The sequence below is a fragment of the Hibiscus syriacus genome, unplaced genomic scaffold, assembly GCF_006381635.1.
Source record: "Hibiscus syriacus cultivar Baekdansim isolate YM2019G1 unplaced genomic scaffold, ASM638163v2 tig00113725_pilon, whole genome shotgun sequence".
NCBI classification, from domain to species: domain Eukaryota; kingdom Viridiplantae; phylum Streptophyta; class Magnoliopsida; order Malvales; family Malvaceae; genus Hibiscus; species Hibiscus syriacus.
This window is the reverse complement of record NW_024063471.1, coordinates 505,016-574,627: the sequence shown is the minus strand read 5'-3', so window position 1 is coordinate 574,627 and position 69,612 is coordinate 505,016. Positions and strand designations below refer to the sequence as shown.

The 69,612-nt window shown below is 33.8% G+C and overlaps 2 protein-coding genes across 2 annotated transcripts; both read left to right on the top strand.

The window, feature by feature from the left end:
- Nucleotides 1-8,918: 8,918 nt before the first annotated feature.
- On the top strand, nt 8,919-18,619 carry LOC120187330 (phosphoenolpyruvate carboxylase 4-like). Its single transcript, XM_039191070.1, has 20 exons — nt 8,919-9,139; nt 9,809-9,972; nt 10,521-10,635; nt 10,866-10,943; nt 11,027-11,095; nt 11,240-11,318; nt 11,404-11,480; nt 11,601-11,696; nt 12,003-12,144; nt 12,559-12,690; nt 12,922-12,998; nt 13,106-13,345; nt 14,271-14,396; nt 14,486-14,587; nt 14,656-14,802; nt 15,859-15,957; nt 16,118-16,206; nt 16,814-16,940; nt 17,020-17,226; nt 17,615-18,619. Exons 1-20 carry the CDS (start codon nt 8,984-8,986, stop codon nt 18,437-18,439), a joined length of 3,147 nt encoding a protein of 1,048 aa, XP_039047001.1. The 5' UTR covers nt 8,919-8,983; the 3' UTR covers nt 18,440-18,619.
- Nucleotides 18,620-54,543: 35,924 nt separating this feature from the next.
- LOC120187380 (pachytene checkpoint protein 2 homolog) lies at nt 54,544-56,335 on the top strand. The gene is made up of 8 exons (XM_039191111.1): nt 54,544-54,653; nt 54,768-54,843; nt 54,946-55,015; nt 55,108-55,178; nt 55,296-55,386; nt 55,586-55,723; nt 55,873-56,059; nt 56,164-56,335. The coding sequence occupies exons 1-8, from the start codon at nt 54,544-54,546 to the stop codon at nt 56,333-56,335; spliced, it is 915 nt and encodes a 304-aa protein (XP_039047042.1).
- The last annotated feature ends 13,277 nt before the right edge of the window (nt 56,336-69,612 follow it).

Here is a 69,612-nt window from a genome sequence, read left to right as displayed (position 1 = left end):
TTGACGATTTATTTGATCAATTAAAGGAAGCTTCAGTGTTCTCAAAAGTTGATCTATGTTCGGGGTATCATCAATTAAAGATTCAAGAGAAAGATGTTCCAAAGACGGCGTTTAGAATAAGATATGGTCATTATGAGTTTATCGTGATGCCGTTTGGAGTTACGAATGCACCAGCTGCTTTTATGGATCTAATGAACAGGATATTCCAACCTTATTTGGATCAGTTTGCTGTGGTGTTTACTGATGATATTTTAATATATTCAAAGTCAGAAGAAGAGCATAATTCACACTTACAGATTGTTTAACAGATTTTACGAGACAAGAAGATTTATGCTAAATTCTCTAAATGTGAATTCTGGTTGAATGAAGTGGCATTTCTTGGCATGTAATTTCTGCAGAAGGAGTTCGAGTGGATCCTCAAAAGATTAAAGCTATTATGGAGTGGGAAGTTCCAAAGAATGTGTCAGAAGTTCGAAGTTTTCTGGGGTTAGCTGGTTATTATCGAAGGTTTGTTAAAAACTTTTCAATAATAGCATTACCCCTAACTAAGCTGTTGAGAAAGGAAATAAAATTTACTTGGAATCAAGAATGCCAAGAGAGTTTTGAAAAGTTAAAGAAAATTCTTATAGAAGTTCCAGTGTTAGTCCAACCTGAGTTTGGCAAGGACTTTATAGTGTATAGTGATGCGTCTCATAATGTCTTGGGATGCGTATTAATGCAAGAAGGCAAGGTGGTGGCCTATGCTTCGAGATAACTAAAACCGCACGAGAAGAATTATCCAACACACGATCTAGATATGGCTGCAATAGTGTTTGCTTTAAAGATCTGGAGTCACTACTTGTATGGTGAAAAGTGCTACTTGTATACGGATCACAAGAGCTTAAAATACTTGATGACTCAGAAAGAGTTGAATTTAAGACAAAGAAGATGGGTGGAATTTCTCAAGGATTATGATGTTGTGATTGATTTCCATCCCGGAAAGGCAAATGTGGTAGCTAATGCCTTGAGTAGAAAGATGTTTGCAGCTTTGTGAACTCTTGATGTTAATTATCGTTAAGAGAAGATGGTGCAATCTGTGCAGAACTGACTGTCAAGCCAGCATGGCTAGATCAAATTAAAAATTGCAAGCTAAAGATGAAAAGTGTTTAAAGAAGATACAACAGATAAGGAATGGAGAGGGTACGGATTATGAGATTAAGTCTGATGAGAACTTGTATTATCGAGAAAGATTAGTGATTCCAGATGATGATGAATTAAAGAATGATTTGTTAACGGAAGCTCATTGTAGTCCATTGACAATGCATCCGAGGGAACAAAATGTATATGAATCTCAAGAGACGATATTGGTGGCCGGGAATGAAGAAAGATATTACGAAATTTGTATCAAAGTGTTTGACTTATCAACAAGTCAAAGTTGAGCATCAGGTTCCGTCAGGATTATTACAACCAATTTCAATTCCTCAATGGAAATGGGGAAACATAACGATGGATTTTGTGACAGGGTTGTCTTTAACTCCGAACAAAAAGGATTTAATCTGGGTGATCGTAGATAGATTGACTAAGTCATCCCATTTTATTCCGGTACGAACTGATTTCTCCATGGATAAGTATGTGGAACTGTATATTAGAGAGATTATACATTTGCATGGTGTACCTATTTCCATGGTTTTTGATCGAGATCCTAGATTCACATCACGGTTTTGGAAGTCATTACATGGAGCACTGGGAACTCGGTTGAACTTCAGTACAACGTTTCATCCTCAAACTGATGGTCAATCCGAGCGAACTATTCAAATTCTGGAGGATATGCTAAGAGCTTGTGTCATTGAATTCAAAGGATCGTGGGAAAGGTATTTACCACTTGCTGAATTTGCGTACAATAATAGTTATCAGTCAAGCATCAAAATGGCTCCCTATGAAGCTCTATACGGAAGAAGATGTTGTACGCCCTTGAACTGGTATGAACTTAAGAATCGAGAAGTTATTGGTCCTGAGTTGATTCAGAATACAGAAGAAAAAGTTCAAGTAATTCAGAATAATCTGAAAGCTGCATCTGATAGACAGAAATCGTATGCTGATTTAAAAAGGAAAGAGATTGAATTTCAAGTCGGAGATAAAGTGTTCTTGAAAGTGTCTCTGTGGAAGAAAGTATTGAGGTTTGGACGGAAAGAAAGTTGAGTCCTCGGTTCATTGGACCTTACGAGATTACTAAGAGAATAGGACCAGTAGCATATCATCTAATTTTGCCACCTGAAATGGGAAAGATACACAATGTCTTTAATGTCTCAATGCTTAGGAAATATCGATCTGATCCATCCCACATTGTGACTACTGAAGAAATTGAAGTTCCACCAGATTTAACTTATGAGGAAGAACTGTTCAAATATTAGCTCACGAAGTCAAGCAACTAAGGAACAAGACTATTCCATTGGTTAAAGTCTTGTGAGGAATCACAAATTAGAGGAAGCAACATGGGAACGTGAAGAGGACATGAGGATTAAGTACCCCTACATCCTTGCATAATGAAAATTTGAGGATGAATTTTCTTAAGGGGGAGAGTTGTAACATCCTTAATACCGGGTTAGTGACTAAATTGTAAAGTCTCAGAATTTAGTGGTTAGAATAAAATGAATGAATAGTATAAAGATTTACATGTAAATTATTCTGTAGGATGGAATTGAAAGGAATAAGGAATGTAAGGACAAAAGACTAATTGCAAGGAAAAATAATTAAAGAAATGATAAGTATATATATATAAGGATACACGTGGGTGGAAAGGGAGAAAACACCCAAGGCTTCTAGAGTTTTCTTTTCTTCTTTCTTCATTGTGCGTGTGAACCAAAGCAAAGGTAATATTTCTGATTATTGAGTTTCTTGTTAAATTTAATATTGGGTTTTGATTATTAGATGATAACGAAGCTTAAGGAAAGCTTAAGTTATCTTAACATCAAAGGATGATGGAGTTAGGAGAGATTTAAGATTTGAAGTTCTTAAATGAAATCTTGGAAGAGAGTTCTTAACTAGAATTGAAAATTAAATTTGACTTGTCATCAATCTAGTTAAGATATATGAAGTGTTAAAAGTGGAATTCAAATATGTTGAATTATTGATGTAATTCTTGAATTACATATGAAGGATAGGATTTGGAGGTTTAAGATGAAATAAATGAGTATAAATTGGTTTAAGGATGTGTACTAGAGTTAAGAATGAAAAAGGGGATTAAACATGAAGGATTTAATCCAAAATGAATGAATTTTCGGGTTCAAAAAGAGGATTCTGGGCAGAGTGCATCGATGCATATTCATAGTGCATCGATGCATCAAGGTTAAAACCCAGAAATTGTTTGAAGGTGTATCGATGCACAGGTAGTGCATCGATGTACTCTTTTAAAATAAAAAGATCGAATGCAATTAGTGCATCGATGCATAAGGTATGCATCGATGCATCCCATTAATAATAAAATATCGAATACATTTTATGCACCGATGCACAAGTAGTGCATCGATGCATACCTTCATTAAAAGTGGAAATTGACATTTATCTTATTCTAAAGAGCGAACCATTAGAGTAAATTAGCTATAATATTGATATAGATCCATGTGTGATTATGTAGATACTAAAAGCAAGCTTATTCCGGAACGATCAAAGGATTAGAATCGAATCAAAGCAAAGCTAAGGTGAGTGCATACTATATGTATAATATAATGGAATAAGACTTGTGATAAGTCTAATCCCTATATTGATTTTCATAGTACAATAGTTGTGAACATGCATACATGATAATTATTGTAATACATGCATAAGGCATATATATGTTCATGTGATTGGATAAATGATGTATATATATGAATAGATTCAAATACACATGTGATATGATATGTGATATGAGAACATGACATGAAGTAAGTGACATGAGCTACATGATCACAAGAGAAATAACATGAGTACATGAACATATGAAATATAAGAATAATGCCCATAGTATACGATATGAGAGCTATAGGTGTAATTGGCATGCCAAGAGTCGAGGGTATAATAGTCCTTCGGGATGTAGTGGTCCTACGGGACATATATGACAGTCATTCAGACGAATACTGAACTAAGGTTCGGTGCCCCATGAGGGAATTGATACGAGCTATGGTGACAGCATTAGTGCACAACCTCCATGTACTCACATACCTCTATTCTCAATAATATACATGGGCAATTGAAATACAAAGTAAAGTGAAAGTGGTACAAGAAGGTAAGTTTTATACATGCATGATATGATTATATATGTTATTGTGTAATAGATACATGCATATTGAAATGTCATGAAGGAAATGGTAAGAATGCATATTCATGAAGATATTGTTGCATATTCATTTATTGCCTCACTAAGTCTATGACTTAGCGTGTAAGTGATTTACACGTAGGTACCAAGAAATAAGAAGATTCATAATAGAAGTGGCACGGACAGTAACATTACTAAGAAATTAGATCAGAAGTAATTGACAAAGTAGGTATTTTGTTGAGTATAGAGTGTTGGTATGTAATAAGTGGTTAATTACGAATGCTCTAATCGATTTTGTATTAAGTGGTCTCTTTTATGTAAATTAAAGTATTTTGTTTTAATGAAAGTTTTAAATTCCCGGGGTTTTTTCTTTAAGAATCAAAGTTTGAAAAGTCAATGTGACATCTCGGACTTGTATTCGGGTCGAATATGAGTTAGGGGTGTTACAGAGAGCAAGATATGTCAAAGCTTTATGGTCACTGCAGAGGTGAAGGCCATAACAGGAATTATTGTCCACATCTTCCTAAATATCGAGCGGGCCGATAAAACCTTCGTAATTTTGTTCTCATATTGTTTTGTTGTATCAATCGTCGTCGGATAATTTATAAAAATCATTATTCATTTGCATTTTTAATTTCTCATAAGTAATTGTAAATTACTCATAAATAACTTTTAACTAAACAAAAATTCATACATATATTTAAAACATTTCATCAACATATAAAACAACTTTATGTCTATTTCTTCTCAATTTCTACACAGTTATTTTTTTTCATTTTTCTCTAAAAGTCGTTTGCTACGTTGGATTGGTAACTTTTCATACTTCTTCTTCTCCTCCTCCTCCTCATTCTCTTTCTCCTCGGTTTTCTTCTCCTTATTCGCTTCTTCAAGTTTCATTCTCTCCTTATGTTGATCAAGTATAAACTTCATAGCCTCCTTTACTCACTTCTTATCTAAGACGAGCTCGAATTCGAATCATCATGTCTGAGTAATCAGACCTAAATATACTATTCGAATTTTTTTTGTAATATTCTTCCCACAAATGCATGATTTCATCTCATATACAATTTATCAACTCACCACTCCTATTTATAATGAAACATTTGTGAAAATGATCGTTGTAACTCGTCACGTCGAGGTGACGAGTTCAATCAATTCAAAAGATCATGTTGTTGGTTTGCCAATAACTATATACATCTACTGATTTTAAAAGAATTATTATTTTAACTGAACTCGTCACCTCATCATGACGAGTTGCACTTTAAAAAAAACTCAAAATAAAAAAATATATATAATTTTAATAAAACCCGTCAGGGTAAGATGACGATTTTCAATAAAAAATAATTAAATGTTGAAACGTCGATTTAAAAATAATTTTTATTGAAATTCTTCACGTTGACGTGACGAGTTCTAAGAACACTGTAACAAATGTCGTAGATCTCAAAATAAACTCAAACTTGTCTTATTAGACTAAATAATTAAAATATTTACCCTATTGGGCTAAAAAACCCTTTGGTGGTGCAAAAATGGGCCAGGGCTGATGCATAGATAGGTAACCAAAGATACGCAAAACCTTCAGCACAACACATCTTTAACAATTAAATTCAAATCCAAAATGATTTAAATTTGAAAACAAACAATTAATTCGAACTTGCTTATTCACCATTTTTAACAATATATAATTGGGTAAAGTACACAAATGATCCCCGACTATAGGATACTATTTTATTAAGTCCCACAACTATTAAAATTTACAAAAATTAACAGTATTTTGAGCTAAACGTTAACCTGTTGATTGTGATATAATAAAATATGATCCTAGAATCTCAAAAACTATCATATCATAGTCATCATGCTAACATCTAGATTAGACAACCGTCAATTTTCGTAACGGAAAAGGACGAGTTTGAAACATAGCGGATAGTCGGATGATTATTTTATAACTTTTAATAGTCGAGGAACTTAATAAAATAACTTTCATAATCAAAGGACCATTTTTTAATTTTTTATAGTTGAGGGACTTGATAAAATAATACCTATAGTCGAGGAACCATTTATGTATTTTAACTTAATATATATATATATTAGTAAAATAACACTTTCTAAATAAAAACACATAATGTGAAAACATTTTTCAAAAGATGGAATTTATAAGACGCATCTTTATCAACAGGACATATTTTCCGAGCAAACTACCTAATATTAGCGTCATCCAAAACCACGTATTTGATCGAGCATTCCGGCCAAAATTTTGCGGCTGCTACTATCGAGCTACCTCGAGTATGAGGGTTGAGCATGTGGATGCAGTAAAAAGCTCTTTTCGATGTTGCCGAGCTAACACAAAAAACGCCAAATGTGTGCCATTGCTGCGTTGGATGTGGTCCTAAAGGCTAAATCCACTATTTTTTGTTTGTCTTATATTATAAGGTAAATATCTAACTAACAAGATGAATGCCATGTACGTCTCAAAATCATTTATGGTGTTGATTGTTCAACATTTGCATTATCATTTGGGTATATAAAGTCCCTCCTTTACGTGATCCGATGAATACCGGTGATTATCCATTTACATCTTTTGCGATTCACTGATAGCCATTTTTTTGCCCTCGACCTCGTCATAAAATATTATGTTAACTGCACTTGCACATACATGATACCGTTTGTTTGTAGTCCTTTTTTTTTCACTTAAATTCGTTCAGTGAACAGTAAAGACTTTTATTTTGATCATTTTTTTTTATTTTTTGTCAATTATGTTACCAAACTATTTAAATATATTCAATCAGATCACTTATATTAACATTTAACGGGTGTTGACGTTACAATTAATAAAATTAGTATAATTACACATTTGATCCTTAATATTTATGCATTCTTCCAATTTAGTCAAAATTTTAATTTAATTTAATAAAAATTTAATCCTCCAATCATGTGACTACATGTGTCATTGGTGATATGTTCCATGACACGTGTCATATGATTAAAGTGATTTTTTAAATTATTTGTGATATGTAAATTGAATAATACATGCACCAAAAGGTGGTAACACATATCACCACCTATTTAAAGGAAAAATAAAACTAACTAAAGCTAAGTATCGAGAAGGTTCGAACCCTAGAGCTAATGCAATTATGGCAAAACGTCAACCAGCAGGACAAATCCCTTTTTTTTTGGGTTAAAAAATGACCATTTAGCTCAGTTGGTAGAATACAAGGTTCTTAACTTTGGGGTTGTGGATCGAGTCCCACGGAGGGCATTTTATAATTCGGAGGTCTCCTACGGAAGCTGCTCTCAACTTGGTGTTGGGGACAACCTACTATCCTACCTCCTCCTTACCCATTACATATGGAATAAGGGTCAGCTAATATATAATTATGACACAAAAATAAAATAAAAAGTTATTAATTGAATTTAAAATAAAAGTGCCAGATTTGAATATAAAATAAAAAGTATCAATTAAGTTTACATTTTTATTTTTTAAATAATTAAATAATTTTTTTTTTTTTTCATAATTATTTTTCAATTATTATATATAAATTATTTAAAAAAATAAAGTTATATTAAAATTTTCTTTAACGAATTCAAAGTTACGAACACAACTTATATCAATAAATTATAATGATTTAAAATGATCAATATGGACAATAGAGAGATTAATAGCATAGTTTGACTTAATGGTTTTAATAGTTATGAGACCAAAATTGATTAAACTAGATTACAGGAACCAAATCTACAGTTTATGTAAAATATGGATACTAGTACAAGAATTTGACCTTTTAGTTTTTATTTCTTTTAAAGAAATGAAAGGAAGGTAGGATTCTTCACGGTGTCTTATGAAAGTATTTTTCTTTTATCGAATGCTATGAACGGATCTGTTATCCTCTCATCGTAAGTTTTCAGCGTACCAAACTTTTTGTTTCTTTCTTTTGTTAGGTTAAGACTAAGAATCAAACTTTGCAGTCTGAAAGTTTATGACTTTGTTCCTTTCATCCTAAAGATTCCTTTCTTTTTCTTTCAAAGTTGTAACTATCATGCATTTGTCACGTTTTTCCATCAAGCTTTTCATTTCCAAATTCTCCTAACCTTATAGTTGAGGATAATTTTATATCTTTTAATAATTAAGGGAATTAATAAAGTAGTATTCTATAATCGAGACATCATTAATGTATTTTACCCAATAAATTTAATATTAACGCTTAGTAACGATAAAGTAATTAATGATGCGACAAAAGATAACTATAATTAACATCAGTTTAAGAATATCACTATTGTTCCGTCATTTTTGAATTAAGTTAGAAAAATAAAAAAATTAACAATTAAAATGCAAGGGGTGAGACCATTCTTCCTTTAAGAAACACAGAGAGAGGAATCTTGTTCTTGGAAGGAATCATTAGGGTAGAATATAATATATTCATAAAGCTACTTTTTGGGCTGAACAGAAAAAACGTTTGACGGGGCCCACGTCAGTGGTGGTGGTATTGGGTCCAGGCGAAGACAATCAGCGAGTGGACGAAGACCTGAGAAAACAAACTTCCCGGCACCACCGTAGAGATCGCCACGTGGAACGATCCTCTTGGCCCCACACTTATTAAACAGATAATTTTGGTTCATTTATGATTCCATTCCCCTATCAGATCATTTGGCTGATATTATTTCATATAATACATAACACTGTTTTCTTCTGTTTGGTTTGAGGCAGGCACACACACAGCTATGACGGACACCACGGACGATATAGCGGAGGAAATCTCTTTCCAGTCCTTCGAGGATGACTGTAAGCTGCTGGGGAATCTGCTACACGATGTGTTGCAGAGAGAAGTTGGCTCCCAATTCATGGCCAAGATCGAGAGGATTCGACTCCTCGCTCAGGTCACTCACTTTCCTCTATTTTCCAATCATTATATCTTTCTTTTTGGCCTGATCCATTCATTATTTTGATGTTTATATGTAAAGAAGAGACACTGTGACAGGGAACATATATACTCTTCAAAATGGAAAAAAAATAATCAAAATACAAATATATTGTGTTTATTTGCATGCTTGATTGCTTTTAATATATGTTTTCCCCGAGGGAGAATGGTGTGTGAAGTTCACGTTTTACTCTGCTTTTCATTTTGTTGAGAACTTGAGATAAAAAACCAATAATCAGCTTAGACTAACCGGTAAACTAGAATTTATTCTTTAAAACTATATAAATAACTATATATTATGCTCTTTTTTCTTCACTGTTTTCTTATTTAGAAAATTTTATCCGATAAGTCTGTTTGATTGCTCAAAAACTATATTAACAGAAGTGGGAAATGAAGGGAAATTACAATTTGTGTTTTGCATTTTTATGATACTATTTGTTTACTTGTGTGTTTTTTGGGGATGAAAGACAAGTTGTTAACAGAATAATGGCTAGATTTTGTTTGTGTATATTTGCAAGTGAATGCTAGAATTAGACTTCTCTTTTTATTGCCTACAATTTCTCATAGCCAGAAAGGGAAAAGATTTATTGGGAATGATTTTTTCCTTTGTTTTATTTTAATGTTGTAGAGTGCTTCTAATATGCGTTTGTCCGGGATAGAGGACATGGCGGAGTTGCTAGAGAAGCAGCTAGCATCTGAGATATCAGAGATGACATTAGAGGAAGCTTTGAAACTGGCTCGTGCTTTCAGCCATTACCTCACATTGATGGGAGTTGCTGAGACCTATCACAGGTAGTGATTTTTTAGTTTATCAACTCTTCAAACTTCATGAGTTCAGTTTTCACTTTTCAGTTTACAGGGGAAAATGCATGTACAATTGTAGATCCTACATTGCAATTAGGTTATTTTAAAATTTCCTGATATGACTTCAGGTAGATTTATCGTTTTATTTAATTTTTTCAGTGATTCGGGAGCTGCAAAATTTTTTGCTAGTTTATGTTTCAGTTATCTTTACTTAATAAATTGAAGGGTTTGTTGTTTTTTACATCTTTCATGGCTTTAACATGTTGGAATAACAGCTGCTTTGGTTATTGATTTGGTAAAATGGAAAAAAAATTGAAACTCTAGAAAATGGTTCCCTTTCTCAAGCATTTTCCTTCGCCTGTCTCATTTATTCTGTAGATGGTGGGTAAACTAGGTGATGTTAATGTCCAAGTGCCTACTCACGAATTCGTTCATTGCATTTTGGATTTCCTAATAAAAATCAAGAAAATGCAAAACAACTTTTATGCTAGTTTTTTTCCGGAAACTCAAAAAATTAAGTAAATTAATTTGTGTAGGGTTCGTATGGGACGAAATGTTACACATTTATCAAAGTCTTGCGATGACATGTTCAGTCAGTTGATTCAGGGTGGCGTTACCCCAAATGAGCTTTATGACACTGTTTGCAAGCAGGTATGTTTCTTATATTGATTTTAGAAACTCCAACTTCTCATTGTGTTCCTGAAAAGTGTGACTCACCTCAGTGAATCCAGACAAACGTGAGCTTCTTGTGCAGTCTCAACTAATGGAGAGTAACATAATTGCAACGATTTGTTTAGTCATGCAAACAAACTGTTCAATTATTTATTTTATGATCTAATTAACTGTAATATCCCTTTTTCCCCTTTTTCCCCTTTTTCCAGGAGGTTGAGATTGTTCTTACAGCACATCCAACACAAATTAACCGCCGTACCTTGCAATACAAACATATAAGAATTGCTGTAAGATCCTTACGGAGTGTGCTGAAAATTATCAAATTGAGTCTTGAGGCTATTTTTCTGAGTGTCAGCCTGTCTTCTTGCAGCATCTGTTAGAATACAATGATCGATCTGATCTTGCTCATGAAGATCGAGAAATGCTAATTGAAGATCTGGTATTGTTTCTCAATGCAATATATCTCGGACCCTCTCCATGAAAATAAAGGGAAAGGGGGTGGGGCATGGTTTTCTTACTGTTGCGGTGATCATGGGAAAAAATGTCCCTCATTTTTTTACCAGAGTTCCTTTTGGCTTTGTAGGTGAGAGAGATAACATCTATATGGCAGACTGACGAGCTTAGACGCCACAAACCTACTCCTGTGGATGAGGCCAGGGCTGGTATATCACTTTAGAGTTTAAGCATATTAACATGCATTTTATCTTATAAATGCTTTTATATGACAATAATATTATTTTTTATCAGGTCTGAACATAGTGGAGCAATCCCTTTGGAAAGCCGTTCCTCATTATTTACGTCGTGTCAGCAACGCCCTTAAGAAAGTGGGATATTAATTTCTGTTCTGAAGCTATATTCTCTTTGAACGGATACACAATATTTGTTGGCTTTCTCAGTCTCATTGTTTTTTTTTTCCTTATTTTTAATTTGCCATTCCTTTTCAGCATACGGGAAAGCCGCTTCCACTAACATGTACCCCAATAAAGTTCGGCTCCTGGATGGGGGGTGATAGAGATGGAAATCCCAATGTCACAGCAAAGGTGAGGCCCTTGGCATTCTTTTACTTTCTGGTTCGTCCATGGTTGCTTTAAAATTGGCTTATACTCTGTACAATGAACTACTGGTTCATTTTGGAGATGCTATTTGGAACCTTTTTGGAATTTCTAGATTGACTTTTGTTCTTTTTCTTGAAACTTCACGAGCCTTTTCCACTTGTATATGTTACGACTAGTAATGTTTATCATTCTCTGGAAGTACCTATCACATATTTCATGCATCAATGGTAATTTTCCTCTAGTTTTACCAAGTGCCTAATGTCTTCATTGTTTTTCTTTATATCGTTTCAGGTAACAAGGGATGTCTCACTTTTATCTAGGTGGATGGCCATTGATCTTTACATCCGGGAAATAGATAGCCTTAGATTTGAACTATCCATGAACCAATGCAATGATAGGTTATCCAGATTGGCTCAGGAAATTCTAGAAAAAGGTTGGGGTCGTTTGACATTTTTATGCTCTCTGTAACCTTAAAACACCTATCCTAGAACTTTTTGGCTAGTATATCTGTTTGATACCATCTTATGCTAAAGTCAAACACACAATGATGAGTATAAATTTGCGCGGCGTTGATAACCAAGAATGTAATTAAGCAAATGATTTTGAAGAATATTTTAACAATTCGTTGAAATAAACTTGAACTTGTAGAAACAAGTGATCTTAGATTTGATGATTGTGTGCTTTTACACTATATTAAAACTTGCTCAAGATGGATTAGAGAGTTATATCTGATAGTTTTCATCGAATTTTGCCTTATTAATTTTTGTGTTGTAATCTGTTTTAATTCTCCTTATCTAAGTTATATCATTGCTTCTGAAATCTAATCAGTGGTTTACTTTATCTTCAGAAACCTTAACGGAGAACCTACATGATAGTCGGAACCAACCTTTAAGCCGAAGTCTATTCAAGCATCATAGCCTACAAGCTCCATCCCTTCCTACACAACTTCCTGATAGGGCAGATTTACCTGCCTGCACTGGTATGTGCGTGAAGACACACTCATAACAAAAAGCTTTTGCATGGTATTCTTTTTTATGCACACTTTTGAATAGCTATTAGATGATTGTAGCGATAACAAACAAAATAAAAACTTTAGTTTTGTCTGTAACATTTCATGCTATATATTTCGGGGACAAATTCATCACAGATGTGGTATGTGTGTTGATACCATTTCGTTGGATAATTTCATCTTATTTGTTTATTCATGTAGTTTACAATGATGGTGGTGGATCTCAGTATCCAAAACTAGAACTCCCAGGGACTGATTACATGCCTTTGGCTCGTGAGGTTAGTTCACTCTATCGTAGTTTTTTCTGTTGGCATCACAACAAATATTTAAATCATGTCTACTTTAAGATGGTTAAGGAAAATCTAACTCAGAAAATTCATCTAAGGGTTTAAGTCTCAATATACCCAAAGAATCAGAAAATGGGAGTTCTGCTAACTCCAATGGATCAGCAACAGTTGTCACGCCACGGGGTTCTTTCTCCTCTAGTCATCTTCTAGCTCAGAGGAAACTATTTGCAGAATCTACGATTGGAAGGTCCAGCTTCCATAAGCTTCTTGAGCCAAGCTCATCTCTACGTCCTGGAATTGCTCCTTATCGAATTATTCTTGGTGATGTGAAGGAAAAGGTATTGTATTGTTTCTCTTTAGTTAAATCATGTAATGGCTTGTATAAAATGCTTGTTCTTGGACATAAATCAGATTTATTTTTGCCTTGCTGGAAGAGAATATGTACTTTTTCTGTTTTAGAAACGTATATTTAGTTCGTATAGGAGATATTTAAAGTTTTATTCTTGTCAAGCTCATGGTATCACTCTTCGAATTGAGCTAAAGTAAAAACAATTACTAGATGGATAAATAATGATTCACCCATTCTATGTATGTAGGAAATGGTTAAAAATAAAATTGAATATTCCTGTAAGATATTAAGCAAATGAAAAACCTTATATAAATTCATTTGGTAAAATGTGCTGATGTTTATGACCAAATGATTTAAAAATAATTTTAAAATATTGGACTTTTATATTAATAAACTATCACTGGGTTACATCTGTCATTTGAATAATTACAAGCAAATAGACTTATAAGCATTCCTTTTGCCTGATATGTAGGTTAGGCTGCCATTTATCACTCTTTTGTGGAATTGAAATATGGAAACCTTATATGCTAGGTCTATCACAGCAATATCTTAAGATCATAAAAGAATTCAAGCGCTCTAGGTTTCATTTGAGAACGACATTGACCAAAAAGGAAAGGCATTTTCGAAACTTTACTTTAAATCTAGTTCATTTGTAGATGTTGGGACAACTGCCCCGGGAGGCACGATTAAGGAAAAACTTGTGAAATTTCAAGACTATTTTGAGTAAGGAACAAATTATCACCAAGTGTCATGCTTATTCTACAGTGCTAATTTTGCATGTAAAACTTGTGAATTCTTGTGAACAATCAGTTGCAGTTATTGAACCCCAGATTATGGAGTTCATTTTTTCGGTAAATCTGTTTTTATTATCCAGTAAGATGCGTATTTTGTGTTTTAATGATCTATAATTTCAGCTCATGAAAACTCGAAGACGGCTGGAACTCCTTCTGGAGGATCTTCCCTGTGAATATGATCCTTGGGATTACTATGAGACGAAAGATCAATTTCTTGAACCACTGCTTCTATGTTACGAGTCTCTGGTAATTACTCAGTTTCAATATCCTGCTGGAAAATGAATGTTCATTCTGCCGTTAATATGCATATAATGTGCCACAATTATAATTTACAGCAATCATGTGGGGCTGGGATTCTAGCTGATGGCCGGCTTGCTGACCTGATTCGAAGAGTTTCCACATTTGGGATGGTGTTAATGAAGCTTGATTTGCGCCAGGTACATTCAGTTACATTCTGGGACTTGCTCGTGCTTTGTGTTTTAGCTAAGGTTTTATTAATTTACAGGAATCTGGTAGGCACGCTGAAACACTTGATGCAATTACCAGATATTTGGATATGGGTACTTATAGCGAGTGGGACGAAGAAAAGAAAGTTGAATTTTTAACAAAAGAGCTAAAGGGGAAGCGACCACTAGTTCCTCCTACTATAGAGGTAAAGATGTTCCAAAAGTATACTGGAGTGAATGGAAGCTTGCTAGGAATTTTCTATATGGGGCTTGATTTATACACACACACACACATACATTTTATGACACATGCCAAATCTTATAGCATGAACTATTGAACTATGTTTGACATAAGTTTAAATTAGACATGACGCACACCTCCCTGTTACTCTATTGTTGAGGCAACCCAAAACCTGCCTGATAAAAACGCTTGGATATGTAGATTTATTAGAACTTGAGTAGCCTAAAATCGAGCAACCTGATTGTTGAAACGGTCAAAATACAAAAGCACTCAACTTGAAACACCATAGCACCTTAACCCAGTTCTACTTCCTTTATATGGAATCATCGGAAATAATAATAAATTAAAGAGAACTTCAATATGCCTAAAATCAGAAGTCCTTAAGCGTTGAAATCAGAATATATTACAATAATGCCTCAAAATTAAAAATTGGTCGTTGCGTGGTTTGGTTGTCAAGCCCATAAGGTGGCATGGCAAGGCATGGGCCTTAGATTCTCATTTGTTAGAAAAGTTAGATTTGTAACTTCCGATCAATGACACTGAATGGTAAAATAGAATTCAGATCTGGAGACCGATCAATGACCTGTGAAGTGAGGCATGGCAAGCCATAGGTTTTGATTCTCATTTTTCTTGGTAACACAATGTAAAGAACATCCATGCTGCTACTATTAATCGCTATTTAGATTTCCTAGCTTTGACTTGAAAAGTCAGCATGAACCCCATAAAGCTAGTTGTTTAGCATTCCTCGTTGATAAAAAAACTGGTTTAGCTTAAAAATTCCGTTTGAAAAGTAATGTTAAACAAAGCCTTAAATTGGTTCTGTTTTGGACTTAATAGCATTATTGCCGGGCATGAACAGAGGTTGCTTTGGCCCTTGGATTTGCTTATGTGGTTATGCATTATTTAAATTTAGAAAGTGGTGCCTTCTTTCGTGCAATATTCAACGTCTTTACTTTATTTTCAAAATTCATTTATTGCATTAGTTAACACGTAGCTCTTATCTCAACTAGATTTATTTCAGGTTGCTCCTGATGTTAAAGAAGTCTTAGATACCTTTTCTGTAGCCGCTGAGCTTGGAAGTGATTCTCTTGGAGCATATGTGATATCTATGGCATCAAATGTATGATTTACTAAAACCATACTATGTTTACTCCATTTTTTTAGCTCTGCAGTTCATAACTGAATTTTCCCGCTTTTCTCTTAGGTCATCTTGAAGAACTTTTACAATATTCTTTTATGGGATAAAAGAAACAATGCTACTCATCTTTTTTAATTTGCAGGCAAGTGACGTCCTTGCTGTGGAGCTCTTGCAGAAAGATGCTCGACTTGCTGTTAGTGGGGAATTAGGGAGGCCTTGTCCTGGTGGAACGTAAGTTTGCACTTAGGCTAGTTGATACTCGTACACTCTTAGATACATTAAATCTTACCATTTATTTTTATGTATGATAGCACAATGGTAATTGATTCCCCCTCGGATTTAAAGTTCTTTTTATCTGATTCGGTTCTGTTTTTCTGCATCCACTTCCTTTAGGTTGATATTTTAATTGTGGGTCCTTGCAATGTGTTTACTCATAGCTCCTGGCTACTTTTTGGACATGGACGATTTTATATGCCCTTGTAGACGAGTGACAGAAATGACCGAGTATTCTTTTTACTTGGTTACTAGCAGGATTGAATTATATTTTTTGTTGTTGATTGAGAAAAGCACTGAGTTTTGGAATGGAAGGGTTCCTTCAATTGCAAGCTATTTTTTTTGCCGAATACAGTTTTGGATTCAGAAAACTTGGAACCTATTAAGTCACTATCTCATCTCTTGTAGATATTCGCTGGGGAATGAAGAATAATAGAACAAGAATAAAGTATTGAATGGGAAAAATAAGATCTCTGACAGATTTCAGTTATGGTTAAAATAATTCAGCATAACTATGGCACTGTTACTTCCAAGTTATCAATACATATCTTTATCTTTTGACTAGGTTGCGTGTGGTTCCCCTGTTTGAAACTGTGAAAGACCTAAGAGAAGCAGGTTCAGTTATCAGAAAACTGTTATCGATTGATTGGTACCGGGAGCACATTATAAAGAACCATAATGGTCATCAAGAAGTACGTTGATTTTATGGCCATTTGCAGTATCATTTTTGATATTCCATTAATCTTGTGTTTACAAAGTTACTTGAAACAGGTGATGGTCGGATATTCTGATTCTGGTAAAGATGCTGGGCGCTTCACTGCTGCATGGGAGCTTTACAAAGCGCAGGGGGATGTTGTTGCTGCATGCAATGAGTTTGGAATCAAAGTTACTCTTTTCCATGGTCGAGGAGGGAGTATTGGTCGTGGTGGTGGCCCAACATATCTAGCCATTCAATCCCAACCTCCTGGTTCTGTAATGGTGAGTTGCCACTGCAATTTTTATCTCAGAAATTTGGTAAATGTTATTCAGTTTTTTACTCAATAGTTCCATACTTTGGGAGGTCACTTGTTTCTCAAGTGATATCTTATTGGGTTGTCTTTCGTTGTGATAAAGTTACTCTTGTCAAAAGTTCAATTGTTGAAATCCCAACTCCTATCCATTCTATTTGCCAAAAGGTAAGACTTGTATATTATAGATAATGTTTCCCTGGTTTTATAAACTAACACGTGCGTACTATTAAGTTTAATGATGTTCCATGTATTGTTGTTTGAAGCTTTTCTGAGCTAACTTACACAGAATATGATGTTTTTGCTTTGAGGAATGCTTAGCTTGGTGTCTATAGTTGATAAGTATGTTGAATTGGCAGGGCACACTCCGTTCAACAGAGCAAGGGGAGATGGTGCAGGCGAAATTTGGTTTGCCACAGACTGCTATTAGACAGCTAGAAATATACACGACAGCTGTGCTCCTTGCAACTCTGCGTCCCCCTCAACCACCTCGAGAACAAAAATGGTGTAATCTGATGGAGGAGATCTCGAAAATCAGTTGCCAGAAATACCGAAGCACAGTTTATGAAAATCCAGAGTTCCTGGCCTACTTCCATGAGGCTACACCTCAGGCTGAACTGGGGTTTCTCAACATAGGAAGCCGCCCCACAAGACGAAAAGCAACAACAGGAATAGGACATCTTAGAGCTATCCCATGGGTGTTTGCATGGACTCAAACCAGATTTGTACTTCCAGCATGGCTTGGGGTAGGAACAGGTTTAAAGGGTGTATGCGAGAAGGGTCATACAGAAGACTTGAAGGCGATGTACAAAGAGTGGCCTTTTTTCCAGTCCACGGTGGACCTGATAGAGATGGTTCTAGGGAAGGCGGATATCCCGATCGCCAAGCATTACGACGAAGTGCTAGTGTCGGAGAGCAGGCGGGAACTTGGAGCAGAACTTAGGAGGGAACTGATGTTGACTGGAAAGTACGTATTGGTAGTGAGTGAACATGAGAAGCTGTCAGAGAACAATAGGAGCTTGAGAAGGCTGATAGAGAGCAGGCTCTCGTATCTGAATCCAATGAATATGTTGCAGGTGGAGGTTCTGAGGAGGCTTAGACGTGATGAAGATAACAACAAACTCAGAGATGCATTGCTAATTACTATTAACGGAATCGCTGCCGGGATGAGGAACACCGGTTAAGTGAAAAGATAAGATGGATCTATCTGTCGTTTCATATATATATATATTTGCTGTCCATATTGCTACCATTTGGTAGCTGAATTAATAACTCTACGCGGGACAATGTTTTCTTTTGTTTTGTGAAAACTAAAATGAAATCATAAAAGACTAGTAATGGTCTTTGGAGTTGAATTTGGTAAATTTAATGAAAGCACGGGTGGAAGCTGTTTCAATTTGAAATTTTCATTTCTAGCTCGTGGTTTTTGTCTGGTTTTCTTCTCTTGTAATAATAAAAATATAAATCCATTGTTAGGGATTAGAAAGCTAAAATTACCAATTTACTTGCAAATATACTTCCATCTTTGGTACCATAATTATTGTTGTCATAAACATTTTTAGGTGAAATAATTAAATATTTTTTAAAAAAAATAATTATGACTTTAATTTGAAAAAATTGAGAAATTTTTGGATTAATTTGGATTAAATTGAAAAAGGAGTCGTCATCGGCCTTTGGATTAGGTAGGTCGAATATCTAAAAACGTCTTTTAAAACAATTTTAAGAAAATCATTTTTAAGGCAAAATTCGGTTTGTGTTACCAAAGATTCATTTAAATGGATTCGGGAGTCGATTACGTGTGGGGAAGGGTAAACACCCCACACGCCCCAAAATTGGTACTGTGTCGCTTACACGTTGTAAATTATGGACATTACAAATCGAATATAAAGTTAAAAGATGGTATGTTTATTGAATTATAATTAATTTGCTTCGAATTAATTAATTACAGAAAATTCTTTAACTTGAAAGGAAATATTAAAATTAGCAATCCTCCATTGGGAAAGCTAACTCGACTATTTCTTATCAATAAAATAATATTCCCTCATTAATAAATATATGAATCGAATATAAATGAAAATCGACAATTTACATTCGCATACAATGAAATAAATTGTGAATTAAAACAACGCACATTACATTATTAAAATAAATTAATTAGTAAAAGAAAATGGATTTATTTTAAGTTCATATTTGTTCGAATGTCGTATTGGATTGTACCACTTCGATCAAGTAGTACTTTCCACGCCCGTTCTACAAATTCGCGTTCTTGAAAAATATTTGAATGAAATTAACAACTAAGGAAATAAAATAGAAACAAATATGATTGCAAATGACAAATAAAACATTCAATATTAAATAAGAACATTTACAATACATGCATAAAGGATTGAAATGAAAACAATTAAATATTACCAACCAAACAAAAATACAAAAATAAATCATTTAAGGGACTAAAATGTAATTAACAGAAATTTAAAAGGCTAAAATGACAAAAAAAATATTAAGGACTAAACTGCAAAATACAGGAAGTTAAAGGACCAAAATAGATACAACAGAAACTTTAGGAACCAAAATGGAAAAAATAGAATTTTGGGGACTAAATCAGTAAAAATAGAATCTTCAAGGGCTAAACATCAAAAACAGGAATTTAAAATACTAAAATCAATAACAGAAAGTTAAAGGACCAAAAATGGCAAAAAACAGAATCTTATGGACTAAAATACAAAGACAGGTTAAAATTTAAGGACCAAAATACAAATACAAGCTTAAAGGTCTAAAATAGATGTTACAAATAGACTAGAGCCCATATAGTAAACATTAAAAAATACAGGTACTAGAAACCAAAATAACCCAAAAATATCATTAAGGACTAAAATAAAATAAGCCAGAAAAATAAGGGATCAAACAGTAATTAAACAACTTCCATACAATGACTAAATTATAATACTTACAAATATAGTGACCACAATCAAATGTTAATAGAAATAACATAACAAACAATAACAATACTAAATTATAAGTTCTGAAAACTAAATGCTCAAAATCAAAGAAATTAAACTTTATTTAATGGTTTATTAATATGATTATAAAATGCTAGGGATCTGATAATATACCCTAGCTCTAAAACACGGAAAAAAAGACCAAAACTGTGTCGTTTTGGTCATATAATATAAGCCCATAATGGGCTTTCATTCTCCCATCTCCCTTCATTTTTTTCATCTCAACCAAAGCCAGAGTGAGAGTGCGAGAGAACTCTCTCATCAGAGGGAGAGGATCAACCACCGCCAGCGACGCTCACGGCGGTGCCACGGTGGCCGGAGAGGAAAAAGAACCTAGAAACATCCCTCTCAACACCCTCAACTCAGATCCGAGGCTAATCTAGCCTAAAATCACCCCTAGTAGCATAGATCTAATCTATTACCTTTCGAAAGAACACCGAGAAACCAACGACCCTTCGTGCTCCCGACCGGCCTCGACCTCAGGTAAGAACCCTTCTTTATCTCTTTTGTTTATTTTTCTTTTTTCTCTGTTGTTCGAAGACTCTCTCCCCTTTCAATCCTCTGTTTTTCTTTTTCGTTTTTTTATTTTGATGCATGAGATGACTTGGTGATTGATGGATTTAAGCCTCTGTCCTAACCCGATTTCATCGGGATCTTGTGATTTGGTGAGATTTTTCTTTGTTTTTTTACTGATGGGAGTAGAATAGGTCACTGTTGGATGGATGTTATCACTGTTAGTGCAAGTTTGAGGGATGTTAACGGCGGCGAGGAAAGGCTCGGCTTGAGCTGGTATTAACGGCGGTGTCTACTGAAGAGGTGACGGCTGGGAGCTGGAAGGCCAAACGGCTGAGCTTCGGTTTAGGGTTTCAAAAACCCTAAAATTATTGGGTTATCACATATTGGGCTTGGGTCGGGTCAATTGTTGTTGGGCTTGTATGCTATCTGGGCTCCGAGATTGGGCCTTTGTAATTTTGAGTTGGGTATTTGGGCTTGTTCATTTGGGCCTGCAAAATGATATGTAAAAATGCAATATTAATAATAATAATAATAATAATAATAATAAATAATAATAACAACAATTAAATTAAATGACAAGAAAGACCCGGACAAAAACGGTGTCTACAATTGCCTTGTAAATAGAAATTAATTCTATAAATGCCTCATGCTAGGAGCTAATTTATTCCACCACACATATGTATTCATATTATGTTTAGAAATATACAATTTAATTAACCATTTTCTTTACATGTATCAAGTGCATGGTTAAAGTACTGTTGAATTTCTTATTTTCTTCAAGCTAAATAAACATAGTAGAATCATATGCTTTTCAAAATTCAACCAAGCATTTGACAATCCAAACGATTCATTTTACCTTTATTTGTTTGGAGTAATTATAAAATAGGATTTGTTTGAAATCTTTATTAGTCACTAACAACACATATCCTGCAAATCTAATTAATCAAATTCGGAACCTCAAGAGAGAATAACAATTATTTTATTATTCAATGGGTTCACAATATACATGACTTTGGACATTAATAAGAATAAAGCAGGTTTTGTGAACGATACTATCAGGCAACCATCACACGACTTCTCCAGCAGCATATCAACAATGGAAGCACTGTAATGACCTTGTAAGGGCATGGATTTTCTATTCAATATCATAGGACAACAGATCAAGCATAATCTATAATGAAAAATTGAACTCACTTAAAAGAATAATTATTTCGTACTAATAATGAAGAAACCATTCACCACAACAAGATAATGCCTACTAAAGCTTATTATACAAAGCTTAAAGGCCTTTGGGAAGAGCGATATGCGCTATGAAATATTCCCACCTGCAAATGTAGTACTATGAAGGAAGTTTCACCTTTTTAAGAAAATCAAAAGATCATGAAATTTTTAATGGGGCTTCTTGAAAGAATGCAAAGAGAGTAAAACTAAGCAAGCATACATCAGTGATACTTCTTTCATACATGAACACTTCTTCTACACAAGGTTATATAAAAAATGTTAATATGCAGTTATACTCAGCTAACAACCCTAACCACCTAACAACCTAACTGCACAACTTCACGTTAGCTATAACAACACAACTTACTTCAACATTCTTCCTACTTTCTCTCCCCTCCTGAACTTCAACACAACTTCACACAAATCTTATCACGGAACTCTTCAAATGCGCTTCGAGCCAAAGGTTTAGTCAACTCATCCACAATCTGATGAGCAGCATGAACGTAGTTAACACGCAAATGTTTTGCTGCAACTTTCTCTCTAATAAAGTGTATGTCAAGATTGACATGCTTGGTGTGAGGATGGTAGACAAGGTTCGCGCTCATAGCCACAACACTAGTGTTGTCGCACCATATGACTGGCTCTTCTCGCTGACAAATACCAAGCTCTGCAAGCAAGGCTCCAATCCAGGCCACATCTAATGCAGTGTCAACAACACTCTTGTACTCAGCCTCCATTGTAGAGCGAGACACGAACTTCTCCTTTTTCGAGCTCCAAGCAACCAAATTGTTACAAAAAAAAACGATATGCCCAAACACATATCTTCTATCATCAAGACTACCACCCCAGTCTACATCTGCAAAGGCATTAACCTTTACTCCAGCTCAAGCAGTAGAAAAAACAAGACCAAAGTTCAACGTACCAGCCAAGTATCATAAAATTCATTTGAATGCAACAGATGAGATTGACGTCGAGCATGCATATATTGTGCAACTTTATTCACACAGAAAGATATGTTTGTGTCACGGTGGGAGAGGGAAGACGAGAGGGAGAAGAAGGAGGATGAGAGATGAGTATCGAAGGAGAATTGGGAGAAATGAATAATCAAGGGTTAGGGATTGAGATAGAATTGGGAAGTAATTACCTGAGAGCAGGGCACGTGAGGAGAACGGGGGGAATTAAAGTAATTACCCAGCAGAATCAGCAAACTGGTCCAGCAGATACAGGTGGAGCAAAGTAAGCCCAGCAGCAGCCCAATTCCTGTTATGATAACAGAATTGGTTAGAGAGAGGTACAACTGGCATAACAGAATCTATTATGATTGTATGTAAATAAAGGCAATGTAAATAGAAAGAGGATTTATGAAATGAATGAATGAGAACGTTTTCTGTAATCTTTTCTTTCTGCTTCTAAAAACCCCATTCCTTCGATTATTTCTTCTTCTTTTACCCATTGATAACAAATTGGTATTGAGAGCCTGATTTTTCCTGGCTATTGATGTTGTAATGACAAAGAAAAACCAGACCATGACTGAATCATCAGAGTTTGCAACACTACAGAAACAATTGGAAGATTTGACTGCTTTGGTCAAGCAATCTCAGGAAGAAACCAAGATTCCTAAATGGTGGGAGAATCAAGAGGAGCGTATCATTGCTGTGGAGTCTAGAATGGCTACAAATCAAGGGTACGTAGAAGAGCTTTTGAGGATTTTGACTGGCCGGAAAGGAGATCAAAATCAACCTGATGAGGAACAGGTACACACCCCTAATTCATCTAACATGAGTGGGAAGCATGCTGTACAGGTTACAGTGGTTAATGACAAAAATAGGTTTACTTATAAACCTGATGAGCCTGGAATTTTAAAATCTAAGCCAAATGAGTTGCCTACTCACATAACCAGCTTCAAAAATGATATTCAAGTGGGGGAGAATAGTGCTGTTAAGAACAATACAGTGGGTTTAGATATGGATAGAAGAGGCACATGGGGGTCTTGTAATACTTCAGGAATTATGTTGCACAGGCCTAAAATTGAGTTACCTTTTTTTGAAGGTAGTAATCCCAGAGGTTGGATACATAAATGCCTTAAATACTTCTCATTATGTAGTATTGTTGAGGAACAAAGAGTAGAAGTAGCTACAATGTACTTAACAGGTAAAGCAGAAATTTGGTTTGATGGCTACATAATGCAAAAACATCATGTTACATGGCATGAGTTTGAGGCAGACCTATGTCATAGGTTCTGTGATAAGGCCTTTGCTGATATAGTGGAAGAGTTTACTAAGCTGGTACAGAAAGGATCTGTGGAGGAGTATCAGGACAGATTTGAAGAACTACAGCCTCATATGCTTTTACAGAATCCTACACTAGGTGAGGAATTCTTTGTCCCTTTGTTTATTAGTGGACTAAGGGATGATATTAAACATAGGGTCAAGGCACTAGACCCTAAGACACTATCTGAAGTATACATGCAAGCTAAACTGTATGAATTGTCTGTTGAATTTGAAAGCAAGAGAATGAGGCCAGTTTTTAGAAACCCACCCTACCCAAATTCCCTACCTGTTTCTAAGCCAACTTAGTTACCAATTCCACAAAAGAATTCAACCACTTTGCCACCAAAACAGAATTTAATAGAGTACAGAAGACAAAACAATTTGTGCTTTAAATGTGGTGAGAAATTTGTTCCAGGCCATCAATGTAAAACAAAACAACTGAACATGATGATTTAAGAGGATACTATTCTGCCTTCAGATATTCTACCTACTGATTCAGAACAGCAAGTTATACAGGAGGAAGAGAGCCTAGAAATATCTATGAATGCTATCACTGGGTGTATTGGTCATAACACCTTAAGAATTCAGAGCAGTATCCTAGGCAAACCATTGAATATTCTAATTGACAGTGGTAGTACTCACAGGTTTTTAACGCCACAGTGGGCTGAGGCTGGTATACAGGTAAATACACCTTATCCTTTGGATATTACAGTAGCTAATGGTCAACAACTATATAGTACAACAAGGTGTAATAGAGTTGAATGGCAAATGCATGGACACTCTTTTGTTCATGATTTCAGACTTTTACAGTTGGGAGGGAGTGATATGGTATTGGGAGTAGATTGGATGAAATTATTTAGTCCAATCTTGATGGACTTTAACAAAATGACACTCAGTTTTGTTCACCAAGATGGACAAATTGTTATACAGGGTCAAAAACCATCTTCATTTTTGCAGCAAATTTCAGGAGCTTCTTTATTGAAAATGACAGTTTCAGATTCTGTTATTTTGGGACATATTGTATTATTCTCTATGACAGAAGCCTCTAAACCTATTCCTGCAGCTATTCAGTCTCTCCTAGAAAGCTACAAGGATATTTTTGAGGAGCCAAGAGGTCTTCTACCAGTAAGAAACCATGACCATGGTATTTCCCTTAAACCTGATTCAATTCCTGTCAATCTCAGGCCCTACAGATTTCCACACAACCAGAAGGCTGAGGTGGAAAGACAGATTGCTACTATGTTATCTTCTTCTATTATTCAGCCTAGTAAAAGTCCATTTGCTTCTCCATGCCTCCTAATTAAGAAGAAAGATGGCTCTTGGAGGTTCTGTGTGGATTACAGGCAACTAAACGGCATGACTATTAAGGATAAATTTCCTATTCCTGTTGTGGAGGACTTATTAGATGAATTACATGGTGCTGTTTATTTTTCAAAGATTGACCTCAAATCAAGGTATTAGCAAATCAAAATTAAGGATGCAGATATTCACAAAACTGCATTCAGAACTCATCAAGGCCACTATGAATTTAAGGTGATGCCTTTTGGCCTTACTAATGCCCCAGCTACTTTTCAGGCATTAATGAATGAACTATTTAGTTCATTCCTTAGAAATTTTGTGTTGGTGTTTTTTGATGACATCTTAGTTTACAGCAGTTCTATGGCAGCTCATATTGCTCATTTACAACAAGTTTTAGAGGTGTTACAAGCTAATCAATTGTTTACAAAGTTCTCTAAATGTTTTTTTGGACAAACCCAAGTAGAATACTTGGGACATATTATTTCAGCAGGGGTTGCTACTGATTCCAGTAAGGTGGAAGCAATGAAGAATTGGCCTCTCCCTAAATCTTTGAAGTCTTTGAGGGGATTTTTGGGATTAACAGGCTATTATAGAAGATTTATTAAAGATTATGGTGCTATAAGCAGGCCACTGACACAAATGCTTAAAGCAGACAATTTTAAGTGGACTACTGCAGCTTTGACTTCTTTTGAAAATCTTAAAAGAGCCATGTCCACTGCTCCTGTTTTGGCTCTTCCAGATTTTACTCAGAATTTTTACTTAGAGACAGATGCAAGCTCAGGAGGTATAGGTGATGTTTTATCTCAAAATGGCAGACCTATAGCATTTTTGAGTAAGGCCCTTAGTCCTAGAAATGCTACTCTCTCTATTTATGAAAGAGAATATTTAGCTATTCTATTAGCAATATCTAAATGGAGACATTACTTAGAGGGTAATCCTTTTATCATTAAGACTGACCATGAACCTCTAAAGTATCTTTTGGAGCAGAAGTTGACCACTACAATTCAAAAGAGAGGATTGACCAAGCTTTTGGGGTTGGATTATACTATACAGTACAGAAAAGGGAAATCAAATGTGGTGGCAGATGCATTATCTAGACAATGGGAGGATCAGGGAAAGTGTTTGGCCATGGGCACAACTCTAATTATTCCAAGTTGGGTGCAGGAGGTGGAGGCTAGTTATAAAAAAGATTTATTGGCTACTGAGTGGATCACTAAATTGGCTGTTCATTCTACTTCTGATAATAAGTGGAGATATTCAAAGGGAATCCTTAGATATAAGGATAGAGTTTATATTGGGGAGGCTGGATCTCTTAGACTACAAATTCTTCATACATTACATGACTCACCTCATGGGGGTCATTCTGGAAGTCAAGCAACTTATCAGAGAATTAAATCTTACTTCTATTGGCCTAGACTTAAAGCTATGGTGGTCAATTATGTTAAAATTTGTGCCGTCTTCCAACAAACTAAGGTGGAACATGTTGCTAAACCAGGACTGCTACAACCATTACATATTCCTCAACAAGCTTGGGAAGTTATCACTATGGATTTTGTTGAAGGCTTGCCTACATCTTTAAGGAAGAATTGTATTCTTGTGGTGGTTGACAAGTTTACTAAATATAGTCACTTTTTAACTCTATCACACCCTTACTCAGCAGCTGAGGTGGCTAAATTATATTTGGACCACATATATAAGCTTCATGGCCAGCCTAAAATGGCCATTTCAGACAGAGACAATACATTCATCAGCCTCTTTTGGAGAGAACTAATGAAGCTCTTAGGGACTAAGACCCTCTTTAGCACTGCTTACCATCCTGAAACGGATGGACAAACAGAAAGGGTAAATCAGTGCTTAGAACAGTACCTCCGAGGGCTTTGTTTTTACCAACCAAAGCAATGGGCTAAATGGTTGCCACATGCTGAGTGGTGGTATAATTCTACCTACCATACTGCCTTAAAACTAACACCTTTTCAGGCTCTATATGGCTACAAGCCCCCTACCATGGTTTGGTATACAAACACTCAAGTACATACAATGGCAGAGTTAATGAGAAGCAGGGAAGACATTCGACAATTGGTGAAAATTCAATTACAACAAGCAAGTAATAGAATGAAACAGAAAGCTGATAAAAACATATCAGAAAGAGTATTTCAGATTGGGGATTTCGTTTACCTGAAACTGCAGCCGTATCGACAGACTTCTATCGCCCTGAGGAAAAATTTGAAATTAGCAGCAAGGTTTTATGGCCCTTACAAGATTATTGAAAAAATTGGGGAAGTAGCCTACAAACTTGACTTACCAGATTCTTCGCGGTTGCACCCAGTCTTTCATGTCAGTTTATTGAAGAAGCATGTTGGGCCTGATGCAGCAACTTCCACAGATCCTCCTACGATTGATGATGAGGGTCAGTTTCGAATAGAACCCAACAAAATATTAGGCAGAAGAATTTTTAATCGACACAATAAACTAATTACACAGTTTTTGGTTCGGTGGACTAACCTGGACGAGATGCACGACACTTGGGAAGACTATTCAGTGCTGCGAGGGCAGTTTCTGTCGTTTGATCCTTGGGGACAAGGATCATCTGATGGGGTGGGTATTGTCACGGTGGGAGAGGGAAGACGAGAGGGAGAAGAAGGAGGATGAGAGATGAGTATCGAAGGAGAATTGGGGGAAATGAATAATCAAGGGTTAGGGATTGAAATAGAATTGAGAAGTAATTACCTGAGAGCAGGGCACGTGAGGAGCATGGGGGGAATTAAAGTAATTACCCAGCAGAATCAGCAGACTGGTCCAGCAGATACATGTGGAGCAAAGGAAGCCCAACAGTAGCCCAATTCCTGTTATGATAACAGAATTGGTTAGAGAGAGGTACAGCTGGCATAACAGAATCTATTATGATTGTATGTAAATAAAGGCAATGTAAACAGAAAGAGGAGTTATGAAATGAATGAATGAGAACGTTTTCTGTAATCTTTTCTTTCTGCTTCTAAAAACCCCATTCCTTCGATTATTTCTTCTTCTTTTACCCATTCATAACAGTTTGGACGTGTATGGCAAACATAAAGTAAACCTCCAACGATGTTGCAATAGTTGTGTGCATCAACAACTAGTTCCCCATCATCACGACGCAACTTGGCTGCTGATACGATGGGAGTAGGTGTAGGAGAAGCCTTCAACATATTGCCTTTCTCCAAAAGCTCAAGAACAAACTTCTTTTGACATAAGGCAAGAATTTCACTGGTTCGTTTAACTTCAATACCCAAAAAATAAGGCAGTTGTCTGAGATCCTTCAGCAAAAATTTAACACTAAGCATCTGCATTACTTCATCTATCTCGAAGCTTGAATGACATGTAATAATTATGTCATCAACATAAACAAGAAGATAAGTTTAGTGTTTACCCATTTTTCTTATAAACAAAGACACATCAGCTCGTGATTCTTTAAAACCAATATCCAACAAACTATCTCGAAGCTTAGTATGCCAACTTCTGGGTGCCTGTCGTAGACCATTGAGTGCCTTCTTAAGCAACACACAAGCTTACTTCTATCGAGGACAGTTTGTTCAAAACCTGGAGATTGTTGTATGTAAACTACCTCATGAAGATCGACATTCAAAAAAGCGTTTTTTACATCTACTTGTCATAGAACCCACTTGTTTGTTACTGCCAATGAGAGAATGACATTGAAAGTGGTGAATTTAACCACAGGGCTAAATGTATCTCTAAAATCATAGTCAGAATTTGTGAGTATCCTTTCGCGACTAAGTGAGCCTTGTAAAGATGAACCGAGCCATTAGGATTTTTCTTGAGTCTAAACAACCATTTACAGCCTACGATCTTCATTCCATCTGGTAACTGGTGAGCTCCCAAGTTCCATTACGCTGAAGTGCATTATACTACTCATGAACTGCTATTTTCCATTCAGAAGATTTAAATGCTTCATGAATGTTACAAGGAATATCATTAACAGCAGAACCAATGTAAACTTTGGGTTTAAACACCCCGCATTTACTACAAGTCATCATAGGGTGAGTGTTGACATGAATCACTTCATTTCCAGCACCTTCACTTGTAGTTATGTCATCGGTATGTTGTTCTAGCCCAACATTGTGCTCTACACTTCCATCACTATCATGAGCATCATGAACAGGTAACTCTTCATTAGTGATAGAAGTAGCCTTGGTTCCACCCATAACATGAGAATCATAAGGTACATGCATGCTTTCTGATGAACTGCTGGCATCATTCGTTTACAATTTGCAGGTTGTTGAGCTTGAAACCTAGTGACATCGGTAATAAATCGGTAACAAGCTCAAGCGATCGAGAATGTTGTTTACTTGTGGCTGCACCATAATTCTTGTTATGATTATCTGTAAAAGGAAACACATTTTCATTAAACACTACATGCCTAGAAATGTAGACACGTCCATCACTTGCTAAATAATGTAATCCCTTGTTCTGCGTACTGTATTCAAGAAAGGTACATAGCTGAGATCGAAACTCAAGATTGTGTCGCAAAAATGGTCTCAAGTGTGGGAAAGATATACAGTCAAATACTCACAACCCACTGTAATCTGGAACCTTACTATACAACAGTTCAAATGGAGACTTAACTTGTAACACTTTGGATGGAAGTCTATTAATAAGATACATAGTAATCTGGACAACATAGGACCAAAATTGAATGGGCGTTGAAGCTTGAGCAAGCAGCACGAGAGCCATTTCAACAAGATGTATATGATTTCATTCAACCACCCTATTTTTTTTCAGATGTATGAGGACATGTAAGGCGATGAAGAACACCAACCTTGCTTAATTCATCCATTAACGACCAAATCTCCTCCCTAATCAGTATGAAGAGCTTTAACAGTGCCACTAAATTGAGTAGCAACCATTTTCTGAAATAAATGAAACGGTGTAACTGCTTCAGCCTTCGTTTTTAACAGATATAACCATGCAATCATGTGGCATCAAAAAAAACGAGACATAAAAGAAAAAACCTTCGAGGAGATGTAGGGAGTTCCCCATAGATCAAAATATACAAGCTGAAATGGTTCAGTATACATAGTATTGGACCGAGGAAATGGCAATTACCCAAATGACAAGCAATACAATTTTTATTCATATCATGAAGTGGTTTTACATCAATTTTTTTACAAATTTTCATAAGTGTATCATAGGCAGGATGACCAAGTCGCCTATGCCACATTTCAGAATTCTCGGAGGATGCCATGGTAGAATGCGCTTCAAACCGAGCTAGCTACATTGAGAGCTACTTGACTTAAAAACATATACCATCACATTCTCCTCGAAATAAAACAACCTTGGTGACTTCATCTCGAACATAACAAGTTTTTGCATGAAACTCAAGAAACACAAGGTTATCCCTAGCAAGCTTAGACACAGAAATCATATTTTTAGTTATAGAAGGAATAAGTAGAATGTCACTAAGAGACAAAGTGCGTGATGAAAACTCAGTCTGTCTAATCATATTAATAGATAACGAGTCACCATTCCCTACCATTAACTTACCAGGATTACTACAATTAGTATGATTAGTGATCGTGGTAGCATTGGAAATAACATGGTGAGTTGCACCAGAGTCAACCACATTGATCTTGGCCATCATAACAATATGAGCTGAGTTTGCCCAAACCTATTATCATCACGATACTTACCATTGTGACCACAACAACTGCATCCATTATCACTAGTTCCATTTGTAGCATAATAAATTGTCGAAGTTTCAGTACTGGAGGTATGATCATCAAGCGTTATACCAGAGAAGTCCTCATCGAATCGATGCCATCAATGACTGACCAGGTGACCATTTTTACCACATAACTGGCATTGACCGGGGTCGACCTCTACCCCTACCACAAGATCTACCACTAGAGTAAGATTGACGATTGGGTCGATATTTTTGCTTTTTTCGATTCTTGTTGGAGTCAGAAAACTACTTTTACTTGTGCAAGATTAACCTAATAGGCAAAGATTCAGATTAGTAATCAAAACCCAAAAGTTGTGTTTCAAAATTAATAAGCATGGTACAGATACTATCAAGTGACAGTGAATCACATATAGCAAATATGACTGCAATGAAGGACTGATATTCCCTTGTAAGACCCTTAAGAATGCTTGTAACATGTTCAGAAACAGGAACTGGACTTCCACAAGAAGCCAACACATCAGTCACTTTTTACCTTTGTAAGATATCTCGCATGCTATCTCCTCATTACTTGAGGGATTAAAGCTTGTAATGTAAACTCATTACAGCAGTAGCAGAACGATTACCAAAAAATTTTAACACTTTGATCCATACATGAGTTGACGTTTCAACACCAATAAACTAAGGGAGTAAATGAGGACTAACCGTTGATAACAACCAAGAAGCTAAATCACTATATTGAGCCAATAACTCCTCATATTCTTCGTTGAGAACCTCAGCACTCGCTTCATCAACAATTGTTTCTAGAAGAGGCAACATTGTTCCAATCAGTATTGGCTCAAGGCGATGACTTCTCACGGTAAGCAGCACTTGTTGCTTCCAAAGGAGAAAGTTCGTTTCATCAAGAATCCCGTTCACCCTTTTGTTAGTGAAGACTTTGGTATTCCTTGAAGAAAACTCCATTGACGGTACTATCGAAGTATCACTTTGATCCATGAAGAAGACGAGCAGTGAAAGCAAAAATTTTCCTAATAGAGGAAACCCTAAGATACAAACAACAAATGATACCATCTTGAAATAATGCAAAGAGAGTAAAACTAAGCAAGCATACAATAGTTATACTTCATTCATACATGAACACTTCTTTTACACAAGGTTATATAGACAATGTTGACATGAGGTTATACTCAGCTAACAACCCTAACCATACAACCTAACTGCGCAACTTCACGTTAGCTATAACTGTAACTTACTTCAACAGGGCGAAATCTGTACCAACATTTGAGGATAGGTCCTCCTAGTGGACCCACTTACCAACGTTAATACAGTCTATATCTTATTCTCTAAGAAGAAAAACTATCCAAGGTAGAATCACTAGCAACTGAGATTTCAACATTTACAGTCAACAAGAATTCAACAAATATTGAAAGAAAAATCACACCCAAAGATCCTCATCTGGAATGTGGGACAAGTGTCAAGATTAGGCTCACTATGATACATGCAGATGACACCTAAAATATGATTATTATGGCTGGAAAGGTCATAGTACCGTCAATTTTTATCAAAAACTACAAAAGGTGAATTCTGCAAACATGATGATTGAAAGCATGATTTATTCACCTAACTTATTGAAAACATCTTGTGTTACTAATCATACAATACAACTTCGAAATATGATATGTGCTCCATAATTCTAATTGAACCTAATATTCATGGACAAACTCTTTCATATTTTCATAAATCTTCATTTTTACTGACGGTTCATATGTTGCAGGACCAACAATTAGGGAAGAGAATTGAAGGATCCAAGAACCTATGCTATCTTTTTTTAAGAGGATACTATACTATATTGATATTCATAAAAGACATAAAATCAATGACGTGACCTTAACAAATGGAAAAATATGTCACCACCCCAAAAGTTTGACACTAACGTCTTGCTCATTTATCAAATTATTTCATTTGTTCAAATACATACAATATTTTTTTTATATTTCTAATTGTATGATTTCCCTTTAGCTAAATAAATTCATACTCCATTTATTTCTAGTTTAATTCATACTAAAGAACCATTTGATTTGATTCATGTTGATCTTTGAAAATGATATATCATGTTTGTTCTGTAACTATTGTATGATATTATATGTTTCTTTACCATTATTGATGACTATTTGATGCATACGAATTTATTTTGGCTTAATGCATTGTTTTCTCTTTAAGGTTTATGTAACACCTAGACCTGGTCTAGATAGTACGATTGAATCTATATAATCACATATTGTATTCAAAGTTCATTTACATTTTCAAAACGTAATTGAAATCTGTTGAGTTAATCGATTGATGGAAATGGCCAAGAGGGGGTGAATTGGCAATTAAAATTTTGGTGGAAGCTTTTGCAGAAAATTGAAAATATTTGCACAACGATTTAGAGTGGTTCGACTTTCTCAACCAAAGTCTACGTCCACTACCTTAGCTATCCACACTAAGGATTTTCCAACAAATTCACTAATTTGTTCTTTCTTTGAGGACAAGAGTAACCTTACAACTCCCTCAAGAATTATACCCCAAATCTTAAGCACACTCTTTTTCAAAGAAATACACAAATTTGCAAACTTACAAGGAAAACCTCACAAGGTAAGATGTTTGCACAATTCTAGAACAAGAAAAGAACACTAAAAAATAATTACAAATGAGCACAAATGATGTTCTTGAAAGCAAAATGAATATTGAAAGGAAAATTGCTTGATTTGCACAAACTTGGTGTTTGATGCTTTCTCTCTTGTTTCTCTATTATTTCTTGTTGATCAAAGGCTTCAGAACTTTTTAAATACTCCTCAATTGATTTGAACGTTGGGGATGATTAGTGGAGTCAATGGAGCCGTTTAAGTATGAAAACCATTAATACAATAGCTTGGAGCGTGGGGGGAATCGGTACCCCCTCATGGGGAATCGGTTCCCTCCGAGCATTCAGTTTTTCTCGGAGCCAAACCATTCAAGGGGGAATCGGTACCCCCTTGGGGGGGAATCAGTTCCCTCTGGACATTTTGGAATTTTTGGCTTTGAAACGGTTCGAAATACTTTGTAAAATTATTTTGAAATAATTTTAAGATTAAAACTTAATTTTACACTTGAGTAAGAATTAAAAATGACTTTTGAAAGATTTGGAGTAATATTTTGATATTTGAATAATTATATCGAATATACTTAGAAAATCTTTTTGGAAAATCTTAAAATTCATTTATCTTAATTTGTTATATCGAAATATCAAAATGTTTTCAAAAATCCATTCTAATAAATAAAATACATGTAATGGTAAAATAAAAATAACGGTAGGGTTTATACGATAAACATACATATATCGACATCAGAAGTCCATATGAAACATGTTCAGAACAAAATATCGGTAATACAGATAATACCTAAAAACTTGTGTCACCAAAATACAACAGATGGCATAAGGGAATATACAGCGTACAAAAATGGAGAACATTTGATCCTCTTGATGCCAAGTCTGCTAGCCTAATATCGAGTATATCTGAAAAAATTAAAGAATTAAAGAATTAACAAAATCCTAGTGTCATTGTGGTGTATAAAAACATACATATCATACTTCGGTTAAATCATTTTACAAAACATTCTTTTAAAACATGAACACTACCCCTATCCGAACACTAGAATGTGTAGGTTCCCTTAAACCATACACCCACCTGTACACCTGGTAAGGACCTTATACTGATAGCATAAGGGCCTGCGATAAAGACTTACCTTGTGTACAAAGCTGAGGAGCTTGTGGTAAGGTCTTACAAGTCATAAACTAAGCCTGAGATACTTCTTCCAATCATAACCCCTAATGATAGCAATTATGCATGTATTTGAGTAAAAACAATAGTTCAATTTATTAAAACATTAAAACATGTCATATACAAGAATCAGATACAGAAATATAGTAACCAGAGATCATGTCTGAAGTATACGATAAATCAGATATCATGTAGTTAGAATATTTAATATAATAAAAATTTTAAAATAGTTTAGATAGATAATTCAAACAACACTATAACAACCAATATGAGGACAGTACCCTACTCTCGGGTCTTCCTATCACGATCAGCGACAGTGCTAGATCCTACAAATTAGAATAACTATTTTAAAACCCTATTAAAATAAATAATAAACTTCAATTAAATAATTTACAAAAACCCACGTATAACTCTTGAAGAATGAGACCGTACAGATCTACTGGACGGGAAACAACGAATCTAGTCGACCCTTAATCAGGGGAATCATAAGTACCTTCATGAAAATATATCCTATCAATTCCATAATCAATCCCAAATAACTATGCAAAAATACAAAAAAAACACTAAACATTTTCGGGTTAATGGGCTTATTTCGAGACTTTCGGGTTAGAATTTGGCAAAATAGAATGTAAAATCGGACTCAAGACATCAAAAAATGTCAAGAAGAAGGTTTTAAAAAAAGCTAACATCGGTCAACGGTTAATTACGACATTCAACGATCAACATCTTGGCTCAATTGATTTTGCTAGACCGGTATGATTGGGTCCGACCGAAAATGAGATGAAGGGGTTTTGGGTCGCCGAACAAACGGGTAGAGAGTTCATACAGTTTGGGTCGATAGACGAGTTGCGTTGACCCGTTTCTAGAAGTTGCACTAGGCAGTGGACAATCCCCATGCTCAACGAAGTCACGTGGGGAGCGTACAGGGGAGTTTGGCGACGAAAAATTACAAAAACGTTTCTTAAATTATTTCAAGGAGTTTTAAGGCACTTACCAAGCTCAATTCACAATAGTGAATGGCAGAGAGCTCGATTACGCTACATTAGAAACTTGTTATTGCTTACCCCTCCCCAAGCTGGTAACAGAGACAACAAAACAACCACTGCTGGAATCAAGACAACACAAGGGTCATGATGGTGTGGCCGATGCTGAAGATAGAGCTACGATCGACGATGAAACTTCGTTTAAAGTTTTCTCATGAAAAGTTACTAAAATGGAAAGTTGGAGAGAAGGGGATTTGGGTTTCCAAAAATGGTAATATTCTGATTTTAGGGTTTATAAACCCAAAATTTTAGGAAATGGAAGAATCATGCCATAGGTCCTTAAACTTTTATTACCTTTTTATTTGGGTCTGAATTTAATTAAAATTTCATTTTAATCTCTAAATTTAACGAAATGCCAATTTAATCTTTAGAATAAAATTGAGAACATTTTAGCCTCTAAATTGGGATGTGAAAACTCTCCCCGCCCCCTTAAAAGAAATTTCATCCTTGAAATTTACCTGGTCTGTACATATATGGAAACCGAGCCTCCATCGACTCCAACATCTCCCAGGTAGCTTCTTCGAGACTGTGGTTGCTCTATTGAACTTTAACCATTGGTATCTACAGTCCCAGTCTAAAATCAGAACATGTTCTTCATCCTTAGACAAATTTGGTCTCAAGTCTATCTCCTAAACCTGGATGATGTGACTCAGATCCGGACAGTATTGCCTCAACCTAGATACATGGAAAATATCATGAATACGACTAAACTGGGGAGACAACTCAAGTTGATAAGTAACATGTATGATTCTCTTCCACGAAGATACCTTCAGAAATACATGATCCTTAACCTCAAACTCGATATCCTTTATTCTCTGTCATCATAAGTTTTCTGTCTATGAAAGACATCTCTCAAGTGATCACGGATCAATCTAAAAGTATCATCTTCCTTTTAAAATAACTCTGGACTAAACGTTCTCCTATCATGCAACTCAGTCCAACAGATAGGGTTACAACTTTTACATCCATACAGAGACTCATACAGTGCCATATAGATGTTATCCTAATAGTTATTATTGCAAGTGAACTCAACTAACGGTAGAAAGTCCTTCCAACTACCACAGAAGTCAATCATATAACCCCGTAACATGTCCTTCAAAACTTGTATCACTCTTTCAGATTAACCATTAGTTTGCAGATGAAAAGTTGTATTAAAGTTCAGATGAGTACCCAAAGCCTCATGTAGAACATTTCAGTATCTAGAAGTGAATCTTTGATCTTGATAAAAAATGATAGAAATGAAACACCATGAAGTCTAACGATCTCATAGATATACAACCTGATCAGCTTGTCCAAAGAATAATTAGCTTGCACTGGAATAAAACGAGTTGACTTGGTGATTCGATCGATAATCACCTAGACAAAATCCTTTTTAGAAAGAGTTAGAGGCCAACCAGACACAAAATCTATCGTGATTCGCTCCTATTTCCACTTAAGAATCATAATGTCTTGCAACAAACTAGAAAAATGTTGATGCTCTGCTTTGACCTACTGACAAGTCAGACACCTCGCCACATAATAAAAAATATTTTATTTTCATACCAACCCAATAGTAATTTCATTGAAGAATAGTTTGCCTCAACTCATTATCCTTAGGAACACAATAACTGTCATGAAAGCATAGAGTACTATCATGATCAAAAGTATAATCTGAGCTCCATCCCTACTCAACCTGCTCAATAATGGAAAACAATGAGCTATCTAGGAGTTTCTTATCCTTAATCTCCTCGGCTATAGTCGACTTAACCTACAACTCTACCAACAGACTTCCATCATCATACAAGATTAACCTGGCAAACAACGCTCTCAGATCAAATACTGTCTTATAGCTCAAGGCATAGACCACCACATTGGCCTTGCCCGGATGATACTCTATCTCACAATCATAATCTTTCAAAAGGTCGAACCAGCGACGCTATTTCAGATTCAACTTTTTCTAAGTAAACAGATACTTCAAACTCTTATGATCAGTATAGATATAACACTTCTTTCCATATAATAATATCTCCAAATCTTTAAAGCAAAGACCACTGCAGCTAACTCTAGACCTTGGGTGGGGTAGTTGCGCTCATGCAAATTTAATAGACGGGACGCATAAGCTACAACCTTCTTATCCTGTATTAGAACACATCCTAATTCAGAGTGAAAATATTACTATAAACTGAAAAATTCATCCCATAATCAGGCTGAATCAACACTAGGGTTTCAGTCAAAACAATCTTTAGTTTCTCAAAACTAGATTGATGTGCTTTGAACTAGACAAATAGAACATACTTTCTCAACAAATTCATTAGAAGAACTGCAATGATGGAAAAACCTTCAACAAAATGAAGGTAATAGACAACTAAGCCCAAGAACCTATGGATCTCTAAGACTTTCTTGTGTTGCTTCCAGTTCAGAATAATCTCAACTTTACTTGGGTCCACTTGAATACCCTCAACAAATATGACATGTCTCAGAAACACTACCTCGCTGAGCTAGAACTCAGACTTGTTCAACTTGTCGAACAACTTATGCTCCCTCAAAGTCTTGAGAACAATCCTCTTATGCTCTTTAGTCTAGGAATACACCAGTGTAATCACCAATTTGTTACTTATATATATAAATATTATTTTTATTAGTTAAAAAAATGAAAAGTCAAACAAAAAGGATGACGTTGACGAGAAAAACGTGTTCGAAAGAAAGAAAACAAGTAAGCTTTACCTTGGGTTCTCGTCGACTATAGTTCCGGTATGTGTTCGTAGATCCCAACGGTGAGCAAAGAACGTTTGACGAGAAATCACATAGCTCGACCTCACGATAATCCAACGTAACAGGATGAAACCGGTCGTGAACGAGAAACGAGATCCCCACTTTGTTTTATGTATTAGGGTTAGTTTATTACAAACCTGAACCAAAAAGAACAAAAGAGGAGGGAGAAGGACCAGATGACAACTCCGACCACTGCAAATCGTTGAACAACTTTGATCCGAGCATAAGAGAGGCGGGGACGGCTTGTTTCTTTTGGAGAAGACAAGAGCTTTTCTCTCTGGTTTCACAAGGTTGTTAAAGACCTAAGACAAGCAAGGAAGGCCTTCACCTCCCAACTTGAAGTGGCTGTGGAGATTTACACCGAGCCCAAGCTTGTAATTGGCAGGTCCAATCTCTTGGACATTTTGGTATTTTTATTCTATCTATTATATGAGTTTTTTTAATCTATTAATGAATTATGTCTGGTTTCACACTTGTCCATTGTTTTTGTTGCATGGTTATTTTCGTAATATCATTATTTTATTATGTATTTATAGCTTACCTTTCATACTAATTTAACATTCTCATCGTATTTTACTTTAAATTTTAGCATGTTTAATTCTCGTTAAATTTTTGCATGCCATTTATAATATAGATATATAACATTTTATTATATGGATATATTTATTAATGTTTTAAACACTTATATTAACAATTTACATTTGTTAATTTTTTAATTCATAATATTATTACTTTTAATAATGTATTTCAATGTCTCAAATATTTTCAAGAACACTTTCATAGAATAGGCTGAAAAACACAACTTGATAGAAGTAATTCGATTCAATACGATATTCAAACGAATACAAACTTGAAAATAATGATATGTTTTGATAAAAATGAAATCATCATTTTGTTTAATAATGACAATGTGTTTTTTTATGTTGTTTAATTATTTCATTTATATTAGATTCATGTTTAATATGTGGTTTTAAATAAATTAATTAGTGTTCAATAAAAAGGGCCATACTTAAATTTTGAGTTGAATCCACAAATTCCTCAGTATGACAATGTATAAGCGATCAGTACTAATTTTGAGCGCTGTGGGGGTGCTAATCCTGCCCCATACGTAACTGACTCTCGAGCCCTTAAAAATGAATTTTGGTAATACGCAAACCATTTTGATTTAAAATGATTTTTCTTAAAATTGTTTAAAACACATTTTCATGTATTTGACCTACCTAACCCAAGGTCGATGGAAACTCCAAATTTATTAGTTTTTCAAAACCCCCATCATCATTTCTTAAAAGTCATACAACTATTTTATCTTGTTAAAAATGGCGTCGACAATTAGTATGTCGTCTATGAACACACCATAAACTATCTGAAAAGGTCGAATCATCAAATCCATAAAGGCACAGGGGCATTGGTTAACGCGAATGACATCACCAAAAACTCGTAATGCTTATTGAGACGATCACATATCGTATTTAGAGTTCATTTTCATTTTCAAAATGTAATTGGAATTTATTCCAATGAATAAAGACATGTAACAATAAAATGACAATAACAGTAGGGTTTATATGATAACATATCATATACCGACATCAGAAGTCCATATGAAAACATGTTCAAACAAAATATCGATAATACATATACATACAGACAACAGTAAAAACATGTGTCACCAAAATATAACAAAGATAGGAATAAGGAATATACAATGGTAAAACAAGAACAATCAGTCCTCCTGATGCCAAGTATGCTAATCTACTATCGAGTAATATCTGAAAAGTTAAAAAAAAATTAGATAATGAGCTAAAAAACCCAGTGTGCTCATTGCGTTGTCTAAAAAATACATATAAATACTTTGATACAAATCTTTATAAAACATGCTTTTAAAACATGAACACTACACTCATCCGAACACCATAATGTGTAGGTTCCCCTAAACCATACACTCACTTGTACACCCGGTAAGGACTTATATTGATAGCATAAGGGCTGCGATAAGGATTTACCCTGTGCACAAAGTAAGGATCCTATAGTAAGGTCTTACAAGTCATAGACTAAGCCTGAGACACTTCCTCCAATCATAACCCCAATGATAACAATTATTCATGTATTTGAGTGAAAACAATAGTTCAATTTATTAAAACATACAATATACCATAATCAGATACAGAAATACAATAATCAGAGATCAGGTTGGAAGTATTCCGTAAATTAGACATCATGTAGTCAAAACATTTAATATAATTAGAATTTTAAAACAGTTCAGAGATATAGTTTAAAACATCACTCTAACACCAATATAAGCACACCTGTACTGATCTGATAAGTCTGGGATGGTAGTCTACTCTAAGTCTACCTATCATGGTCAATGTCAGTGATAGATCCTTCGAATCGAAATAATTGTATCAAAATCCTAGTAAAATAAATAATAAACTTTAATCAAACAATTTACAGAAACCTACGAGTAACTCTCAAAGAATGCAGACCGTTCTAATCTACCTGATGAGAAGCACCAGATCTAGTCAACCTTCGATCAGGGGAATCACGAGTACCTTCATGAAAATATAATCCCATATCAATTCCATAATCAAATCCCAAAATGCTAAAAATACTAAGAATTTTTTTTGTTATTGGGCTTATTTTGGGACTTTTGGGGCCAGGATTTGGTGAAACGGATCACAAAATCGAACTTAAGACATCGAAAAACGTCAAGAGGGAAGTTTTCAAAAAAAAGTAAACATTGATCAAGGGTCAAAGTCAACATCGATTTTATTGGGCTAAAGGGGATTTATGTTAGGTCGGGTCGGACAGACTAGTCAGTTTGACCCATTTCTAGAAGGTCCACGAGGTGGTGGACAATCCCCACGCGTAGCAGTGGTGTGTACAGGGTCGTTTGGCGACATAAAAATTATAAAAAAAAATCCTCAAATTATTTCAAGGAGTTTTAAGGCACTTATCAAGCTTGGTTCACAATGCCGAACGACAGAGAACTCGATTATGCTACATCGGAAGCTTGCTATTGCTCACCCTTCCCCACGCCAGTGACGGAGACAACAAAATGACCACTGTTGATCTCAGGACGACACAAGGATCATGATGATATGGGCGGTGTCGAAGACAGAGCTATGATCAACGGTGGAAATGTCGTTTAAAATTTTCTCGAGAAAAGTTACTAAAAATTGAAAGTTGAAGAGAGATGATTTGAGTTTCTAGAAAATGTAACTTTCTAATTTTGGGTTTACAAACCCAACATTTTAGGAAATGACAAAAGAATGTCATAGATCTTTGAACTTTTGTAATTTTTTTTATTTGGGTCTGAATTTAATTAAAAATTCATTTTAATCTCTTAATTTAGGCGAATTTAATTTAGTCCCCATAATAAAATTAAGAAAATTTAGTGTGGGACAGTTTACATGTTTATTAATCTGGTATCCAATGTTTTTCGATCATAGTAAGTACCCCTTGAAGCATTTAAATGTAGCCCATTTTACATAAAACAAACAAACAAACAAACAAACGTTCATTTAAAATTTTGGTCAATTAGATTGCGGCACGTGATACTCGTTTTTTTAGGTCTATAATCTTGATTAATATACGACTAATTTAATAAAAATGATAAATGGCATGTTATGTTTTTCGTTTTATTGTTCAATTTAATTTTTTCATTTAATTATAAATTAACTCATGTTTTTTAAATTTCATAATTTAGTTTAATATTTAAAGTATTATTTATAAATTTTAAAATATTTTATTTTTTATTTTAATAAATTAATATAATCCAATAGCGTGTTGATATTAATTTATTAAATAAAAATAGATAAAAATATTATAATATTATTAATAATATTTTAAATATTAGATTAAATGATAAAACTAAAATAAACAGAACTCAATTTACAATTAAATAAAAATAGAGACTAAATTAAACATAAATAATATTCAAAGATTTTATATCATTTATCTCTTTTTATTAAAATCAAAAACATTTAATTTGTTCGAAATATTATGTAACACATTTTGATATAAATAAAGAATCAAGTAATAAAAAATACGATGATATTTTAATTTTTATTTAGAGAATTAAATTTTCACTATCAAGATATCAATTCTACTACCAACAGTAAATAATTATTCTAAAATCGAATTTTGTTATAGTTTTGAAAAGTAATAGTATATTGTAAAATGCATATAAAATTATAGTAAGAAAAAGTGAAAATGGGACTGAATTTGGAGCTTTGTGAAGCTACTAGAGAGAGGAGGAAGACAGAGAGAGGTGGAGATTGGTTTGGGTAACATTGAACCGGTGAAGATACTGGTTCACTGGCTCACTGGTTCAACCGGGTTCAATCGCAGTTGAACCGAATTTTATATAAAATAATATATTTTTAATTTTACATAATATTTATAATATAATATATTAATATTAATATACACTTTTTTTAAGTTTTAATATTAAAAGGTATAAAAATATCACAAGTCATAACATAAATGAAAAATCATAAAATTAAGTGAAACAAAATGATTCAAATCAACTACAACATAATATTTAAGGTAAAATATATTAAATAATAAATATAATTATATAACTATAATCAAACAAATAAAATTAGGGTTTAAAAAATCATAACAAATAATGTCATTTGGTTTAATTGTTTTAAAAAAACAATCCCACATGGCTAAGAACATAGAAGAGTATCCCAAAAGTTTAAAGAGTAAAAATATGAGAACAAAACAATCTCACATGGCTAAAAAACATAGAAGAGCATCCCAACTTACTTCTATAAATAATAGAGGTAATTTAACATTCAAAATCATGGAGCCTTTTGGTGAGCACAAAGCGAACTATTCTTTCGCTTCAATTAAGCTCAAATTTTAGGCTTCAATCGAACTTCTAAATTTTTTTTTTGAGTTCGAGCCTTTTCAATTTCAAGTTTTAATATTATATTTCGAGTTGATAATTTTTAGCTCATGAGTTTTTGAGTCGAGTTAAGCTTACTTTTAAAGTTTTCAAGTTCGAGTCGAGCTCAGCAATACTCGAATTTGACTCGTCTCGTTGAACAAACGACGTTGTTTGGTTTAATTTTTTTTTTTTTAAAGAAAAAAGTGAACCGGTGGTTCAAACCGGTTTTGCCGGTTTTCAGCCGGTTTATCCCGGTTTTCCCGGTTTTCAGCCGATTCTTCCGGTTTTTTTACCGTTTCTGTGCTAATCCGATTTTAGGAGTTAACCGGATAGACTACCGGTTCACGATTCAACCGGTCGAACCGACCGGTCCGGTCCGATTTTAATAACATTGGGTTTGGGTGAGCTTTTGAGCAAGTGTTGTCCAGCTTCATGGTTTGAATAGATAGGGCTTTGGTTCAATTTTCTATAAGTGATTCTGCTGCTACTCATCCAATATATATATATATAAGCGAAAAGCTGAGATAAGCAATGTTTTGCTTGTTCTACATTTGTACCACACTTGGACGTATACTCGTTTTTTTATTGGATTTTGACATCCATAAACAACCTCATCTTTCTTGGTTTTTTTTATTATCGAAAACCCATAAAAGTTATAAAATTATCGAAATAACATCCTTTAATCAATATTTATTGAAATACCAATCTTCCGTACAACGTGACAATAAGACACGTTTTGTAATATGCGTTTTGCCTTCGTGTCAATCCCATTCAACAAAGACGCGTTTCACAATATGTATCTTGGGGACCGCGCTTTATGTTGATCTCGCAAAAGTGTTTCCCTACGATGCGCCTTTGATGAGTTCCTTTTTCGTCTTATTGTTTCACGTCCCCGTTTTCCGTATTTCCCACTCCTCCTCTACCTTTCCCCCTCCCAACACCCTATATAAACTCCCTCCCATATTTTAGATAACACAAAAAGGTCCTACTTTTTTTTCTTTCTGCCAAATCCAGAACGTTCGATTTAAAGTTTAAGGTATAAATACTTTTCTTATTCTTTTAATAAATCTATTTAATTTTTTTATTTACTTTAATTACTAAGTTTTTTAAATGAGTGCAGCTAAAAAAAATAAAAGACATGTTGTTGGGATTGGATGAAAATCACATTTTGTCTCATTCTACAAATATGATAAAAATATTTAATTATGTTTATTTAATTTTTTAGTATTTTATTAAATATTTTAAATTTTAATATTAATTTTTTATCAACTAGAAAAATGGTCATGTATTAAAAGTGTTAATCCATAACACTAAGATGCCAACACCGACTCATATTTGGAGTTATTTAGCTGATGTTGGATTTGAGTACATATTGCAAATAATTTGAGGTTGTAAACTTCAACTCACCCTCACGAGATGTGGAGACCAGAGACACACATATTCCATCTTTCATGTGGGGAGTGCACCATTACTCTAGATGAAGTTTTAATGCAGTTTGGGTTTCTGATAGATGAACGTGTTCTTACTGGTGTGGCGATGGATAATTGGCATTGTTTGTGCATGTAGTATCTAGGTAAGTCCTCGCCTTCATTCACGGTGGTCGAATCACGTGATGTGCTTTAAGAAAAATTTCGAGAGTTGGATGAAAATTGTTCGATGAGAAGGCAAAAACATTTGCTCGGGAATATATTTTATGACTCATAGGAGGGATCTTGATGCTGACAAATCTCACAACCAAGTTCATATTATGTGATTGCATCACCTCCTTAATTTTAAAGAAGCATACATGTTCAGTTGGAGATCAATCGTTTTAGCTTGTCTTTTACAAATGTGTCGAGTAGCGATATACCAAAAATGATATAGAAGGTTGCCTCCTTCTCCAATCTTGGGTGTGGTATCACGTCTTTTTTATGTCTAATTGTAAAAAAGTGATTTATCTTTTATTTCTTACTAAGTTGATATTAATACTTTATTTTTATAATAATTTCTTATTATATTAATTAAATATTTTTTATATTAAATAGGTGGTTGTCATCAATAAAAAGTTATCGTGATATCCCCTGATGAATTACAAGATATTATGTTATTAATCGAGGTAAAATATATTTTTTAATTCCAATGGATGCCCTATATGAATAGAATAAGAGGTTGCATCCCCCTGACTTGATGGGTTCCTTGGACGTATGACTTACGATTGTTTTTTTATATTTTATGCTACTGTCAAGTGACATCTGAGTGATTATGTGCTTCGTCAATTGGCTTCACACAGTTTATTCCGAAAGCACTCGCAAATCTCAACAATATGTATAACCTTGACAGACAAGAAAAGCATGGAGTTGATTGAAGGGCGAAGCATAGCGGTGGTAGTGTGGGAGCACCAGTATGAACACCTTCACGTTCGTCATTATATTTTGAAAACTGGTTTCACCTTAATATATTTCATGTTCAACGAAATGGGAAATTGTTCATACTTTATGATGAGGCATGAGGCGGGTCTATTTATCGTTGTGAGTAAAAACGTCCACTGAAATAGTATCATCCCTCGACTAATCGTAGATGAAGAGCATACAATTTCGAACCGTCTTCGATAGTGTCATCGGAACATCGCAGTATCCACCATCTGGACTATTTTTGAGCTCGTCGGATTACATCTGAAGCCCTTCAATTTATATGTCAAGCCCTTCGGTTTACATGTCACGCTCGCAGGGTTATATTTTGAGCCCGCCATTTTACATTATGAGCCTATGGACTTGGGTTTTCTTTATATGCATTGCATCTGGCGGGTGGTCCTCCACCCACAACATCGTAAACCTAGTCATCGATGTCATTCTTTTTACAATTTTTGTAGTTCACAGCAAGCAGTAGGATTGTTCATCATACAACTCCACATTCATTATTTTATGGAGGTCCTTCTTTGACATCGACTCCGACCCAACAAGATGAAGTTGATGTCAATGAAGATGATAAGATTGAAGAGGAATAACAACTTATTCGAAGCGTCCACAGGACGCATTCACAAAGAATACATCGTTAATTTTTATATTATGTTTTTATCTTTTAATTAAATATTATAATTTTTATATTTTTTTATTTTTAATGTTATATTTTTTTAATTGAACATTATTTTTTTAATGTTTTTATATTATGTTTATTGAATATTATTATTTATATTTAGTTTTAATGTTATTCATTTTATATTAATCTTATTAATTGAATATCATTTGTTTTAATTATATTTTATTTAGTTTTAAATTATTTTCCAAATAAAATGCAAAAGTGTATTCTACGTAACATGTCTTTTAGGTGGACTGTCACATCAACTAAGACATTTCCTATAGACATATTTTTGTTGAGTCAAATATCAGCGAGTAAACACGTCTTATAAAATCATTTTCGTGTGACGTTGTACGAAAAAATTGATATTTCGATAAGTATTCATCAAAAGATATTATTTTGGTAATTTTAAAACTTTTTGATAATTTTCGGGGAAAAACATCTTCCTCTCTCTATATTCTTTCATCATTTTGGCGATGTGTATGTAATTCAAGTAACCATTTCTTAGTCTGCAAAGTAATTTGACGAATTTTATTTAAGGTATTTCCGGAATATAAAAATTCGAAAATTTTATATGGACCTTCCTTAAATGATGTATTAATGATCCGGATAATTCTGTTCATCATTATATGTATATATCTGGCTTTTATATATTATATATATTTTTTTTTTCTTTTCTTGACAGATAAAAATTGTTATCAGTAGACGTCTACTTGAGAAGAAATAATAAAGAAAAATTGAAAATGGACATAATAATCCTAAAACTTAATTTTTGCATCAACTAAACAAGAAGCACCCTGAAACACACTAAACACTTCAAGAAGCCACTAAAAACGTTCAATTCTAATATTAATGATACAACTAATGTCAGAAGATCGATTCATCAAGTTGATTAAATATACTGGATATCATAATGGGTTGAGAGTGTCCTCCCATAATGAGCCCCTGTAAAACATAATCTCAATTAGTCAATCAATAGATATACTAATAATTATTTTAAAAAATAATAAAATTTTGTAATTATTATAAAATTCAATAGCGATATCGATTAGGAAACTTTATTATGCATTGTATTTATTAAAATGGACGTCTCTTGAGCTCTTATATCATATTGATGTGCTTCAAGATGCTCTGAAAAATTAAGAGACACAGGGACTTGTTGACCAGTATATCCGGATCCCACTCAAAAAATCATCACAAATTTCCTGATGTTTGAGCCTTGAAAAACATATTCAATTTCTTGAAAAATTCATAATTCTTTCCAGGAGTGTCTCTTCGTCCACAAGTTTTTGTGTTATTTCTCTTCCACATCCTCCCAAAACAACTTAATTTAGATTAATAGGTAAACCAGAGATGGTATTGTGAAAAAGCTCCATGTACCAGCATTCGCATTAAGTGGATCGTGCACCCATCTCTGCACTACTAGATTCATGACATGGCAGGTATGTACGTACACATATTGGATTCCAACAAACAATTTTCCAACTCACAATATCGGTATTCACAATTACTTCAAAACAACCTTGGTTTGAGAGAACTGAAACAATCAGTATTCCCACGTCTCCCAATAGTACTGGCCTTGATTTGCCAAACCCTAATTAGGTAGCAGCTAAAACCAGTTTTAGTTTCGTTTGAAAAAGATGGATGCGCCTATAAACAAATTTGTACTACTTGTTGGGTTGGGAGGATGGCATTTCGTTGTGTTTGTCGTTGTAGTGCGCATTATTAAGAGATTGGAAAGATTGATGGATAGTTTTTATTTTTGCACGTAAAGCAACCCAAAGCGGAAATGGAATGGTTTTGCAATGATATTTGTTTGAAATTATACAAACCCCGCAATGAGTTAGTCTATTTGGATGAACATTAGAATTTTTAAGTAATGTCAGAGTTCAAATTTTAACGTTTACGAATTGAACAAATTAGGTTTAAAGCCCACCTCGTATTAGGTCTTTGTGGTAACCAATTTAAATTAGTTGATTAATAGATCAGATACGAATAATTATAAAAAATGAAGGTTATTGTGGGGTGTTTGAGTTGCATAGTGTTAGTTTTTTTTTTTTGGGTATGTTTTGGAAGACAAGATCATGAGATAATGGGTACTAAAGATTCATTTGTAGAATCTCGTACTCAGAACATGAAATTAGTGATGCTTCACTTTAGTACAACATGGAGTAATTATTAAGGGCATTTTAGATGGGCCAATTTGCTTTACAAGTTGGGTGGAGCTGGAGGCAGGCTGGGAGGATATCATTGACACCCTCTTTAATATTGTGCGTCCTTCAAAAGCATTTTGGCCCAGCTATCTACTTCCATTGGTCCATCCTGTGTCACTGTATGTATAATGTATATAAATCTAAACCATTTCCTTCATTTCTTTCCGCTTTATAAATGGAGTAGCAGATGTGGACATTCAGTTTTAGACTATGCTAATTGTACTTCTTACGGGATATAACCCCCAAAGATTTGTCACAAATTCTGATATGAAGTCTGTTTGGTTCAAAAAGGGAATCGGTTATTTCTATTTCATTTTCTTAGAAAATAGAAATATTAAAGAAAATATATTTGGTTATAAAATTAAAAATGATTTCTTAAAAATGAAAGCAAAAAATAAATGAAAATATAAAAAATATTTCAATATTTTCATTAAAATTATTTTAAAACTTGAAAAATATAAAAACAAGGGATTTGATTTTAAATTAACTTGCACGTATGTAATCTTTTTAACAATAATTTTTTTGACATAATTGTATTTAAACCCTCAAATTAAAAAATAATTAATATAGCCCCTTGTAGGCAACCGTTTTTAACCGGGTTTTATATATTTATTTTTATTATTATAATTTATTTATTTATTAATATATATATATATAATATATATATATATATATTGTTTTTATAGATTTAACAAGGATCCACCACCCACCATTATCTCATAACCAACCCCACCTCACAGTCTCAACTAAATCCACATATGTTTCCTTCTTTTCTCTCAAAAATGAAAGTGGAAGCTGGAGGCAGAGTTATTTATTTCAACGGGAGATTGGCAAAATAGGGGGGGACGAAAACGAAAAAGGCAGGGGAATGAAGGAGAAAGAACCCGGGGTGAACCGGGATGGCACCCACTTTTCTCAGCATCGTTTCCTTATACGGAACCTATCTCCGTAGTTGCCTTACAGCATCCGGCTCTCTTCTTCGGAATACCATCTTTGTTACTTCACCATTTTGAAACATCGAATCGAAGTAACACCAACCAACAACAACCCTTGCCATATTTGAACCACAAATCATGGAGAAAAGGGGGAAGAGGAAAAGAACAAGGATCTAGATAAGCTTCTTGCATCATCGTCATCTCTTTGAAGACACGTTTCAAAGTTTGGATGAATAGTTGAATAGCGAGCTTTCATTTTTAGCTTTTCTTTTTTTGAGTGGACTGTATATTTCTTGAATTATGGAAGTGAGAGGTGAAGAAGACGATATTAAGACGCTAGTTCGAGATGGAACCATAATGGTGCTGCTGTTCTTACTTGCACTCAAACCCTAGACCATGCTCATGGTCCGCAGAGGCAACAACAATCGTTCAGCCATACCGGAAGATCTCCAGTGTCGTCCGGCGTTGTCAGGTATCGGGAGTGTCTCAAGAACCACGCTGCCAGCATCGGTGGGAACATTTACGACGGGTGCGGCGAGCTCATGCCTAGCGAGAAGAAGGAACGATCGAAGCGTTGAAATGCACCGTCTGAGATGCCACCAACTTCCACCGCAAAGAGGTAGATGCAGCCTCAATTGCAGCGGGAAGGGCTCCATTCACCAACGGTCTCGGCTTGGAGAATATTAATGTAGTAACACAAAGGGGTTTCATTCCTGTGACGAAAGGATGCGAGTAATTGACGCAAATGGCAGTCTGGTTCCTCACTTGTACTTTATTGGTGATGCAAACGCCTGCTTCACTCACCCCGAAATAAGTATGGTTGGGTTGACAAAGCCTCAACCGAGGGAAAAAGCCGAGAGCGAAGGATTTGAAGTGAGTGTTACCAAAACAAGTTTCAAGGCTAACACGAAGGCTCTGGCAGAAAATGAAGGGATGGACTGCTAAGTTGATATACAGACCCGACAATGGTGAGATTCTCGGAGTTAATATATTTGGCTTGCAAGCAGCAGACCTTATCCACGGGAATCAAATGCCATGGCTTTAGGGACACATGTCCAGGTTCACCAATTTCCTGCCAACTATTATGTTTTTTTATTTTATTATTTTTTTATTATTCATTATCTAACATTTTCGGCTCTTTTAGAAGAATTCCAATCGATCAAAGGTAATGAATTTGAATCGAATGTTTTAAATTTTAATTTTAATTTTCGCAATTAAGACAATCGATAAATTAATTGGTACCGAAAGGGTGGTTCAAGGGTGCTAATCCTTCATTGACCGTAATTGACTCCCGAACCCGACACGTTTCTGGTATAACGCAGATTAGGTAAGATGGTGTCCGATCTACCTAAATTCGTTTTAAAGTGGTCGGTGGCGACTCCCAATCCACATTTTTCCTAAGTCGAAGCCCAATTCCGGGGCCCAACCGAAAGACGGTTCCGACACCCCTAAACTTTTTTACACTCAATTTGGTCATTACACTAATTTTTATATAATTTAACTTTTAGTACTTTTATATTTGATTTATAAAATATCTTAAAATTGTCTATATTTTATATTTTAAATTTAAATAAATTTTTTAAAATTAATCAAGTCCTTAAAATTTCTAAAAGAATCAATTAGACCCTTAAACTTAGCCAAAAAAATCAATAAAGACCATCTATCACATTATCGTACTTCATGTACTACCACAATAGTATCAGAACTATCACATCATTATTGCATATTGTCATGTAAGCTTTATGAATTTTCATACAAGTTTTGTGACTTTCAACGTTTGATATTGTTAGTCAAATGATTTGATTGATGTTTTCTCAGTTTAAGGATTAAGTATAAAAAAGGTTCAAGGGCTATACTATTTTTTCCCCAAAAAGTTTGAGGGTCTTATATACTACTAAACATATTTTTTTATTTTAACGACACTTATGTGTGCTCTTGTTTGCAACAATTTTTTGTGTATTTTTTTAATCTAATTGATGTCCAATATGCATTAACAGTATATTCTTATTATAAACTAAAATAGTTTTTGTGTTATAAAATTTCTTATCAACTTTATTATTTTATATTTGTATAACTCACATATTAAATTTATGTAATGAAAACTTTTAATAATCATTTTTTAATATAATTATTTAATGACTATTTTTCATCTCTATTTAAAAAAGATACCAAATATATTTTAATTATTTATTTATGAATTCAAGTTTTATTTATATTAACCAACTTGTTTTCCAATTTTCAAAACATTGAAAATAAAATTATTTTTTAAAAATAAAAATAGAAAATATTTTCTAGAACCAAACGGGCCCTAAATCTTCGAAGATCTTCGATATATATATATATATATTATATATATATATATATAATAAGGGTAATGTATACAAATGGTCCACCAACTATAAGATACTACTTTATTGAGTCTCTTGACTATTAAAAGTTACAAATTGATCCCTCAACTATAGTGAGTTGATTTATTGAGTCCCTCGACTACTAAAAGTTACAAAATGCTCCACTCGACTATTCATTATGTTCCAAATTCATCATATTCCGTTAAAAAGTTAACGGTAATTTGAGTTTGACGTTAACATGTTGACTGAGATGTGATAGTCGTTTGAGATTATGAGATCAAATTTATCATATCTCAGTCAGTGGTTAACGTACACTCAGATTGTCATCAAATTTTTAAGGGAAAATGTTTGGAACATAAAGAATAGTTGGGTGACCATTTTGTAACTTTTAATAGTCATGGACTTAATAAAGCAACATCCTATAGTCAAGGGATCATTTATATACTTTACCCAAAAAATTAATATCTAGTTATATCCGACTCTTCTATTGAGGTCTAAGTAATATAAGTTTATGTGTTAATTATGAAATTATATTTACTTAAAACTAAAATTTGACTATCTATCCGAACTAATTCATAACAACAAAAAGCGACAAAAGCACAACAGTTGCCTTGCCCCACTAAATCCCAAAACAACTGGTACTGTTAATAGTGAATGGGCACTAAGATTTCAGAAAGCTGCAGACTTCACTACAACGTTCTGATGTTTTTAGCGGCGTTTTGGGAGTAAACGTCACGAATTTTAAACATATATTGCGGCATTTACATAGAAAACGCCACAAAATGGTAACTTTTGCGGTGTTTTAAGAAAAAACCGCTATAGAGTAGTATTTTAGCGGTGTTTTTATACAAACGCCGCATAGGTTCATTTATAGAGGTATTTTTCAACAAACGCCGCAACACAGTAGTATTTTAATGGCGTTTTTATACAAACGACGCTAAAGGCTCGTACTTTAGTGGAGTTTTTATACAAACGCCGCTATACAATTGTACTTAGTGGCGTTTGTGTTATAAACGCCGCTAAAGACTTGTAATTTAGTGGCGTTTATATATAAACGCCGCTATACACTTGTACTTTGGTGGCGTTTTTATACAACCCGCTATATAATTGTACTTTAGTGGAGTTTATATACATACGCCGCTATAGACTCATACTTTAGTGGCGTTTGTGTTTACAAACACTGCAAATTTATAATTTTTAAGTGTCGCGCCTTTAACCTTTTTTTCATTTCCCCTTGACCCATTTTTCTATCCCATCTTTTACCCAAACCCATCTGCTTCACTACCAAACCCAAACCCATCTATGTCACTGCCTTTTTTATGCTATCCTGATTTGATTCCCTTATCCACATTCCCCCAACTTTCAAATCCTCGTTTTTCATTTCGCGAAATTATCGTTAACATCGTCACCAGTCGTTGTTGTTCTTTTGATTTTGATTTTGATTTTGATTCGTGGCTTTGTTTTTCTTTGGACTTTGGTTTTATCAGTGCAAGGTCGCCCTTTGCTTTGTTGCTTATTTCTCACTGCTATAAATACGACTCTCTTTGCTCATTTCTTTTTCCATTTCCATTTAGTTTCAAAGAGACAGAATCAGGAGAGAAAATGAAGTACGTGCTTGTTCACCCCCACCGAGTCGGTTATGAGCGCAACTTCTACAATGAGTTCTGCTTAAGCGTCTCTCGTGTCGACAGGGCCGAGCCTGGTTTCGTTTCCTGCACTTTCAAAGTTCCTCATCGCCTCATCGTAAGCTGTCCCCAATAAAACCCTATCTCAAATTCCCTGGAAGAATTCTATCAGATTTGGCTTCATTTCTTTCAATAAGTAGTATCGTTTTGTTCCAAAAAAGAATAGAAGAAAATGAAGCGTCGGTTCTCTCTTTCAAAACTAGTACGATGATCCTTATCTAGTAATAAGCAAACTGATTAGAGTTCAGTTGGGGTTTTCATAGTTGGAATCTTATCTAGTAAGACTAAAACTTCAAATAGAACATTCTGGATGTTGGCTTTTTAATTATCAGCTTGTTGTCCATCTTTCAGCATTATGCATATTTACATGTTCATACTTATTGCTTGACAATACGACTTTGTTATAATTTCGTATTCTTGATGATGCAAAACTCTGTAGAGAAGGAGAGAGCTTACTACGCATCTATGATCTATATAAATATACATGCTTACTTTTCAACATTCAAAATTTTCATGGAATTTGGCAGTTCTCCTGTTGCATGATATTACAAGCATTGATAATAGTAGTAGCACAAAAATCTGATCAATGATTTTTCTTTTCAGCAGCATTATTCTTTTACATGGACCTCCAGGGACAGGAAAAACATCTTTATGCAAAGCACTGGCACAAAAATTATTCATTAGATTCAGCTTCAGGTCTTTTGTTAATTTATGTGCCCAAAGCATATATCACTTTACGACCTTATACATTAGCTTGTGAAATGGTTAGTTCTAGTTGATTTTATTTTTGGCTTACCATTCTTTATTCAGATACCCACAGTGTCAATTAATCGAAGTTAATGCACATTCATTGTTTAGTAAATGGTTCTCTGAGAGTGGCAAGTTGGTATGTTCTGTATCAATTTTTGAACTTATGGACAAAGTATCATGACGTCCTGGATGTTAATGGTATGTAGTTTACATTCTTAACTCTGTTCCTAAACTTTAGGTTGCAAAGCTTTTCCAAAAAATTCAAGAAATGATGGAGGAAGAACACAATCTGGTATTTGTTCTAATTGGTGAGTCTTTTATTACCGAAGTTAGGGTTTTGATCATTTCTGGTCTTCCTAGCTTATGACTCTTTAGATATATGCTACTGCTGCTACTGCAGATGAAGTTGAAAGTCTTGCTGTTGCTAGAAATGTTGCTTTGTCTGGTTCTGAACCTTCAGGTTCCATTCGGGTAACAGTTTTGTGCAAGCAATTAAACTTCTTTATATTTTTTCTCTTAAATGCACATCTTTATGCGAGTATATTTACCTCAACTTTAGACGGGATACAACTTGAAAATGTACCTCAGGTTGTAAATGCGCTATTAACTCAGATGGATAATCTGAAATTAGCTCCCAATGTTATAATTACGACTATGTCCAATATAACTGCTGCTATTGGTAAGCCTATAATCCATTTCACATTGGTTCGTTATTCTGAAATGTATGGTATTTACATGGTAATTTGCCATTATCTCCTTGTGGATTCAGTATTGGAATCTTCAACTGTTAGAAACTTTTATCAGTCCTCTCATTTAACGTACTGAAAGATATTTTACATTTTTCATATTTACTGATGGAACCAGTCCTGAAATATTAGGCTGGAGAAGAATCCACCCTTTGGGAATGTATAAATTTACTACTAGCGTTGCAGATATTGCATTTGTTAACAGAGCCGATATCAAAGCATATGTGGGTCCTTCAACTCTTCAAGCTCGTTACGAAATTTTAAGATCCTGTTTGCAGGAGCTTATGCGGACATGAATTATATCAAATATCCAGGTAAGAATGCAAAACAATGCCTAAGGCCTCTATATTTCGATCTCTTCACTTAATGCCAAGTCGAATACGAATCTCTTTAGGGTTCAAGCCAATACATCCTTCCAGACTATGCTACTTTGAAAGAGAAACTAAATATAGATGAGAATCAGGAGGTTCAAACAACTATTCACCTGTGTAAGCAATTATATGTTGAATGCACCTCAGCAGCAATTCAGGCACTAGCCTCATTCAGGAAATTATATCCTGAACATAGAACAGAAGAAATTCAAAATTGTATTGGTAGAGCTGTTGGGTTTATCGAAAAGATGCAGGCAGAAGATGGCTCCTGGTTCGTTTAGAACTATTCCATAATCTATATCTTTTACGTGTTTACTTTGTAATTATTTGTCTTTACAGATTCTGCTACTTCGAGCAATTCTTCAACATGGCAATCTCAGTATCCATTGCTGAAGAACTTGCTTTGTGCTGTCATTTTTTGCTAGGTATGGATCATGGGGCATATGCTTCAGTTATGCAGGATTCATTTACTTATAAGAAGGAGATGCAAAGCAAGAAGTTTGATACTTGATTTTAGGAATTTACTAATTTAAATATTGATTCTTTATCCTTATGAATTTATATTAGAATATTTATTTTTCTTAAATATTTTTTTATTTCCTTATTCAATAATCCTAATTTATGGTCACAAAGATTATAAAAGCATTAACCATTTTTCAAGTACGGACTCATCGCGGCTATTACAGGAACTACTGGTTATGTTGGTTATCTCTCTTACAGTAAGTCTTTTTCCTTTTGATTAAGATTGTGTCATTTGTGATTTAATTTATATTACAATTTAAATGTGGGTTTTTAATATGATTAAAAATGTATATATTTTTTTAAAAAATTATTCGTTTTGCATAGTGTTCGTACGAGGAAGTAGATCAGAAGGCAAAGGCATTGCGGGCTGCTGCAAGTTTTGCTCCCAGTGAAGATGCATCTGCTATTGATGTATGTTTGAGTTTGTTTGGAATTTTATCATTTTTAAATGAATTTTCTCATTTTAGCTTAGTATTTGAATAATGTTGTTATAATTGTTCAATCTTTTTTAGTAAAATTACATTTACAAGAAGTTGTTCTAATTGTTTACCATTTAATTCTTCGATTTGAATTTTGTAGGAATGATATTGTGGATGGATTACTGGAGAGGCTTTAAGTAGCAAATTTCTGGTTGCTGGTCTTGAGGACATTCATATATCATGTGTTTCTTAGTGTTGGTAGGACTTTTTTGTGTATTAATCAACTGTCCTAAACCTTCTCTTACTTAAGAAGTATTTTGGTGTCTAAACTTATGTTACGTCTAGATTGATGTTTCAGTACCCACCGAAGATTTATTTATTTAACTTGGATGTTTGTAAACTTTGATTTTTTTTATGTATTCTTACTTAATTAGAATCGTAATGAAATTTAAGATGATTATTGGATATTGTTATAGGTTCAATTTGGGTAATACAAAATTGGAAGAAGATATGTTGAAAATCAATTTCGATTAGCGGCGTTTTAGGGGAGAATGCCACTAACATAGTGCTAGATCTGACCTTTTGCGGCGTTTGTATCCAAAAACGCTACTATAGATCTGACATTTTGCGGCGTTTGTATGCAAAAACGTCGTTATATAACTGACCTTTTGCGGCGTTTGTATCCAAAAACGCCACTATAGATCTGACCTTTTGCAAAAATGCCACTATAAATCTGACCTTTTACGGCGTTTGATCCGAAAACACCGCAATAGATCTTGATCTATTGCGGCGTTTTTTGTTCTCAAATGCCGCTAACTTTAGCGGCGCTTTTTGCGACGTTTTTCCAATCGCTGCAAGTTCTTTTAGCGGCACTTAAAAACGTCGCTATAGGACTAAAAAACGCCGCTAAAACTCTTTTTTGTTGTAGTGCTTTAATCTAGCAAGGAAACAACTCGACACACAAGTGAAAGTATGTAAAGCTGGCTGGGTAATGAGATGGCAAAAAGAAAGCCAGATTTTGCTTTGCATTTGTACCATAATGTCCAAGACCTAAGCTTGCTTTCTCAAAGGTGATTCCCCTCTTGTTTGCTTTAATTTATATACATATATGAACAAAGATGGACTCAAGTATCAAGGAGCAGTTGTCCTGTTGTGAATACGAGCTAATTAACTCAAAAAAATCAACAAACAATAAAGTAAATAAATAACACAAGATTTAACGAAGTTTAATAATGTGCCTACGTTCTCGTGAGAGATGAGCGGTTGTTCTCTTTATTATTCGCAATAATCCAAAATTATGTTACAATTACAGTATATAAGAGTAATCCCAGTACAATTACAAAAATGCCCCGTACCGTAATTAATGAGGTTTGGTAATTATTATTCGTTCACTCCGCTCCAGCATATGTCATCCAACTGGTATATGAGTCATACCTAATATGTTCCTTAAAAATTTCAAATTACCATATATTTTAATTTTTTCTATTTTCCATTTATAATCTATTCTCATCTCCTAGAATTTTATAAATTTATCTTCTCTTAAAAAGTTAAAAATTCGTTCATCAACATAAAATTTTATCGTGCAGGTCCTGCAATGGCATATACAAGTGTTAAACCTGGCTGTTGCCAATTTTTGGTGGACAAATAATGTCACAATCCCCAGGGCAAATGTTAACATTCATAAAGGAATTATTCTCTTTTTCCCTCCTAATATAAAAATAGATTGAGATTGGCTCCATGAAAATGACTGGTTAGGTCATGGATGAGGTCAGATTTTTCAGTAATTGTAGATAAACATTAACAAAATATCTTTTTTTAGATATTTTTATTTATTGTTAATAATTTATCTTCGTCTCTTAAAATTCTATAGATTTATTTGTTTTTAGAATTTTTAGAATTTATCTCTTTAAATTTGAGTATGTTTTTAGATGTATAGGTAAATGATTCGTGGCCTGTGCTTTTGCTTTGCTTTGGCATGCCTCGTATGATGCCACAAACCAAACCTTAGACGTTATTATACATCTTTCATACCTTCAATTCTTATCCCATCTTTTCTTTGTGCACAATTCCTTTTCTTATATATTCAACTTTATATCTTTAAAACTTGTGGCCGTACAAACTGCTGATGTACATCTCTACCTTTCTCTTTACCTTTATAGCATTTTAATCAGAATATAAGCTTATTAAATACTCTAATACTCAAACCATATTTTTAGGGAATATTTAGATGTTATTCAATTGATAATAATTTGTTAGTCATCTATTTATACGGCTAAATATGACTTCATTATGCTACACTAATAAATTGTAATAAATTAAAAAATTTGGTAAACGGTAATTAATTTAAAATAATTAATATGAATATAAAGTTTATTTTTTACAAGAAAGTTTAATTAAATATTAATAATTGTAACACTAAAAATGAAAATCTTACTAGTAAAATATTATCAGATATTTAAAATAAATAAAAGAGGTTAGGCCCCTCCTATTGTATATTTGATTTATATATCATCTTTGATTGAATTAGTTTACAAGTCAAATTAAATCAATTCAATTGAGAAATGATTAACGCATCATATTTTTAAAATTATAATAAACATTCTTTTTTTTATGTGTTTTTATCTTTCTAAAATTTTAAAATATTTCAATAAAAATATAAAAACTACATATTGTCTATTTGATATATATATATTTAACCTTTGAATGAATTGATTTACAAGTTAAATTAAATCAATTCAACTGAGAAATGATTAACAAATCATATCTTTTTTTAATTATAATAAACATTATTTTTGAAGTTTTTTTTCTTTCTATTTTTTTAAATATTTAAATAAAAATATAAAACTAGTATTTATTAAGATTCGAACACATAATCAAAAGAGTTTGTATAAAAATTTTTACCACTCTATTAATAAATATTCATTTATTTAATATTTCAAAATATAACTTTTTATCTAAAATATTTTTTTATTAATTCAGGGAAGTATAATGTAGTATTTATTCAAAGTTAATTATCAACTATTTGAAATTGAACATTTATACCCTTGTCATTCTTGGTGCTCGAACCCGGATCTCAAAGAATAACAATAGTTCCTTTATCAGTAAGGTTGCTTGGTTTGTGCCTAAAATATATATTTTTAATTTTAATATATCTATATAAAATATTTTATTCTAAATTGAGTTAATATCCTGAATTAATTCAACACCTTTATTTAAACAATAAAATTTTTGTCGGATAGTATTTGTGTAACACCACCAACCAGTACCCAACCTGAATATGGGTTCGAGATGTCACATTGACTTTTTAAAACAATATTCTTACAAAATATCAAAACATTTGAACTTATATTAAGAAAATACAATAATATTCTATTAAATTATAGTTCATTATAAAAATTAAGAGAAAAAACGTATTTATGAACAATACAATACGATATGAACAATACCGTGAATAGTATCATGAACAGTACCTAGAACAGTGAAAAATTTCAAATATAAATTGTGTATCGATGTACTGCTACAGTACATCGATGCACTGCTACAATACAACTACAATAACTTTCGTAAAAATATGTATAAACTCGTAAAAATCTAAGCTTTCATCAATATAAAATTTATCAATTACATATACACATTTAAAACATTACAAAACTACTTGTGCGATGGATGAAGAATTTTAAACCTAGAAACAGATTATCATGTGTCAGTAGTGCTCTAATTCTTTACTGAGATCCATTTCTTTCAATAGTGAAAAGGTGGACTGAATCTTTGTTGAAATCATATTCTTTCTATTGAAGTTGTGAAATTTGATATTTGTTGATCTTTTGAATTCTTGTCAAACATTTAATGTTGTTAGGAATAATGTGTATGCTCATATTCTGCGAATGCCTGAATATGCATGATGTCATTTTAGCATTACGAGCTCCACTGTCTTGTAAATCTTTGCTTCTTTATCTTTGTTAGGTGTTCATTATTGTTCCACCAATGTAGTGACCCGAAGGGTTTACTTAAGAAGAAACCTTTGAAAATCAAACTTAGTTTCTTTAAAAATTCCTTTGAAACCATTATATAAAATGGGTGACATGCCCCACTTCAAAGTAATGATTGTTCTACTGATTAGGCTCCTTGATCCTTGAGGCTTAGCCACTTTGAACAAAATTCCTTCCATTTGAGGCTTGAATTATGTTTTTTCTTCATTCTCTTCTTTTTTTTTGAAAGATTTGTAAAAATATGCAGTAATGCATAAAATGTGAATGCAATGGATATTTAATATATGATGTTCTTGTATGCAGAAATATTAATCATCATTTCTTCTTCTGGTTTCAAAGTGGAGAACTCAGTCTTCCTTCACTTGATCATTCTTGAATGGATCATGCCGCGAAAACCTTCCAATTCGAGCTTACATTCTACAGGAGAACATCCTGATTATCTTGTGCAATCATGTATTTTCTGTCTTCTATCTTTTGGTTTTGTCATTGAAGTTTTAGAAGAAGTGCTCTCTTATAATTCTTACTGCAGTCATGTATGTGGTCTTGACTCCTCTTTTTGTCTCTGATTCAATGGCTTTATTAAAATTGTTTCCTTTTCATGGTAATCTCTTCTTGTCTTCATATTCTGCCCCTTGACATTCCAAGTTGTGAGGCGCATTCTCAATTTATTCTTGATTTGAATCTCGAGTTTTGGTTTTGGTAATGCCCCAATGTAGGTACTCATAGATCTTTTCATGCCAAAATATCTTAATCTCGAATGATCTTACTCTTGTGTCACTAATCAACAATCACATGCATCAATAGTAGTGTTATTTAATAGTTTAAAGGCTTCTTTTCATGAAGCCACAATCATATGTACACTTAAGAAGTGATCAATTCTTCTAACAGAAATATCTTGAATATATGCTATGAGCTGAGATAATAGAGAATCTCAAAATAAATCGTGCCCCATCTAACTAAGACGATCATTTATTTCTTGATGGACTAATGATGTTGATAAAGTCACAAAGAAATGTGAGAAAGTTTTATCTCTGATTCTTCAGATCTTTCAAACCTTTTGGCTTTTGAGATTATGAAATGTCTTCATTACTCTAGTATCATTTTTTCTTCTTCTCCAATTGAGGCATAATGAGTCTCACCAGTTTCAAGGACATTTTTTCACTTGAGATTGTTCTGTTTGAAAATATTTTTCTTCCTCTTTCAATTTTAGAAATATGAAAAAGTTTGATGAATAAGTTTAAAAAATGCTTTCATTTTCTTCAGGCACACAATCAAAACAAATTGTAAAACAAGAGTTCGTTGAAAATCAAATAAGTCAACTTCTCTTTTAATCCTTCAAAAATTATATACATTTGACAAATGTAAAGATTAATATTGATATAAGGCTTAGGCTGACTTGGAAAGGTAGAGTGTTTCAGGTTGATTTGGGGAGGTAATGTGTTTCAGGTTAGCTTATTTGGTTGAAATCTTACATCCTTGATTCTAATGTTCATTGATATATAAAAGTAGTTGTTATGCTCATCTTCTAGAAATATTCTCTGATTCCCAACTCTTATAAGTATCTTCAAGTGATTTGCTACTTTATCGTATAAGACCTCTTATTATGCAATAACTATAAGATCTGCTTATTCGAGCCCTAATTTATCGTATAAGACATCTTATTATGAAATAGCTACACGATCTGCTTATTCGAGCCACCTTTTTAGGTTTTCAACTCGAATCTTCCTTTGGTTTCAAAATATTATTGAGTCTTGAACCCTCATTTGTTATTTTTCCCTATTATGCGTTAAAGATTTTAGAAAACCATTTTTGAAAATAAAAATTAACCTTGAGGAGTGGAATTGAAGATAATATCTCCACTTAGAAATCCATGTGATTAGAAGGGACCTTTCAGGCACATAACGTGGGCCAGGGCTCACCGTTATGAAAGAAATGGTTAAATAGACCGAAACAAGTATTTAAGGGTGATAAAACCAATGATCAACTTGTGCTAACATCTTCAATCATACTCTATCTTATTTGAATCTGCTTGAAACTCTTATTTTCTTTCTTTTTCTGGATCCGTATAGGTTATCCATTTTTTTGGGTTTTCATCCTAGAGTTCATCTCCAGCTTGCTATATCATTGTATTCTTGATCTTCTTGTCGAATCTGGATCCTTGAAATAGTTGTACTTGATCAATCTTGTGGTTTGAGTCACTCGTCTTAAAGTACTTGATTTTTTTTTCTTTTTTCTTTTTCTTTGCTTTATTTTCTCTTTTTTTTTCTTTACTATATATTCTCTCTTTTTCTATCATTTATTTTATACTCTTTTCTATCTTTCTTTTTCTTTATATTTATCATCTTTTTCTTTCATTTTTTGTTTTGCTCTCTTTGTGTTGTCGACTTGATTTTGTCTTCGAGTCACTTAGTATTTGATCCACCTTGTGGTACCTTGTTATTTCACTTTATTTCACCATGACTTGCCTATATAACAAAATCTAGAGTGATGGTCTTCATTCATGTAAAAAGATTTTCCTTACCTTGCCCCCAATGTAAAGGGTGATCATTAGTTAGGGTTGAATCAGAAGAAAATATTCTAGGATCAAATGAGGACAAAACGGATATATATATTTTTTGAAGCGATAAATGAAAAAAAGTCATTAATCATCTCATACACGAAAGTCCTTGTAAAAGAGGTATCCACAGGGGACGACTATTCAGGATTAACCTTATTTACATGAAAACAATATAATTAATGCATGATAGAATTATTTCAATTATTTTCTTTATTTTTTCTTCTTCCATTTGCTTCTGGTATGCCCCAATTACTCGAACTTATCTTCATAAAGTTGATCCATGATACGTCATCTTGCTTTTCTTATAGGAATGGTTTATGTACACGTGGACATCTTGTACTTAATGCCTCTAGGTTTTATTGAGGTTAGGAAATGAATGTTGGTTATATGTCTAGGAAGGGAAATGTGTGACTTTGAAGTCATAATTATGGAAAAGGTAATGTTATGGAAAGGTTAGCTCTCTGAGGAGGTAAAAGTAATGATTTGGTGTCTAGGGGAGGATAAGGACATGAATTTAGATTTTTAAAGGGAATTGATGTCAGGGTTCATGTTTTTTGGTAGCGAGAATACATTATTTCTAGTAAGGAATCAAGTAATGATACTTTCAGCTTTGGATGGGATACAGAAGGTCTAATCTTGTCGCTTATCAAAAATCTATAATTCATGAAGAAATGAAAGAACTTTTAATCCATTTGATATTCAAAAGAATTTCAATATTAAACTTGATTTATTACTCATAACCTTAGAAAATGACATAAGTTCAATCATCAAACTATTTTAAGAAAACAAAGAAGAACAAAAAACGTTAAAACATGACAATGCTAGTGCAATAAGGTTTCGCGGTGGATGTAAGAACTTCTTCTTGACTGACATCAGAATGTCTCATTATTAAAGGTTCATGCTCTTGGGTCAATTAAATTATAGACCTTGTTGTTTGGTGTCCATTATATCTCAAAGGTATGTCCCAAACTTCATATATGTTGTTAACATCAGGTCCATGGCTCTAAACTTTTTCTAGGCAGGAATTGGGTGGTTTCAATTTACTTCAAAAACTTCTATCACAAGACTCTCTACGAGTTACTCCAGGTTCCAGTAACAATGCATGTTGAGATGCTTGAATATTGTATGATGTATGGTATAGAGATGTGAATACATAAATGTGAATATGAATGCCAATGTAAAGATGGCAGTGCAAATGCAAAGATGCGAACGCAAATGTAAATATGAAAAGATGCAAACACAAATGTAAAGATGCAAATATGGGAGTGCAAATACAAAGATGCGAAAGCAAATGTAAAGATGCAAATATGAAAATGTAACAAAGGAATTGATCCCAAGAATAATTGTTCCTAGAACAACTCTTGAAGAATTGGCAATGTCTCAATGTTATAGGAAAGATAAAATATGGTCTATCTTCTAGTTGTCCAACTCATGCGACCACTTGGATATTGCATTGTTCTTTGTCAGACTCAGATAATTCAAAAATCTTCAGAGCTTCTACTTCTTCTCCTATAGAGACGTTTTGTCGAGCTGGTTCGTGACCTTCAGTTATTGGCTTCAGCGTCGAATCTTCTTGAGTCCAACTTGTTACCTCAACAGGTAGATTGTCTCTTGAATCTTGTTATTTTTTGCTTTGGCCACAGAAAAATCTTTGAAATTCTATCTAACCCAATAAAAGACATTGATGTAGGTATTGTTTTTCAATAACCTTCTAAATGACTAGTTATTTCAGGGATCAATACATTTGAATGATATGCCATGTTCATGCAATGATAATGAAGCATGCAAGACAAATAATCAAATAAGAAATCAAGTTAGTATAAAGGATAATCAAAGGAAAGCAATAAAATTTAATCAATAAATAAACTGTAAATACGGTAAGTGAAACACGCAAAACATGCCAATAATTCAAAGTCCTAACCGTATGCATTATAATTCTCTTAGGTTATCCACATAGCTCTAGAGGGGTGGGCTTGCTAAATTCTCTATATGACAATTTGGTTATAAAAAGGATTCTTAAATTGTCCTTACAACCTACTAAGGTTAATAAAGGCTTTGATTCTGGTCCACTACAGACTTCCGAATCGAATTCAGTCTAGGGGATCACACCGCTAACTGCGTATCTCGAAACTGGTATGCAGACAGGAAACTTAGGGTGCTTTCCAGAGGTAATTTATCAGACCCACACGAGGAAGCCCAATGCCCCCTATGAGGTGTGATGTTTCCCCCTAATTAGGTAAATCACGATTAAGATCGGGTCTAGAGATATGATATGCAACAATCCTAAATAAATTCATAAAAACGTAAGCATTAACTAGAGAAAAAAAATTTATTTTTTTTGACAGAAGCACAATGAAATATAAATTATATAAGATCGAACTCGTAATTTTTAGAATTCTAAATATAGGGTAAATGTTGGGATTGATGAAGCTCAATGAACAAGCGAATACTTTGCCAAGATGGGTGAATTGTTTTTTGAGAATAGTTTAGGGAGTAAAGAAATTTAAGGATAAGAAAATTGATGCACAAGGATTTATAGTGGTTCGACTTTCTCAACCAAAGTCTACATCCACTACATTAGCTCCTCACTAAGGATTTTCTGAGAAATTCACTAATTTGTTCTTTCTTTTTGCAGGATAAAGAGATAACCTTTACACTCCCTATCTTTTCACAAGCTAAGCTAGAACCAAGCCCTTTTTTCAAAAGGATAAAATGCAAATAAGAAAACATCTCTAAGGTAGGGTGTTTACAAGAATTTAGCTCACAAAAACAAGACCTAAAGATATACAATTAAGCTCAAAACACAAATATTTATAAGAGAAAGAAAATAAAGATTGAAAAGCTCTTCTCTTGTGTTTGATTGCTTGGATAGGTGTTCTAACCCTTCTTCAAGTGTCCTTAACTTGTTTTTATATGTTGGAATGAGTTTCCGACCATTTCTAGCCGTTGGGGATACTTTTTCTTCAAAAGAAATCTGCCCAGGACAGGGAGTATCAAAACTTCTTTTATAATTTTTAAATGAACTAGTCGTTACTAGTCGTTGGGCTTGACTGGTATCGATACTATGATCATAGTATCAATACTACTGTAACTTTTTGGGTATCAGTACCTATTTTTCATTTTGAATTTGAACGAACTAGTAGTATCGATACTACCTAAAGAGTATCGATACTTGTCTTACCTTTGGTATCGGTACCACATGAACAATATCGATAATGTAAAAACAGTATCGGTACTTCATACCCAGAAAAGCATTTTGTTCTCAAATTCTATTTTAATGGACTTCGAATTATTTTTGAAAACTTTGAACAAATTCAATTCAAGTCCAAAAAAATGTTGCCTTAATTTGTTATATATAAAACATAGTTCAACAATCTCCCCCTTTTTGATATAACAAAACATTTGAAAAATTATTTTTGGCAAAACTCCCCCTTAATAAAAATATTTAATGAAAAAGAGAAATATTTGGAAAATATTAAAGCTCCCCCTTTTTCATTGAGAAATTGAATTTTTCAAACAATACTTGTCCCCCTTTTTATATAAAAAATAATTCAACTTTAAAGTTCAAAAATACAATAGAGAGTAAGTGGTAAATTTTAACATAAGTGCATTCCAAAACAAAATTTTAACTTTAAAAACTTGACACTTAAAAGAAATTAAATTTTAACAAATAGTAACAAACATGTTAGTAGCATATGAAACTCAATATATCCAAGTCAAAAATAATTTAAGCAATATCAAATGTTGAATTTAAGTTCATGTGAATAAAGCTATCCAAAAATTTTATGCATTTGAAAAAAATTGATATAAATTGATAAAGAGATATCATTTGTAATAAATCACATGCATAAATATTTAAATTAAGGTCAAAAATCAAAATTTGTAAAAACTACGCATTAAAAACAATTTTGACCAAAATTCATTATGATGAACAAACATTTATGAAAATTCTTAAAACTTTAGAAAATATTCATCACAATTCTTTTTAACATACATGAGATAGAAAACATAAAATTATTTAAAATCAAAACTCATGCATGCTTAAACTAAACGAGAAACCAATTATGAAAAATAATCAAAATAAGCTTAGAGGTTACCCATCCTTCTTTTGAAGTGTGGCTAGAGCATCTTAATTTCTTCACTTTGTCACCATTGCTCCCACACACGTACAAGAGACATTTAAGTGGATTTTGGTATCCAAATTGCTTTGGATTCTTGAATGTTAGTTTCAACGCCCCTTATTCCTTTTGGAACCCATACGTGTTTAATTTTAAAACATTTTTCATTTCTTTAAAGGACAAGTATGTTCCAAATGACCATGAAAATGGAAATGTGAGCATTTTGTCATTTTTAAATATAATGAATTGTTTTTAGAAATTAATTCTTTTTCTTTTGTTAAGTTTTCAACCTTAACTTTCAAATCAAAGCATTTTTTTTCAAAAATTTCAATTTTAACTTTTGAAAGCTCTAAATCCTTTTTCAAAATTTCATTTTGATTTTCAAAATCCATTTTTACTTTCAAAACAAAAGCATTTTCAACTTTAAATTTTGAAATTAATTTTTTATATTTGGAATTCATGGTCTCAAATTCCAAATACAACTCATCATATGCATCTTGTAACTCTTTAAATGAATAATAATTTGAAGCACAAGAGTTATAGGATATCTCGGTCTCTTCAAGAGCCATTTAGGACACCACCTTTGTTGGTTCTTCTTTCTTGTTTCCATGGATCTCTTCGAGCTTATTCCAAAGCTCCTTGGCATTTGAACAAGAAGAAATTCCTTTAGAGACTTCGGAGGTGGAAGCTATATTCTCGGTTGTGTCGGGAATCAATATAGCTTCTTCAAGGATTGTCTCAAGGTGGTTAAATCTTTTAATGAGTCAAGCTTTCATACTAATTGTTGGGATTGTTCAATAAAGATCAATCGATCAACCGAATATTTCCAAGAGGGGTTAAAGTGGTTTTTGAAAATAGTTTAAGGAGTAAAGAGATTTAAGGATGAGAAAATTGATGCACAAGGATTTATAGTGGTTCGACTTTCTCAACCAAAGTCTACATCCACTACCTTAGCTCATCACAAAGGATTTTCTAACAAATTTACTAATTTGTTCTTTATTTTTGCAGGATAAAGAGATGATATTTACACTCCCTAGCTTTTCACATGCTAAGCATAACCAAACCCCTTTTTCAAAAGGATAAAATGTAAACAAGAAAAACTCTCTAAGGTAGGGTGTTTACAAGAATTTAGCTCACAAAAACAAGACCTAAAGATATACAATTAAGCTCAAAACATAAGTATTTACAAGAGAAAGAAAATAAAGATTGAAAAGCTCTTCTATTGTGTTTGATTGCTTTACTTGGATAGGTTTTCTAACCCATCTTCAAGTATCCTCAACTTTTTTTTATATGTTTGAATGAGCTTGTGGTTGTTTCTTACTGTTGGGGATAATTTTTCTACAAAATAAAACTGCCCAGGATAGGGAGTATTGGTTCTCCTTTAATGAGTATCAGTACTTCCTTTATAATTTTTAAATAAACTAGCTGTTACTAGCCATTAAACTTGACTGGTATCGATATTATGATCATGGTATCGACACTACTATGTAAAGTAGTATCGGTACCCCTTTGGGTATCGATATCTATTTTTGCATTATGGAATTTGAGCAAAATGGTAATATCAATACTACCTAGAGAGTATCGATACTTCTCTTACCTTTGGTATCGGTACCACATGAACAATATTGGTACTGTTCATATAGTATCGATACTGTAAGAACATTATCGGTACTTCATACCAGAAAAATATTTGTGCTCAAATTATATTTTAATGGACTTTGAATTATTTTTGAAAACTTTGAACAAATTCAATTCAAGTCCAAAAACATTTTTCCTTAATTTGTTATATCAAAATATTATAAAACATAGTTTAACAGTAACCAACTCATGGCTCGACTCTCAAGTTGTTTTGGAAAACAAAATGTCCCCAGTGGGATCCCAAGCTGTTGTCACTGTTTTTCACCTAGGTGGGGGGGAAACAATACAACTTAGGGTTTTTCTTTGAAAAGATTTTGAAATGTGATTAGTCGCCACCAACCATTTAAGGTGTGATTGAAACACAATAAAATCGGGTAATTTTAATAAAATAGTTTTATTTTACAAAAATATTGAGTTTGGGGTCTACGAAACTAGAAATCAGGTTTAGGAGTTGGTTACGCATAGGAAAGGATTAGCACCCCCATAGCGCCTAAAAATTGGTAGCTAGTTTATTACCCTATATTTAAAAAATTAGAAATCTTGAG

Excerpts from the sequence above, each read along its gene's own strand:
- LOC120187330 (XM_039191070.1), top strand. The coding sequence starts at position 8,984 with ATGACGGACACCACGGACGATATAGCGGAGGAAATCTCTTTCCAGTCC. Across the intron at positions 10,636-10,865 it reads ATGACACTGTTTGCAAGCAG|GAGGTTGAGATTGTTCTTAC; the intron begins GTATGTTTCTTA and ends CCCTTTTTCCAG. Across the intron at positions 14,588-14,655 it reads TGAAGCTTGATTTGCGCCAG|GAATCTGGTAGGCACGCTGA; the intron begins GTACATTCAGTT and ends ATTAATTTACAG.
- LOC120187380 (XM_039191111.1), top strand. The coding sequence starts at position 54,544 with ATGATTTTTCTTTTCAGCAGCATTATTCTTTTACATGGACCTCCAGGG. Across the intron at positions 55,179-55,295 it reads AACCTTCAGGTTCCATTCGG|GTTGTAAATGCGCTATTAAC; the intron begins GTAACAGTTTTG and ends AATGTACCTCAG. Across the intron at positions 56,060-56,163 it reads TGTATTGGTAGAGCTGTTGG|ATTCTGCTACTTCGAGCAAT; the intron begins GTTTATCGAAAA and ends TTGTCTTTACAG.